We start from the raw sequence: 72089 nt of genomic DNA, 5'->3' as shown, positions 1-72089 counted from the left end.
GTAGTAAGAAATTAAGAGTCTTAATAATTTATTTCCCAAAATGCTTTAAATACGTCGATGAATTAAACCAGAGTCATCATATAGATTAGATTTCTATCCATACATTGGTATGGATATTGTGGACATTGATATAAAGTAGACTCAGATATTAATCTGTGTCAATTTTATACCAGAAGTTTTATTATTATTTTTATTATATATGTATATATTTTTTTTGATAATTTTCAGTAACTATGATATGCATATATAATTATATACTGACTAAAAACAAACTGACATCTGTTTCTGATAACTAAGGTTAAACGTGAAACCAATTTATGATTTATTATTTTTCATAGCAGTTCGCGGCAAGAATTATATAATCTATTTATATACGTAAAACTGCAAGAAAACTATTTCCACTTTATGATTTAATTGATATGTCTATTATTTCCGCAATTTCTGGATCAGAAAGTAGAACTGTTAGGGAACATTTATGGTTGATTTATGGAAAAATGACATTTTTAAATAAACCATTTTTAATTGTCACGTTTCAGAATGTCTAAAATTAGATTGAAAAAGATAAAAAGTGAGCTAATGCCTGTTAAGCGAGAGAAAAAATGATTTTGGCAGTAAACATTGAAAAACTGGCAGAATAAACAATTTACTTTCGAATTAAACTGGTGAATAAGAAGTAGATAGTTCTACTAGGTAGTTGACTATCATAGGAATGAGTTTTCTACGATGTTCTCTATAGGTATCTCGAAAACTACTAGAGCTAGAGAGTCGGTTAAATGGGGAAACAATTGCAGTTTTGAGAGGACAAATAGATGCGCCTTTCGGATTTTTGAAAAACTTTATGGGTTATAGATATTAAAAAAAACAAATTTCGGCTATTTTAAAAATGCTCTCGAATACCCTTGTAATTTATTACCGATATAAAGTTTTCAGATAAAAGTTGTAGATAATCAAATTTTTAATGATATTGTTTTTTTCCGTTTTATTTTCTAAGGCCTGACATTTTTGATACTTGAGACAAACATATGTTTTTTAAATGGAAACCATGGTTGGCCATGACTTCATTAAAAGCGCCATTTTTTAAGTTTTATATAAGCTATAATATATGTTTTTTTTTCGAAAAATTACTGAGTTATAGCCTCGGTTATAGCCAATTCTTATCTTTTTTTAACAATTTTCACTTTTTCAAAAGTAGCTCAAATTTTTTATTTTTTCAAATAAAAAGCGAGATTTGGTACGTTAGTAATATGACTAAATCGGTATTGATTGACGTATTCAGCTAGTTTAGGTCACCTCCTGTTTCATTGGAAATGACTACAACTTTTGATTTTTTAATGATAGATTACACTTGGTATTTTTTTACTTCATTTGATATTAAATGACATTAATAGAATGACATATCGTATGTCAACGTTTGACATTTTCAATTAAAAAAAACTGTATCTTAAATTTCAATCTAGAGTACTTACTACGACAATATACAGGGTCCGGCAATAGTGCGTCGGGCATCTGTAGCTCCTAGAATCAAAAACTTGAGAATTTTGTTTAAGTGCAAACCTAAAGTATGTACCAGGATGTATTTCAGGAAAATATGTTAACTTCTATAGGGTGGCACAAAAAAGTGTGAGTGGACCTGGATAATTTTTTTTAAATGGAACACCCTGTTATTATTGCATTTTTGGCTTCCTTTCAGATCACTTTACATAACCCTAAGATATGAATGAATATATTTCGATAGTTTCAGAGATATTAAATTATAAATCAAAAATATATATTTTTCAGCCCTTCTTAAAAAAATTATTAAAAATACAGAAACTGTTCCGAAATCAAAAGTATATTAGGTATTTACTTTAGCTGGTCTGTTCTTACTTTGCTGTAAATATGGTAATCGTAAATCATACAGAATGTTCAATATTCTACGCCAAACTTTCTAAAATATAAAATATTTTTTCTTTGTTTTTTTTAAATGAAACACATATTACTTTTTTATTAGATGGAGAGTTAAAAAATGAACATTTTTTGTATTTAGAGTATTTCAAAATTTTTAACGGTTTCGCAGATACACGCAGTATTATTTCATATGGCGCTTTCAATGGTAAAATACGAGAGAAAAATCATTGGGTGGCTTTGATAAAAATTTACTGTGGAAAATGCCATATGAAATATAAAACAGCAAATATCTGCGAAACCGTTACAAATTTTGAAATACTCTAAATACAAAAAATGTTCATTTTTTAATTCTCCGCCTATTGAAAAAATAATATACAGGGTGTTCCATTTAAAAAAACGAAGAAAAATTATTTTATATTTTGGAAAGTTTGGCGTAGAATTTTGAACATCCTGTATGATTTACGATTTTCATACTTATAGCAAAGTAAGTACAGACCATCTAAAGTAAATACCTAAAATAGTTTTGATTTCAGAACAGTTCTTGTATTTTTAATAATTTTTTTAAGAAGGGTTGAAAATATATATTTTTATTTATTTTTTAATATCTCTGAAACTATCGAAATTTATTTATTCATATCTTAGGGTTATGTAAAGTGATCTGAAAGAAAGCCAAAAGTGCAATAATATATAGGGTGTTCATTTTTAAAAAATCATCCATGTCCACTCACACTTTTTTGAGCCACCCTATAGAAGTTAAAATATTTTCCTGAAATACATCATGGTACATACTTTAAGTTTGCACTTAAACAAAATTCTCAAGTTTTTTATTCTAGGAGCTACAGATGCCCGACGCACTATTGCCGAACCCTGTATATTATTTGACTCGAAATACAGTATGATCGAAAAAAACGGCATCAAGTTGTCTTGGAAATGAATGTCGATGAGAGTCTTAATGTAATTTTACGTATAAAATGCCAACGATCTTCATTTCATGGCTATCCTTGACGCCGTTTGTTTTTCGAGAATACGGTACCAAGTGGTATCAAAGTTTAAGGTATAATTCCCTAAACTGTGGTGATATCAAATTAGTCAAAAAAATGCTTTTTCTAAATATCCTATTTAGCCAGCCCCGTTCCATTTGAAAAAACTCAGTTAATTAAAAATATGATTTGGGCATCTTTTAACCGGCCAGGGGCGCTATTCTGTACAATCGTCGGTATCGGTAAGTTACCGACAGCTGTCGGTACGTATTTGTACTTAGTAAACATGTGTTGATTGTTGTTGTCATTTGTCATAGTTACCGATCGGCCCTATGACAGATATCGCAAATTTGTACCGACGACTCTCGGTATCTCTACCGTGAGGTTAACAAGGGCATGGTAGAGATACCGATTTTTAATTAAAAAAAATACTATTTTTTAATTAAAAAAGTCAAAAGTTGTCGAGTTGATATGTCATTCTCTTCAGAATGTCATTTTCTATCAAATAAAGCAAAAACATAATGAGGGTACCATTTAAAAATCAAAAGTTATAGTAAGTTCCAGTGAAACAGAATGTGCCCGAAACTAATTGAATAGGTACGTCAATCCGTCCAGATTTATATGTCATTATCATACATACCAAATCTCGTTTTTTATCTGAAAAAATTAAAAATTATAAGGGTGAGCTACCATTAAAAAAAAACAGTATAAATTATATGGATAGTAACTTATTTTGATATCAAAATGAAATTTTGATGGAAATAATCGCTAAAGCATTAATCCTTAGGTCCGGTTGTACAAACATGGCTTAAACTCGAGTTCATGTGAACCCGTATCAACGATGAAATCGAAAATTTTATTTAGGTATATTTTTCTTGTAGTATAAGATTATAAGATATATTAAAATATATTAAAAGCCCAGTTTAATCCTCGAAAATGACTCAATCAATTCAAATTGTATATTTTTAAACTAATTTCAACGATAAGAAGTCACTAAATAACTTATTAAAATTTTGAACTTGGTTTAAGCCTGAACTCACCTTGAATCGAGTATGGACAACATGGAATTTCACATGAAAATCACCCTGTATTCGGACATGATTCTATTTCCATTATTCTGTGCAACGTGTCCGATATTTTGACGTGACCCGTCCCGAGACTTCAACCCTTCCGTCCAATCTCCATCTCGCCCTCGCCTCCCTCCTGCTCCACGGAATCGTCATTGTTCCCATGATCCCGCTCTCGTGCGTCACCTGTTTTCTTCATTACGCCACTTCCGGCGATAAATCAGGGCTGTCTCGATGCTTTGCGATGGGCCTTTTTTAATTATTAATTTATAGGTTGCCCCTCGTTCGGTTGCGCTCTCCCTCTAGCGCGATCATCGTTTTGGACCGTTCTCCTTTTTTGATTGATAATATATTTATTGTTTTATTACGGCAAATTAGAGACGACGAGATGGTTTCGGGGAGATTGATAATGCCCATTTATGAAACGGTACGAGAGGGACGGAAGGAACAGGTTATATCAGCTTTCTTCGGCCTCTGTTTTTATTTAATAGCTGTATAGTTTATTTGAAAACTTCTCTGTTATCGAGCGGATACTAAAATTAAATGCTCTAAACTACCAACTTGTACAAGGTGTCCCACTATGAATAGCTCTCGGCTATTTACCTGGGAAAGTACTGCCGTAGAACCTGGGGAAAAATATTTATAACTAAAGAGGCCATAAGAAATTGCTGGAAATTATTTTCGAGTTTGTAAAACGGCGCGCAACTGATAGGGGTACTATAAATAATAATGACGTCATAAAAGATTAAAACGCAAATTAAGCAAATTTCGTTTTTTTTTGTTTAAACAATGTTGCCCTATTTACCAAACTAAAATGGTCGGGGAAGGTTAGATCTGTTTTTACTTAAATGGTAATAACTTCGGACTCTATTATCGGAATTCAACGTTGGAGCGTTTATTTAAAAAACCTTTCCTTACTCTACCGGGTGCGTCTCAAAAGTGGCTCACCCCTATTACTTTTTATTTTTTTCATTTAAAAGAAAACTATATTTGGTATGTTAGTATATGGCATAAATTAGGACTGATTGACGTATTCAATTATTTTCGAATTACTTCCATTTAAAAATCAAAAGTTATAGTCACTTCCTGTTTCACCGGAAATGACTACAACTTTTGATTTTTAAATGGCACCCTCAGTATTTTTTTACTTTATTCGATATTATACCATATAAACGATAATAATAAGCAATTAACAGTAGACGCTAGGGAGCGCTGTCTTACAATTTAAAAAACATGGCGCTGTTTTTTCAAACAATTTATGTTTATAATAATATACGACTTATTTTTTCGTATTTACTATATTTTTGCTAATATCTGGGGTTTAAAAAAATATATCAAGATGCGGTTTTAACTGGCTTTTTAAGCTTTTATTTCTCTTTAGTATCAGCTAAAATTATTATATACTGACTACTACTGTATTTAATTTTTTTGAAAAAACGCGCAATGTTTGTTAATTTGTAAGACAGCGTCCCCTATTATCTACTGCTAAATGTTTATTATTATTGTTTATATGATATAATATAGAGTAAAGAACCCTCTTTAAACGAGCCCTCGCTGGATTCTGATTACCCAGTCCGAAGTAATTAGCATTAAAATAAAAACAGATCTAACCTGCCCCCACCACTTTATTTTGTTAAATAGGGCAACATTGTTTAAACAAAAAAAAATCGAATTTTTTCTAAGTAAAAAAAAAACGACGAAGTGTGAGGGAGAGCCTCGCACTTCGTCGTCTCTCCCGATTGAGCCTACCCACTGAATAAAATGAACCCTTGTCTAACACCACTCATGCTGGAAACGCTTTCACATTACTTCAGTATGAGGGCTGCCCTCGCTTATTTGCGTTGCTCTTCCTTTTACTTTAACATGTGTCGCGATCCATAATTTTTCACCGCAAACCAGTCCAGCACACATGCTCTCTACTGTGAATATTTGTCCAGTCTGTATCTCAAAATATTTCCTAATCATTGACCCAACCTGGGCAGTCGAACTGAGTATGCTCAACATCGCCCTCCGTTGTACAATTTGAGCATTTGTTGGTTTGTGATCGAGTACGTTTGTAGAGGTACCGTATGATCGAGAAAAAACGGCGTCAGCGATGGCTATGGAATGAAGATCGCTGTCATTTTATATGTAAATTTATATGAGAAATGTCATCGATGTTCATTTCCCAGCCAACTGGACGCCGTTTTTTTTCGATCATACGGTATTTGTTAAAGCATCCATGATCGGAGTGGGCTTGCATCATAAAATAATCAACTTCCCCATATGGCCTGTTATGCTATTATCCACCATTGTTTTAAGGTCCGAATTATCCTGTAAGTCCATCTACCAGTATTGAAGTTCTCCAATTCCACCTACCATGCATTTAGTAAGTTTTCGCGTGCCTCTTGTTTATTAAGACCCATATATGTTTCGTGTCTTTCTCGCAGAAGTAGGTGTATCGGAGGAATACCTGCTATAGCTACGGCTGTATCTCCTCAGAATAGTCCTATACGCGCAACATATCCTGATTGCTGCAACTCGTTGCATTCGGGCACGCTTTATTTTGGGCTTTGGATATTGCTTGTAACCATACTGGAGTAAAGTAGTTGTGAATGAACTACCCCAATGAATTCCCCAAATGAACTACCCCAATGAACTACCCTAAAATGGTATTTTATCGTCTACCGAAAAAGATTAAGGTTCTGAGGAGCTTATTCTGAGTGTCTTTGACCGTTGGAGTATTCCCATTCAGGTTACCAGATTCCTCCTGTCCTCCAGATTCATCAGTTTCGCTTTAAGCTGGTATATCGCTTGAAAAGAAGAACGGTTCTGGTCCAGTTACTTTGACCAACTTCGAATTGATGGTTACTAGTTCATCGCTTTTAGTGCTACTTAACTATCAGATAAGATGGCAATTTCTTGTTTTCGATAGTTTCTATCTAAGATAAATTGTACGCATCTTTCGATAGCGTAGATTTCCGCCTGAAAGATGCTGAGGTAGGTGCTTACTGGTTCGGTGTATTTAGTTTTCGGCCCAAATACTCCTATTCCTGTCCCAGCATCAGTATACTATGTCTTATATTTGCTGAGCAAACGTTTCTCTGTTAGTTACCAATCCTTTTTTTATTCCTCAATACTACAGTGAGGTGGTTCTCAAAGTTGTAAATTCTGAGCGAACAATATTTACATTTGCATTGCATTACGGGTAGTTCCCTGATTTCAAACACTAGCAACAAATCAATAGGGAAAATTTGTCCAAACCAAGGCTAAAAAATACGCACCCGGGCCCCTCCTTACAATACCATCCGGGCCCCTCTGGTCCAGTCCGACCCTGATAACTACTCGTCCAATGTAAAAGTAATTTTATCACATTTCGGGAACCTATATTAACTATGTTAATCTGTAGCAGTATAACTGTAGTAGTATTACTGTAGCAGTATAACTGTAGTAGTATTACTGTAGCAGTAGAAATTTTAGCTTTAAGGGATCGTTCCACAAGACCACCACTCATAACAATAAGGTTGCACTAATTTCCGTGATGGAAATCAAATATTTAAAGAAAATAACGCACCGTTACGTCGCGTAATCGAATATTATCCCGCTGGTAAGTCGAGAAAATCTCTCCACTGACGACAAACAATAATTGGAAAATATAATTCGAGTCCTGGTCTAATTTGTGGCCCCTCCTATTAACTCCGGTATTCCTTCCGTAATTGCTACCCATTCTTCTGCTCCGGTTTTTATTATAAATAAATATTTCAGAGGTGGCGGCGCTGGAGGAACGAAGAGGGGCGGTGTACTTAATAATTAAAAAGCGCTGCCAACAGATGGAAAGCTCCGATTTCGGATAATTTACCTAATTGGGCGTTTTTACTTCAACCATTAGACGGGGTGTTGTGTTGAATTAAAAATAACAGAACATCGAATTGAAGGATGAGGTTCTAGTAAATTTAATTTAATTTTATCTTATACAGGGTTGTTCACCACATACGACACGGAGTATTGTAGCTAAACGAGTAGATTTTTGCAAATTGTAAGTTTCGGGTTCGTTGGAGGACTATTAGTTGTTATTGGACTAAAAAAACAAAAAAAAATAAAAAATATCAAAGTTGTATTTTTTTAAATGGAACACACTGTATATTATTACATTTTTAGTTTCTATTATTAAAATAAAGGTAAATTTTATTAAGATTTGCCGCATTTTAATCTTACTTTTTTTGAAATATTTTTTTGTTATTATAGTTATTATAGTTTTTGTTAAAATACAGTAATAATTTTAATGCTTTATTTCTATAGGGCTATTTAAGTTTTTAAACCAGTTTTTTTAAGTTTATTTAAGTTTTTAAACCAATATTGTACTGAAGTATTTCTATTTACCAAATTTATACTACCTTATACAGAGTGTCTAAAAATTTATTTTAAATAATTACTAGCTTTAAACGGCCATAACTTGTTTAATTTAAATAGAACACCATGTATATTTTATAAGATTCAGATGCACAATTTAATTGTCTATCAAATTGTGTTATACCATTTTTTACCTATCTTTTCAAGTTTTCGTAGAAAATGCATTTTCTTATAATTTAGACCTCATTTATCAATATACCCATGGCATATTGACATTTTAAATTATTTTTAAAAATATGCCAAATTTTTAAGGGGTACAGATACTAATATTGTCCATATAGTTCGTTTATTTCATTAAAAAAATAAAAACTGTTTAAATATTTGTTTAACAAGACCAAGATATAATTCCAGTATTCAAACTACATTAATTGACTGTTTGTGTTGATTAACAATAATTGCTCCAAATACTAAAAAACTCAATTTTGTCTGTGTAGACAATGAGGTAAAAAGTAACACCTTGAAAATTTTATTTCATTTTTTGACGAATGCTTATTTATAACAGAGACGTTCATTTTCATAACTTATTATTATATTGATTTCTGATTCAAATCCACATTTATTTAGAATTTATTAACTAACACAATTAAGTATGTAATTAATTAATTAATTCAGCCCAAATATTAATATTTGGGTCGTAATAAATAATGGTGGTATATTTAATTAATGGTATACTATTTTAAAAGATATCCATAAAGATTTAAATAGTTTTCTTTTTGTATACAAATGGGCTAGAAATGTTATAGTTTTTAGCACTTGTACATTTTGTACATTTGTTGCTTTAAAAACAATCTAAAATGTCAATATTTCATAGGTATATATTGATAAATGAGGTCTAAATTATAAGAAAATGCATTTTTTACGAAAATTTGAAGGAATAGGAAAAATGCTATAATGCAATTCGATAGACAATTAAATTGTGCATCTGATTGTCTGGAAATGTACAGGGTGTTCCATTTAAATTAAACAAGTTATTGCCTTTTAAAGCTAGAAATTATTTAAAATAAATTTTTGGACACTCTCTATGAGGTAGTATTACTTTTATTATTGCAACACAATAACTGATCAATAAATAAACTTCAATAAATATTTAGTGTTAAAAACTATGATACCCTTGGAGAAGTCGAGGCATGGAACTGATTATGGTAAATTCGAATGTTCTTTTAATATTTGGCATTTAAACCGGAAGAAGATGTGACCTGCCTTCAAGCACTCAAATTCGACAATTTAACATCGGACCCACTTGATGCGACTTGGAAAGCCCTTTGCAAATTCGTCTAGACGTTATCAAGTCTAAGGATACAGAGCTAATATAATGAAGAAATGGTCTTTTTATAGAAATCCCTCAAGATATCGACTGGTAAATTAATTTTCTTATTATAATTCTAAAATTAATAATAACATTACTATTCTCTTCGTCGATTCGATTTTTTTAATTTTTAATTTGTATATGCTATATCAAGTTTAATAAATTATTATTAGTTTATTGCACTTGTTTTTTATTGCCCTAATGGAAAAATTTACTGTGCTCGTAAGTAAGTCGGCATTATTGGTAATTTTGTTACCTTTGTAGCTAAGGGCTTGTTCAAGCCCTTACGTTATCAGCAATTTCGGATGAAGATGAATTTCTGGTGGCTAGGGAAGTTGTTTAAAATATCTATTTCAAAGAAAAATACTTAAATTTAATTTATGTAGTCTCACAATAAATCTTTAATAGATGGTTTTTTTAAATATATTTTTTTCTGATTATTTAAAAATAAATGGTTTAAAACAGACAATAATGAATACTTTAAACATGGAAGTACCTACTAAAAATTGAGCCAAACAATTAACCTATGGAGTTTATGAGTTAAAATGAACCTAATAACCGAGAAAAAAATATCCCTGGAAGGCAGGATTTTTAGCTCACTTTTAAAAGGTGTCGGTGAACATTCAATTTTCCATTTAAATAAAACGTAATTTTTTTTTCTATTAAAAGTACTAAACTTTGAAACGGTTTATGATAAAAAATTTTACACCGCGGATTCTTGTAGAGCATAAAATTTACTAAAAAATCTAGCTGAGACTATTTTTTTCAATTCAATAATTTGTATATTTGAAGCTTTGAAAAGAGAAAAAAATCAATTTTAAATCAGTTTTAGTGTTCATTGATTTTTGACAGAAAATTTTCATATTTAGTAGAAAGAAACTAGATTACTCTGAGATAGATTTTTTAGGAAATTTTATGATCTACAAGAATCCACGATGTATTTTTTTTTATCGTAAACCGTTTCAAAGTTATGGTACTTTTAATGGAAAAAGATTTTTTTACGTGTTATTTAAATGAAATACTTTGAATGTTCATCTACACCTTTAAAAATTTAGCTAAAAATCCTGCCTTCCGGATATTTTTTTCTCTGTTATTAGGCTCATTTTAACTCATAAATTCCATAAGTTAGTTTTTTTGGCTCACTCTAATATACAGGATGGTCCGGAATTGTGTATACGGAAGGATATACAGGAATTGTATTCGAAAAAATTCATAGCATATTCTGCATATAAAAATCAGTAAAAAAGTTCGTATAAATCTATGTTTGTATAATATCAATTTTAGTAATGATGATATGTATTGATTATTTCGATTCCAAATATTTCAAAAACTATTAGTCGTATTGTTTGGAAAAAATCGAAATAAAAATGAAATTTGTACACCCTGTATTTCCGAAACTAAGCATTTTAGGACATACATTTATACAAACTTTTTTACTTATTTTTTTATTTTTGCTGATTTATCTGCAGAATATGCTGCCGAAGTTTCCGGAATTCAGTTCGGACCACCCTGTATATTGAAATTTGAAACACAGTAACTTATCCTGTTTAAAAATTGTGAATAAAATCTGATAAATTCAACTTATACAGGGTGAGTCTAAATAAGTGAAAATATTTTAGGGGTAGTATCATAGACTTAAAATAAAATATTTTAAGTCTATGTCTTTACTTAAAATAAAATATTTTAAGTCTATGGGTAGAATAGTTTGACTCCTCAAACACGTCTACGAGGTTCCTTTCGCGAAGAAAAAATTCTGAAAATTTGGAATTTCTTGAAATTTTTTTAGAAATTTTTTTAATTCTTAGTTAAAAAAACATAATATATTCATAATATGGTTACATAGATAATAGATTAAATTTACAAGAAAGAAAACCCAGAAAAGATCCAGTGGTTCTCAAAATTTAAGCGAAAATTCATTTTTTTCTAAATTTCAAATTAAAATATCTCGGTTATTTTGGAAAACGGTAAAGATAAAATATTTTTCTTTTGTTAAAATCTACCAGCACTGAAAAAATTTGTACTTATTTAAGACTCACCCTGTATAATAATCTATTAAAGCGATTTTTCGCTCAGACAGGTATAACTTTGTGCTAAATGTATTATGTTTACTAGATAATATGGAATTGATCGATACTAAATCGATAATTTGTATGGTTAAATATTTTTTTAATATGGCAATTAATGGAGTTCTTCATTAAGATAAAAAAATAAATACACTTTCTAAAATAATATAAAAAAAATCAAAAATTTGGTTAGTTTTGTATTTTCTTTATTATAATTATTGTGTATATTTTTTGCAATTAAACTTATATTTTAATAATATCTAGATACTTAAAACGTCAGTTGGTGCCTTTCATTTTATTTATTTAGCTCTTTTTATCTAATTAAATTTATAATTTTTTAACCAGAAACCTTACGTACCGTACTGTTTGTAATTCTCATTTATTATATTTTTTTTTATTTTATTTCTTAGGATGATATTGAGGTTGTTATGTCTACTAAAACATTGCATTTACGAGTACAACGGAGAACGTTTGCTATGTATTTTTAAAAATTTTCTCTAACTTTTTAAAAACAAAAAGCATGTTAAATTTTAGTTATTATAAAATATGAGCAAATCAAACCAAACCAAACAAATTAATAATATAATAATAAAAGAAACATATTTTCTCTTTATGGTTTTTCAATAAGTCCAAAATAGCGGAGTTATTTTACTTTCAACATTTCCAAAAAAATTATTTTTTGCTCAAATTTTGAGAACCACTGGATCTTTTCTGGATTTTCTTATTTGTAAATTTAATCTACTACCTATGTTCCCATATTATCAAGAAATTATGTTTTTTAACTAAAAAAGAATTCAAAAGTTTTCCGAATTTTCAAAAAGGTTTTTTTGCGAAAAAAACCTCATAGGCGTGTTTCTGGGGTTGAACTATACTACCAGTTTAAATATTTGCACTTATTTCTGGGACACCCTGTATAATTTTATCTTTATCAAAAAAAAATTAGTTAATTTGAATTAATTAAAAATAAAAAAATGCTATTAATATATTTATAAAATTTAGAAATTTGCTTTTAATATACCTATAAAATTTAGAAAAAAGGTAAAAAAATCTAAAGAGATGTGAGCTATTTTCTTTTAGGGAAGGGGGTGTTCCTTGAATAAAACAACAGGAATGAAATACTTCTGTAAACTTCTTTATTTCAATTGCCAAGATTTTAACACCAAATAATCACGATCAAATTTAAATAGTGAGAATAAACTCAAACGGAATAATTTAAATATAATAAAGTGTTAAAATAATGCTCAAAAAAATTATGAGCGAAAAAAAATTTTGTATTAATAAAATATACAGTTACAATCAATTTCAGATCAAATTCAGTCTCAACAAAAATGTAGTCAAATTTCGCACTCGATAGTTTTCCATCATACAGTAAAAACATAAAAAAATATACAATGTCGAATCATTAATACTAAAAACAATTATTTTAACAAAACAATCATTAGTTTTATAACATATTTATTTTAGTATTCGGGGGCATTTTCTGAATAGTGCGACTTTCGTTATTAAAAATATTTTTAGACGAGGATAATTCAGTGCAAGTTACAGAAAATGCTTCCTAAAAACTAATAACGTAACCACTCTTAAAAGTATTATACAAATTGCACTAGAAGTGAGTAGACTATCTTAAATTAAGAAAAAAAAATATATATAATTTATTTCACCGAAAATTTTAATATTTTTCATTAAATCTACATTTTAAAATAGTGATAATAGTTCTGATTGATCTTTTAATTGTGGGTTTTGAATAAATTAAAATTTTCGGTATAAAACAGTTTGGCACATATTGGATATCAAAACAAAGTGGCACATTAGTTTAAAACGAGGTAGTTGAAATTGTCTCTGTAAAATATATAAATTACCTATTGACAACAAAATACTTATATACAAAACGACTCACGCTTACATTAAAACAAATATCAAAATTTGCGTTGTATCATATTAACTTTATTGCAAATAGTTTATTTTTATTACTTGTGAAAAGAAAGCGTCCAAACATCGCAGAAGATATTAGTTTCGGCTGCGTTGTTTGGAGGCCATTACTATATTCGAATGTGTATTCGACTATAGTTTTAATTCTTATAACCATTTGCTTTTAAAACTCGAATCTAGAGATTTGTACATTGACATTTACTCTTAATTTTATATTTTTTTCTTGTTAATATATAAATATCATATCTATTCTTATATCTGAGTATAATGAGGTATTGCTGTTAGTTTTGTTGAGATAAATAAATCAACGTCTTTGAGCAAATTAGACCGTGCAAAAGCATGGTCTTAGATTCTGTAAAAAATTACTGAATTGGAAAAAATAATCCAGCGATTTTGCAGAGAATCATGGAAATGATTAGTCAAATATATAAATAAATCCCTGAAAAATAAAACGAATATATACAACAATAATAAAAAGTATTTCTAATATCTATTAGAATAAAGAGCGAAAGGCTGGAATTGTGAGATGGACGCTCATCTCAGTTCCTCATTGCACTGAGTTTATCCTTTTTACGTGCGTGCGTATCCATATGTTTTACCATGTGATCTTTACGAATAAAACCCTTTCCGCAAATAGAACATGCGTACGGTTTCTTACCCGTGTGGCAGCATTTATGACGACGTAGATCGGTCTTGTGATTGAATTCTTTTGGGCAATCGTCGCATTTATGTGGCTTGTCCCCTACATGTTTCTTGGTATGTTCTTCAAATATCTGTTGAGTGGCATAACGTTTACCACATCGTGCACACTTAAATGGCTTTTCTCCATTGTGACAGGTCTTGTTGTGCTGAGTAAGATAACATGGCCGATTGAATACTTTGTCACAATCGAAGCACTTGGTTTTGCTCTCATCTTGTAGTGCAACGGTTGAACTGACTCTAGGACTGTTGCTGCCCGGCCCAACATTAAAATTCTCTTTACTTTCACCTTGCGCATCAGTAGTCACAGAGAGCTGGCGTAAAACGTGCATGCCTCCAGGTACTCCATTTATATAAAGTACTGACCCACTGACATCATGGTTGTTATTTGTAGCGGTGGGCGAGTATTGTATTTCACAACTAGAGGAATATTGATCTATCTCTTGGGTATGGGACGCTTGTACCAGCTCGCCGTTCGACAGTGTATTCTCTATTTTAATGCTGGCTTTGGGTAATATGGGCTTTATATCTTCGTGCGTCTCAAAATCTTCATTAGTGTAGTAGGTGGAAATAGGAACCGTTACCGATTCCAGGCCCCCCACGTTCGCAAAACCGCCACTAAAGCGGCGCGTTTGCAGTTGCGCAAAGCTGGGCAATGGCTGATTATCGTTCTGCATGATAAAATGCAATTCACCAGTAGTATTGTTGCTGGTGATAGCCATAACTTGCGTAACGTGGGGGGCCGACCCGTTTGGGTACATCTGGAATTGGGAGGCCTCCATGGCCGGCAATACAGGCGCTTGCGGCATCATATTGAAACCGTGCGAGCCGGGTGCCATAGATAGCAGGCCCCTCGATTCCGGGGACGAGAGGCCCGCCTCCCCGTTTGGGGAACCGCCATTGGTAAATCCGGCACCTTGCATCATGGTACCTGGGTTGTTAAGAGAGGCATGATGTTGTCCAAGAGGTGAGTGGCCGGGAGGGCCGTGATGCAAATTTGGACCACCCTGCCTATCATATGAATTATGCAACAATCCAGGCAAATTTCGCCCTTCGAAAGAAGAACTTAATGAGCTGTCTTCACCACGAGAGTCTTCTCGAGGACTATCGGAATGCGACCTTAAATCATCTTTACTAGTAGCAGAGTCTCTTGATGGGTGATGATGCGCACTGATTGGTAAGGAGGCTGGATCTGGTAAGCCACTAGCTTTAACAGCGTTTTTATGCAGGGTGGTGTTGTAGTGGCGTTTTAGGTGCCCCGAGCTAGTAAACCATTTATTGCACGCGCTACAGTTATACGTTTTTGGCCTACGAGCTTCATTCGATTTCCAGTTGGTGCCTTTGGCATTGGGCGGGGTAGGAGCAGCAGAGTTTGGCGCGGGAGTCTGCGCAACTTGACTGCTAGATATGGCCGGAGTACCTGAAGTGGGGAGATGTTCAAATGGTCTATAATTCTGTTGACCCAATTCAGTACTAGATGAAGATACACCGCTATTCATAAAACTTTGATTGCTTAATTGGTGTGGTTGAAATATTTTCTGACCTGGCTGAAACATCTTATTTTCGGCTATGTTTGGAAATATCTTGTGGTCACCAGAATCATTCAAGTACATACCATGATCAGTTTGATACATACCGGGTTGCTGATGTTGATGCTCCGTAGACCAGGTATTCAGAAGGGAGGATACTGAATGTGGCGCCGGCCCGCTATCGGTACGCTTTTCTTCTTCTTTGCCATGAGGCCAAACCGGATGAACAACTTTGTGAGAGTCTAAGTCTAATATTTCACTTTGAGAACATTCCTCTTCCTTGATGGCGGATTGTTGCTCAAACATGAAGTGTTGATTACCTTGATTGTATTGTTGGGAACCTGGATGTGCGTTGGAATGGTTAAGATTCGTATGTTCTATAAGTTGAGCTCCTGATTCACAAACATAACCACATTTATCGCATTGCTTCGGACTAGGGGATGGTGTCGGTTGTGGTGGATATGCAGGACTAGCTGATGGTACACCACACTGAGATTTAGGCCTTTCGAATTGCTGTACATAAGGGTGGTATCTTAAATTGTTATGTACTGTTGGATTGGGTATTGCTATATCTCCATAACTGCTAGATGTATCTTGAAGTGGGTAAAATTGCTGTTGTTGTTCAGCAAAATTCGAGAAAGCATTTTGAAAATGAGGTGGTTGTTGTGGGGTTACAGGAGAGTTACCTTCACTTTTTGCAGGAAAATTTTGGAAATTTGGTGAAAATGCAGAATTCTGGTATTCAGATGAGCCACTGTGATAGCTTTGTGGTGTGGGAGGTTGAGCAAAGGACCCTTCTGGCGTGGTACGATGATATTCAGGACTACGTTTATGTGAGTCTGAGCTATCAGCTGGTGCCGCCACCGAATTAGAATTTGGGAACTCACGTTTAATAGCTGCAGCAAGCTTGGTCATATTGTTGTTTTTCTCGTCACCTTGTGTTATTTTGCTGCCAGTGCCGGCCCACTGCTGCATCAGCGTCTCCTTGTGATGGTACTGGAGATGTACATCTAACGATTCTGCCGAATTTAAGACCAGTCCACAATCCTTGCACTGGAATGGCTGCTGGAACTGTTGAACGGTACCGCTGTTGGCCATCTAACTAACTGCCACACTCGCGCTTAGTCCAACCGAAGCGACGTAAAAAAAAACAATAAAAAAGCAAACAAAAAATACAGCGGTCACACGTCTAGTGTCATAACATGTTCAAAGTCCGAATATTCGCGGGTGCACTTGATCGAGATTCATTGAATAAGCCGACCTTGTAAGTGGACATTATCCAAGCAGGGCACTAGCCCTGATTAGGCCGCGACGCGCTCTCCATTCCGTTTCACTAAAGACGAGTACGAAAATTTTCGGCGGCGCGTCGAGGTATCTCAGGAATTCTACGACTTGTTCACGTTCTAGTGGTCAGCCGGCAACTGAAGCGCTCTGATGCCGGGCCGGCTCTAATTTCGGAGGTCCGCCGTGCGTGTATAGTTCGCAACTTCGCATAGGCCGATCTCGGCCAATGGGCTGGCCGGGATCTTGGCCCATCGGCTGGGGTGGGGGGCCAGGAAGGGATGCTGCATTTTTGAACGCAGACAACGGTGGATTACGACGCATGGTGGTGTTCGCCTTCGTTTCCCTTCTCGGGGGTCCAATTAATAAATCAAACAATTGCTTATTTTTTAGTTTGACGGTCAGTTTCCACTTATCTCTCTCATTAACTTTTAACGCTGCGTAATTTTAGTTCATTAACACATATATAAAAATTTTAATTTTTAAAAAAATATTTATACTTTATATTAAAAATTACAATATATTTAATGCAAACTTACGCGTAAAAATTACCTCTTCTAGATTTGTACACGTTATAATATATAACCTACAGAACTTTTTGTGACAGTTGTTTTATATACCGTATGAGCAACAGGTTTTATGATCAAGCAAGCTATAACTTATAAAATCCTATGCAATTTATGCCCATAATTTTTGCTCGTTACCCCCTGTAATGAACGTTCTATTATAAAACTTTTTGATCATATTGTATTTAAGTGATTGTATTAATATATATATAAACATATAATTAATATAATATACATGGGCGTAGCTACGATGGAGCAGTATCGGGAACTTTGTCATTCGATTTCTTAATTACTAAAACTTTAATTAAAAACTCTACATCTGAAAAATCGTTAAAAATTAGAGTGAATATAACTTTATAAATACTTAGCTATATTTTACAGAATAAATCCCCAAGGAAACTTAGAGTGTATTTTTTATGGCGTCCCTAAAATCGCAATAAATTTATTTAAAATGCTCTATCCCTGTATATTATAAGTATTTCGTTTAGATACAGATTTAAAAAATAAACATTTTTCAAAACAAAAACGGCCTCAGCGATGGCTATGAAATGACAATCGATGACATTTCCCATATAATTTTAAAATGACAGCGATCTTCATTTCATAGCCATCGCTGACGCCGCGCCGTTTTTATTCGATCATACGGTACTATATGCAAAATTTTATGGTGAATCCAAATCTGCATAGAAAAATGGGGGGGGTGCAGTTTAAAAAAAACTTGTAACTGTCTTTTTATTTAAACCAAAAGTTATATTAATTATTAATAAAAAAAAATTAAATAATAAAATAGGAATGTTCAAATTTAGTTAATGTTTTAGAAGTGTATGTATTACGAATATATCTATAAAAAACAAATTCCTTGAGTATTTTTCTTAATGAACCTGGGTAGCCTAATTTTTTTAAAACTTTATTTAATGACAATTATATATTTTTTTGGAAGTTTTAGAAAAAAAAACTGAAACGTATGTTCTAAAACACACTTCTTAAATGGTACAAGAAATATTTACTTATGTATAATATAAGTAAATATTTCTGTAATTGAAAAATGTATTAATATTTGAATATTTACTTTTATTCTGCAAGAATCGATAAATTGCTACACTAATACTAGTTTTATATATTTATTATACTTTTGTTCGTTAATACTCATTCATTATATTCGAATTCTTAAATTGGAGATAATATCGAATGCTTAATGGTTATTGACACTATTGTCATAAATTCCAGGAAGAGAAAAATTACCAATTTACTTATAGGAGACTCTCATAAAATAATTTGAATTAATGTCCTGGAACATTTAGTAATTAGTAGAAGGCTAAAAATTTAGTAGAGTTTATACCGTATGATCGAATAAAAACGGCGTCCAGTTAGCTTGGAAGCCACATATAAAATGACAGCGATCTTCATTTCATAGCCATCGCTGACGCCGTTTTTATTCGATCATACGGTAGTTATAATATTGTCGATGATGGTAATTTTGCTGAAATATACAATGTCATAGAAAAAGTTCTCCCTATGGGATGTGGATGAAAGTAAAAATTGACTTTTGCGATAGTTTCGCCGAGTAGCGACAGAAACCATCGGCTCTTCTGATGTGGTGCGACCAAATTTTCTTTCTCTCTCTTTTGACGTGTTTGACAGATAAACTACGTATTTAACTGCTTAACTTATGAAGTGGTCCTATAAACATGGTATACACTGCCCATAATTTGAAGTGGAATTAATTATAAAGTTTTATACATATTTTTTTTGTTTTGTTTTATCCTTATTTCTAAATTTGAATGTATAAAATATCTTACAGCTAATAAATAATTAAAAAAATGATTCGTTGCTTGAGGCATACTTGAAGTAAAGTATATAGAGATATTTGATAAATGGCAACAGTGGCAACTTCCCTTCTTCATATTACAGATAACCTACTTATTTCGCGCAGCCGCAAAGAAAATTGAAAACGAGACTGTCGCTACTCGTCGGTTTACTTTATATTAAGCATATCTGTCAAAATTACTAGCGGATAAAGCCTGCCGTTCTGCTCAGATATCGGATTAAATTTAGTTATTCCGGTATGTAAACTTTCAGTATGTAATCGAACCTTATCAAGTATATCAATCTGGGTGGTTTTGTAGCTTAAGTATTTCTTCAGAAGGCCTTGATAAGAAATTTTGCCAATTTGTGCGAGTTTGGGAGTTACAATTTTTTTTTGATCGAATAAAAATGTAGCGTTTTTCACTTTCAACACCCTGTATCTTAGAAACAATGCATTTCTGGATCTATGTTTATGGGAACTTTTCTCCATAAAATGACCTGAGGAATCACTCCCTCGAGTATTGACATGTTATTGAGGGACACCCTGAATAAACTTATGTATTTAATTATATAATTCAATCTTAATCTTGTCAATAAAAAATAAAGTTTGAAGCAATTTCTTTATTTTCTCACGTTTTAAAACGCGGAAGAATGCAACAAAAAAATAAAAATATTATTGGCCAGGTTTTGAGGTAAAATACCCCATAAGTGCGGCGGCGTGAATGAGCAGTGTACGTGTGTCAATAGATTTTACACTTTTGCCTTTTTTTGGACAACAGCACGATATAGAGTTTCGAACCGGTCACCCGTCCATCCACTAGTATGGCCTTACGTCGCTTAACTTCGGTGTTCTAATGGGAACCGGTGTTTCGACGTAGCTGGGCCGTTGCCCCAAATCGAAATAAAAATGAAATTTGTTCTCACTGTATCTCTAAAACTAAGCATTTTAGGACATTACTAATATATAAAATCCTTAAGTGACTGACATACTGATTAATCACGATCCTGCTCAAACCACTCAACGTAAAGAGCTCAATTTTGACATACAGGTTGATTCTAGGGTGTAGAGGTTCGACAAGAAGGGATTTTTCGAAATTCCAGTTCTAAGAGGTTGAAACCACCCTTCAAATATTACAATATTTTTTATTTAAAAAACGGTCAAATTTCCGAAATAACGCTTAAACACATATATTTTATTTTGTTTTTTTACATATTTTAAGATTTTTTAAAAATGTATACAGGGTGTTTCGAAAAATCTGGTCATTGATTAATCACGATCCTGCTTAAAGTAAAAGCTGATTTTTGGAAAACAGATTGACTTTAGGATGTAGAGGTTCGATAAGAAGGGATTTTTCGAAACTTGAATTCTAAGGGGGTGAAACTATCCCTCAAATATTAAAATATTTTTTTATTTATAAACCGGTAAGTTTTTCGGAAAAACTCTTAAACACGTATATTTTATTTTGTTGTTTTACATATTTTAAGATTTTTTATAAATTTATACAGGGTGTTTCATAAAATATGACCATTGAGTAATCACGATTCTGCTTAAACTGCTTGACTTTTAAAGCTGATTTTTAGCAAACGGATTGACTCTGGGGTGTAGTGTTTCGATAAGGAGGGGTTTCTCGAATCTCAAATTCCAAGAGGGTGAAAACGCCTCTCAAATATTACAATATTTGTTATTTAAAAAACGGTTAGTCTTTCGGGAAAACGCTTGGACAAGCATAATTTATTTGTTTTTTTACATATTTTGATTTTTTTTAAAAAATCATACAAGGTGTTCCAAAAAGTTAGGTAGTTTCTTAACCACGATTCTGCTTAAACTGCTTGACGTAAAAAGCTTATTTTTGGCAAACGGATTTTTCGAAGGTCAAATTCCAACGATATGAAACTACCCCTCAAATATTATCAAGTTATATAATAAAATCGCCATATTGTTTTTTCTCCTGCTGACATAAATGTGAGAAAATTTTATCCAGTTTGTATGTTAATGGAAATTCTTGCTTTGCTTTATCATCACCATTACAAATGATCAATTCCATGCGAACGAAGTCGCTGGTACACGCTAGTATATTTATACGAATTTTTTACTTATTTTTATATGCAGAATGTGCCGCCGAAATTTCCGGAATACAGTTCGGATCACCCTGTATAAGTGGTTTGGAATAATCTTTCCGAACCTGCATAACATTTAAATTTTGAAGCGAAATTTAGAGTTTTTTGCGGTTTAGAAGGAAATTCTAAATCTAACCCATTTTAGTTGCATCTCTCTGTATTCCGATATAATAATTTTGTAAAATTGAAAATAGTAGTTACTCACACTAACATAAAATAATAACGTGGGATAGTTCACAACAACATCGCCAAATAAAAAAGCAATTAAAAAAGATGTAGACGGACCCACTGTATCTCGGCATCTAGCAGTTGATTAACGTTGAGATGCAAAAACTGGTCTCAGTTGCGCTGCACAATGCATTTTCGGTTGCCACAAGGACAAAAGTCCGTTCATCCGATAGACGTCCTATAATTAATAATGAACATTCTCTCAAAACCAGTGATTTGGAGAAGTTCAAGGTCTACGCTGTCATATCAAACTTTTATTGTCGCGTGTAATTCGAAATGAAATGATACGGTTCGCGATTTTAGTACTATTTTCTCTTTTTAAATTGTGCTCCGAGGATCGCGCCAAAAAAGAATTGCATTTATAATTTTTATTTGGTACAAGAGACCGTAGACAGCTCGTGATGTTATGCAGATAAAAACAGGTATTTTGAAAATTCGTTTAATATAGATTAGAGGTTATCGAGACTACAATGTTTATAAAATTTGGGAATATAATGTCAGATATGTTCTTTGAAAAATCGGTAAAATTTCTGATTTGACGTCCTAAGGAAGAAAATTACTTTTTAAATATTTATTTTTTACTATTATAGTAAAAAAATTGAACGTTACTTTTGATTTTAATAAAAATAATGTGGCATTCAAAATTTAGTTTGGATAATATCCAAGCAAATATTTATTTAAATATTTCCAAAAATTATTTATAGGTACAGGGTGGCGCCTCTCATACGACACTGAGGCTCCTAGGAGAACCGTAGTTTATATGGAAATGAATTTTTGGGAGCATATGTAGGTTAATTGAAAGCATTTTATAAAAATATATAGGTATACAGTGTGTCCCCAAAAAGTTACACATCAAAGTTGTGTTTTTTGTAATGGAACACCCTATATATATTAATTGATTTTCGGATTCTAGGAAAAAATAAAGGTGAGTTTTGAAGCATATGCCTAAACTGTAAGGATTTTGACATATTTCACATTATGTGAAAACGAAGAGTAAATTTTAAATTTCAATAACATCTACCTTAATCTTAATTTACCCCGTATATAGCCTGATATTTAATTACAATAACCATTGTATGTTAAACCAACTTAAAATTTGACCCGAAAAGTTATACAGGGTGAGATAAAATTAATATGGAACATTGGTCACTTTTAAAAGCAAGTTACTGCTATATTTTAAATGGAATACCCAGTATATTATTCCGGTGTTCAATGGGGAATTCATATATCTTCAAAATATTATTAAGGTTGCCTACCCCTCAGACTTCTAGAACAGATTCTTCTAGATATTTTAATTTTTACGATTTTGCGTCAGTAGATTATTATTTGAAAAAGTCTAGGTGACTGTGATATAGCTTTAGTTAATTTAATAAAAATTAAAGGATGTAGAGTAATACGAGTATACTCAACAGTAATTAAAAGTTACACCTTTAAAACATATTTTAATTATTACAGAATTAAAACTAGGTATAAACCTATAATTATGTGACAAAAATTAGCTCGGTCAAATCAAATGCTCAAAATGCTTCTTTCCTGTATTCTTTTCAAAAGATCTTTTCATTTTAAAAGGCATATGTGGAGTGCTACAATTATTTTTCTCATGTTGTCGACAATAGTTGGTAAAGTTTTGTAAACATTGTCTTTAACAACCGTATAAAAAAACCAGACTAGATAAAATCAGGAGCAGTTAAATATTCTAGTAATTAGTAAATGGACACTGCATTCGCCAACTAATAGAATCATATGAATTCATTCTGATGTAGGATAATTTTGCATTTTCGGCAAATTTCTGAGATTTTTTTTGTTTTAACTGACACAAAATGATAACTAGTTGTTAAAGTTGGACCAATTAGACAGCTATGTTGAGAGTAACGTCAGACAAATCACAGCCACTTAGATATTATCAAATAATCTCTAATAAATCTAATAAAGATCTACTGACACTAAATTATAAAAATTAAAATATCTAGGAAAATATTATTTGTTTGAGGGATAGGCAACCTTAATAGCATTTTGAAGAGACATGAATTCTCTATTGAATCTCGGAATAATATACTCGGTGTTCCATTTAAAATAAAAAAGTAGCTTGCTTTTAAAGCTGACCAATGTTCATTATTAATATTATCTCACCCTGTATAACTTTTCGGGTCAAGTTTTAATTTGCTTTAAGAAACAATAGCTATTTGAACTAAATATTAGGCATTAAAAGTCTTTATTTATTTTTGCTTACACAACGTTTCTGTCAGAAGTATCACTGACCGTTATCAAGTGTGAACTAAACTAAATCCTAAAACTACTGAGCTTATATACTAGAGCCGAGCATTCACCCGTGAATTTGTTGCGTGCAGTCAAGCATGAGTTTTTCCACTACGACTCACCGCACTCGCAAAGTACCTGGTACCTGGTTCTTTGTGGACAACCCGGGCTACCGACCATTTTATATTGCGGTGCTTGGACCACACATGATCTGCAATGCCCGACTTCATTGTTTTACCCCTTTGCGTATGTTTTTTATGTTCGTCAAGTCGTACATCTAGAGGACGTTTCGTCTCTCCAATATACGACTCACCGCACTCGCAAGGTACCTGGTAGCACTCTTTCTCTTGGTTTGATGGTTCAGGTTTTGTTTTTGTTAGGACACTTCTTAGAGTAGTCCCAGACTTAAAAACAGTTTTAATTTTATATTGCTTAGCTGTTCGCCTGATCTTCTCCGATGTTCCTTTTACATATGGAATCGTCAAGAGAGAGAGAGCATCCTCCTCAGGCTGGCACACCAATGAGTCGGACCTGCAATTGGATATAATATTGTCTAGGGATTTTGCAGAGTAACCATTCTGAAGCAAATCGGTTTTAATATTATTTAGTTCAGAATTCAGAGATTCTTGGTCACTACATGTGCTGATTGCTCTATGACATAGTGTTTTAATTATACCTCTTTTGGTTGCTTTAGAATGGTTCGACTGAGAATTTAAATATTGTCCTGTATGTGATGGTTTTCTATATACAGAAGTGCTAATGGATCCATCGCTTCTACTTACAAAAACACCCAGAAACGGCAGACAGAAGTTTTTCTCTTTCTCAATCGTGAATCTGATTGAGTTATTTCGTGAATTAAGATGGTTAAGAAAGGAATCCAACTGTCTATCGGTTCCGTTCCAGATTATAAAGGTATCATCAACATATCGAAGCCAGATTTTTGGGTTTGACGATCGCGGTACTAATGGCATTGGTCTCAAACCATTCCATATATATATTCGCTATCACTGGAGAAAGCGGGGAACCCATAGGTAAACCATCATTTTGAACATAAAACTTTTCTTTAACTTGAAAATAAGAATTATGCCAACAGCACCTCAAGTGTTCCATCACTCATCCAAGAGGCAGCGAAGTCCTTTCGGAAAACGTTACGTCATCCCTCAACCTCGACTATGTCTACCGATTCCTCTAAAGGGACCTTGGTGTATAAATTCTCTACGTCAAAACTGACAAATTTGTCTGAAAGACCTAATTCTACTTTCTTAAGTATATCTACAAAATGTGATAGCGAATATATATATATGGAATTGTTTGAGACCAATGCCATTAGTACCTCGGTCGTCAAACCCAAAATCTGGCTTCGATATGTTGATGATACCTTTATAATCTGGAACGGAACCGATAGACAGTTGGCTTTCTTAACCATCTTAATTCACGAAATAACTTAATCAGATTCGCGACTGAGAAAGAGAAAAACTTCTGTCTGCCGTTTCTGGATGTTCTTGTAAGTAGAAGCGATGGATATACATTAGCACTTATGTATATAGAAAACCAACACATACAGGACAATATTTAAATTCTCAGTCGAACCATTCTGAAGCAACCAAAAGAGGTATAATTAAAACACTAGGTCATAGAGCAATCAGTATATGCAGTGACCAAGAATCTCTGAATTCTGAACTAAATAATATTAAAACCGATTTGCTTCAGAATGGTTACTCTGCAAAATCCCTAGACAATATTATATCCAATTGCAGGTCCGACTCATTGGTGTGCCAGCCTGAGGAGGATGCTCTCTCTCTCTCTTGACGATTCCATATGTGAAAGGAACATCGCAGAAGATCAGGCGAACAGCTAAGCAATATAAAATTAAAACTGTTTTTAAGTCTGGGACTACTCTAAGAAGTGTCCTAACAAAAACAAAACCTGAATCATCAAACCAAGAGAAAGAGTGCATCTACCAGGTACCTTGCGAGTGCGGTGAGTCGTATATTGGAGAGACGAAACGTCCTCTAGATGTACGACTTGACAAACATAAAAAACATACGCAAAGGGGTAAAACAATGAAGTCGGGCATTGCAGATCATGTGTGGTCCAAGCACAGCAATATAAAACGGTCGGAAGCCCGGGTTGTCCACAAAAAACCCCATTGGAAAAAGCGCAAATTTAAAGAGGCCGTATTCATTTCTAACAATAATAAAATCTTTAGCAATCCTAGTATGGAAATTTCAACAATATCGCAACCACTCATAAAACGCCCCAATGCAGGTATTCTTAGGAAAAAAGAAAATTATGCATTTCCGTAGATAAATTTTTATGATTTTTTGTTTGGAAGGCTATAGGTATACTGAATATTTTGCTTTTTTTATAAGTGATTTCAGCCAAAAAAAATCACGTATCCCAATAACCACCAGAAGCGTGTGAAACAATTCCGTAGCTGAAAGATTCGATAGCTGAATTCGAAAGTTTTTTGAACTCGAAACAATGGATTATGATTTGTCGAGTACTATAAAAGCAGCACGACGTTACAGCGTCATAACAACTGTCGAATCGATGACGACAACTAGTAAGGTCAACATTATGTGTTTGTCCTCTGCAAGTCAAACGCCGGCCGGCAAAAAAAAACTGAAACTGATCGAAGCGGCAAGTCAAGGTGAAGGTGAGAGTGTTCTCGTTTCGGCGGGCACCGGCCCCCCAGTTCTCCCCAGTACCCCCCTTCCGCCGTATTTCGGCGCCTTTTGTTGTTCTCCGTTCGGTGTGTATGTGCTCGTGGGTTGTTTGGTAGGGCTCTGTAGGTGTATAAACAGTAAATCTTTATGCGCTTATATATTCTACTTATCAAAACAGCTAATTAAGATTTGGAGTGTTTTTTGTATACAGGGTATTTTAAATTCGACCGCCATATTTTACTGATGAAAATAAATAAAAAAGTTCATAAAAACGTATGTCCTAAAATGCTTAGTTTCGGAGATACAGGGTGTAGAAGTTTCATTTTTATTTCGATTGTTACAAATAATTTCTGAAGTAACGTAAATATGTGGATGAAAATTCTGGGAGTTTTTTGACATGAGAAATTTGATTTTGATGTCAAATGTCAATATGACTCCTAGGGGGCGCCACCTACATGTGTGTTAACTGTTTTGAAGTGTAACAACTTTTTGTCCGTGCCTGTATAAAATTACCGAGTGAAAAAATATACATTTCCGTGATATTCTACGTAAAAAATGTCTCTTGGTAAAAATTGCTACGAGCAACCGTTCTCAAGATATTTACAATGGAAATAGTCAATACATGTCATTACTGACTAAAAATAAACATGTTGAGTAGATAGTTATTTGAATGAAATGAGAAATTTGGGAACTTTTTATTGTTTTAAACTAATCATAAATTTTTCTTCGAAAAAATGATGAAAAAACAGTTGCTGTTGAACTTTTGGCACAAAAACATATCAAATTTATGATTTTAGTCTAATAACTAATTAGTCAACATGTTTAATTTATGTCAATGATGACAGATTTTGGTAATTTCGATTCCAAATATCTCGAGAACCATTACTCGTAGCGATTTTTACCAAGAGACCTTTTTTACGTAAAAAACGTCGTAAATGTATATTTTTAACTAGCTAGTTTTATACAGGTACGGACGAAAAGTTATTACTCTTCAAACCAGTTAAAAAATGCGTAGGTGGCGCCCTCTACAAGTAGGAGCCATATTGACATCGAAATCAAATTTCTCATGTTAGAAACCTCCCAGAAACCAATTTTTATCCAAATATTGACGTTACATCAGAAATTATTTGGAAAAAATAGAAATAAAAATGAAACTTCTACACCCTGTATCTCCGAAACTAAGCATTTTAGGACATACATTTATATGAACTTTTTTACTTATTTTTATCTGCAGAATATGTTGCCGAAGTTTCCGGAATACAGTTCAGACCACCCTGTATATTATAACTTCACTTTATAAAATGGAACACCTTGTATGTTTTATTTATTTTTTTAATAAATTATGTTTGTTCAAACATACCTATATAGTTTGTCTATATTTGCATTAACCGTTTTTGAATTATTTTGGTTTAATCAATGCAACCGCTATCGCTACCACAAATAATAATGCATAATGTTGCCATCAGTAACGTAGCTATCATAAGGCAGCTCGGTGCAAAGTACCGGTACCGCAGGAACTTGGGGTTCCTTAAAATATCCATTAAAGAGATAAAGTTATAAATTTTTCCAACTTTTTGATCGTCTTTCTATATAACTTAGTTTCTATATAACTTATATAGGAACTCTCGTCAATATATACAAAGAAGCCAAAGCAGGAGTAATGGTATATAAAACCACCCGAGAGTTCCCAACTGGCAAAGGAGTACGACAGGGAGACGCGATATTCACAAAGCTGTTAACAGCAATTTTAGAAGACATTGTCCGTCAACTGGCCTGAACCAACAAAGGACTAAAAACAGATGGAGAATATCTTAACCATCTAAGATTCGCTGATGACATAGTCCTAATTTCCAATAGTCCTGAAGAACTACATGCCCAAATTAATGAACTAAATACAGCCAGCCATAAAGTGGGTCTCAAAATAAGTTTAACAAAAACTAATGTTATGTACAACAAACTAGTGGAAAGAAAAGACATTCTAATAAATAACACAACACTGGAAATAGTAAAACATATATATTTGGGACAACTAATACACAGCACATGGTAGAAACTCCATCATATTCAAATCTAAAATGCCACTCTATCTAAAGAAGAAAACATTCGACCAATATGGACTACCAGTCATGGCCGATGCATGCGAAACCTGATCACTTAAAATGGACATAATAAGGAAACTACAGGTCGCACAACGCTCAATGGAAAGAAATATACTTGGAATAACCAAGAGAGACCGTAAAAGAATAGAGCGTAACCTAACCTAACCTAATCCACAGAGCGGGTACAGAGTGAAATTCCTCAAATAGCAATGGGCAGGACACCTGGCAAGAAGAACGGACAACAGATGGACAACAAAAATTATAGCATAGTACTCACGAGGAGCGTGAGGTGGGCGTTCTTGTACAGACAACATATTTGTGTTACAGCAAATAATTGAAAAAAGGAGAGCTCGAAATTTGGACACGCATCTGGTATTTATAGATTTAGAGAAAGCCCATGACACGGTGCCTTTGAAGAAATTGTTTGAAATCTTGGTTGAGACAAATGTGTATAAAACATATATCAATGTAATCTGGAATATGTACAAAAATTCAAAAAGTATGATCAGACAGGGGAAGTTCCTATCGGAATCCATCCTGACATCAAAAGGACTCAGACAGGGGTGCAGTTTATCACCTACCTTATTTAAAATATATATCAGGAGGAATTGAAAAACTGGAGAAGGAAGAGTAGAGCTACGGGAATAGAGATTGACAACCACTGTCTATCGACTTGAACAACCACTGTCTATCGACTGAATCAAAGAAATAAACTTTACTGAAAAATGTTATTGCTGCCTTAAATTTATACAGGGGTACTAAAAATTAGTTATTTATTTTAAGGATTTATTTTACATAAAAACTTTGTTATTTCAAATGCAACACCCTGTATTTTTTTAAATAAATCGAAGCAGATTAAAATGCTCTTTCAAACTATATTAGGGTTTTCTATACCTATCTATCTCAGATTTTAGATAAAAAGCGATTTTTAAATAAAATGGCAATCAAGATGCCTGGTATCGCCATCGCAATTTTCTAGTGACAGTTGGTAACTATTTTGAAAATCGACATTAGATTATAGACTTTATTTAAATCTATACCAGTTTACTTTTATTTAATTGACCTACAATAGTTTAATAAACAATATTTATTAATATAAGTATTATATAAGTTATCATTGCAGATTGTGAGGAGGATGCCGACTATATGTTCAGGAAACTTGAGGAAGAATATGATAGATGTGGACTCAATATCAACCTCACAAAAACCGAATACCTGAAAGTACGAGAAGAACAAACTGAAGATCCTGAACTACACATACATGAAATTAAAAGGTGTAGCAAATATAAATATTTAGGAAGTATTATATCTGATGAAGGGGGGGATTCTAAGAAAGATATACATAGTAGAGGTCAACAAGGTAAGAAAGTAATCGGTCTTTTAAACCCTCTCCTGTGGTCAAATAAAACATCCATTCAAACAAAGCTAAGGATTTACAAAGCAATGGTAGAGCTCATTTTAACATACGGTGACGAATGCTGGCATTTTACATCAAAAGAAAGAAGGTTGGTCGAGTCAGTGGAGATGGACTTTCTCAGAAGAGCGTGTCGAATATCAAAGATGGAGCACATTAAAAATGAGGAGATCAGGCAAAGAACAAGACGAATATATACCAGCACCGACAATATCGAGTCGAGACAGCTAATATGGTTTGGGCACGCAAAAAGAATGGGAGGGGAAAGATGGCCAAAAAGGGCAATGGAGTATCGTCACCAAAGCAGAAGGAAAAGAGGAAGACCTACAACTACGTGGTTAGATGGAGTAGACCAGTACATGAGAGATAGAGCTATTAACCAGGAAGAATGGCAAAATCGAACAATATGGAGGTCGAAATGCGGGATGCGGCAGAAGCTGTACGACCTCTGCTTTATATATACAGGGTGGCGCACCTCATTCGCCTCGGTTGATTATACGAAAACGGAAAGATGTAGAAACAAAATATTTTATGGGTACATGTGGGGAGTCAAGGTGCACAATTTAAAATTATTTTGAAATATACAGGGTGTCTCAGAACTAAGATCTATACCAAAGTTATATTTTTTCTTATGGAACACTCCCGTATTTTATTTTATTTTTGGATTCTTGGGCCCAAAAAGACATTTATTAAAAAAGTTACATAATGTTTAAAATCATTGGTTTTTGAGATATTTAAAGATATTTAAATATGCATGCTACAAGAGAATTGATTATCAATACCCTGTACATTACTTTTCAGAATTAATCTTTGTGCTGAGTTTAAAGGCAAAGAAATAAACTTTACTGAAAAATGTTATTGCTGCCTTAAATTTATACAGGGGTACTAAAAATTAGTTATTTATTTTAAGGATTTATTTTACATAAAAACTTTGTTATTTCAAATGCAACACCCTGTATTTTTTTAAATAAATCGAAGCAGATTAAAATGCTCTTTCAAACTATATTAGGGTTTTCTATACCTATCTATCTCAGATTTTGAATAAAAAGCGATTTTTAAATAAAATGGCAATCAAGATGCCTGGTATCGCCATGGCAATTTTCTAGTGACAGTTGGTAACTATTTTGAAAATCGACATTAGATTATAGACTTTATTTAAATTTATACCAGTTTACTTTTATTTAATTGACCTACAATAGTTTAATAAATAATATTTATTAATATGTATTTATTATTCTATATAAAAAACGAAGTAGTTCTTTGTATTATTTTACGATAACTTGGAGATACGTGAATTTTTTATAAAAGATCCAATTAGACAAATTCAATTTCTTCACTTCCAATGACAGGTTTCTGCCTAATAGGTTTTTTTAACTACACTACCAATTCTGCGAAATAGGAAATAGGACAAGTAATTTTTCAAAGGAACGCTTATCAGGAATATTCCTATATTCCACAAAACAAAATCACTAGTAACATATCCATTCGTTCCACCAGCAGATATGGCTTTATTTTTCTTCATAAAATAAAGAATACTTACTTATTAAACTATTGTGGGTAAATTTTAGTAAACTGTTTAAATAATAATGTCCATACACCAATGTCGATTTTGAAAATAGTTAGTATCACTAGAAAATTGCCATGGCGATAACAGCCATCTTGATTGCCATTTTATTTAAAAATCGCTTTTTATTCAAAATCTGAGATAGATAGGTATGGGAAACCCTAATATAGTTTGAAAGAGCATTTGAATCTGCTTTGATTTATTTAAAAAATAGAGGGCGTTGCATTTGAAATAACAAAGTTTTTATGTAAAATAAATCCGTAAAAAAGATCACTACTTTTTGGAACCCCTGTATAAATTTAAGGAAACATAACATTTTTCAGTAAAGTTTATTTCTTTACCTTTAAACTCAGCACAAGAATTAATTCTGAAAAGTAATGTACAGGGTGTTAATAATCAATTCTCTTGTAGCATGCATATTTAAATATCTTTAAATATCTCAAATCCAATGATTTTAAACATATTTAACCCTTATAATAAATACTTTTTTTTTGAGCCGAAGAATCCAAAAATGAAATAAAATACCGGGTGTTCCATAAGAAAAAATATAACTTTGGTATGAATCTTAGTTCTGAGACACCCTGTATATTTCAAAATAATTTTAAATTGTGCACTTTGCCTCCCCACATATACCCATAAAATATTTTGTTTCTACATCTTTCCATTTACGTATAATCAACTGAGGCGAATGAGGTGCGCCACCCTGTATATACTCACGAGAAATTATGAATTAAGAGACCTAGAAGAAGACCGATCCTGAGATAGGTCCATGATATTAGGAAATTAGCAGGGGTAATTTGGGCCCGCATAGCCAACAATAGACAATAATGGACCCAACTACAAAGAGAGTATGTGAGGAAGGCTACACCATAATTCGAAATGGTTGAATAAACTGAAAATGATGAAGATGATATGAAGTTATAGATATTGATAAATACAATAATAAATACATGAAGTTTCTTGAAGTCTTGAAGTTTAAAAAAGTAAGAAATGGTTCTTTTTTATAGATTCTTTGTATAATATGGTGTTTTGGTTAATACCCACACTCCATGGTACAAAGAATACAAGGTATGATATTGCGCAGGTTGGTCGCTACGTCACAGGTGATAACAGGCGCTATTGGTCAGCACGCTCCGCGCGCCAGTTCAAATCGTCAAGATATTGTTATAAACCTGTTTTTTTTGTTTATATACCGCCATTGAATTATCGCTAAGCAAGTTACTGTGGAGCAGTATTGGGAGCAGTGCATAAGGAGTCGGGCTAGGAAGCGAGAGACCGGAGTTCGAATCTCGGCCGGAACATCACTTTTTATTTATTTTTTTAAATACTGTTGTATTCTATAGTTTATTTTTGTAGTATAAAAAAAGAACTATTTATTCTGTTATTTTTTAATCTCCGTTATTAATATAAATTGATTGTTAGTACAATACCTCATTTAATATAAAATAATATTCTACTTTTTGAAATGTATCGGGCCCTAATTGTACCTAAAAGTAATATATTTTTAGTGATATACCATATTGTAAACTATTTAATATTTTAGTCACTTAAAAAGTTAATTTGCATTGAATAATTGCCTACCATTAAAGGAAATTTGAGCTATATAATCCTTGATGGGCATATTCTGGGTATGCAAATACTTCCTTTAAATTTTGGGTGTCGTTCAACCGATTTATTCTCAAAACCAGAAACTTCTACATATAAAAAGAAGCAGAGGTCACTAATTATAATAAACTTCACCCTTGGTATTACTTCCACTAATTATAATAAACTTCACCCTTAGAATTACTTCTATCACAATTACAATACGTTCATCTGCATTGGCATTTTCTACTTTTCGATGGGAAACAATAAACTTCCCAATATTTTTTAAATGATGTAACAATTCCTCTTGTGGTTACTTTTCCATAGATATCCTCAACTCTGTCCTCATGTGAATTCAGAGGCAATGAAAATGAAAATTATTTACCATAAACATCGCAAACTAAAAACCTAATAAACAATTTTATACCGAATATAGAAATAAATTTAGTATTCTTACCTATCGTCCAAATCCATGTTAATAGATAATTATTATTTTTAAATATATTTTTGGAACTGCTGGTTTTAGTAATTATTAAATTAAACGAACTAAAAAGTCTTAAAAATAAACAATTCTTAACCATAACCCCAAAAATGCAGATCTCCTGTCAACTTTCATTATTTTTTATTTATTCATTATTTTCCTAGTGACGTCACAGGTGGTATGCGCGAACTGAACGAAATTGGAGCCGCTATCGATCATACCTTGTATTCTTTGTACCATGCCCACACTCTAAAATACATAGATTTTTTAAATAAAATATCTCGATTAGATATTGTTGTTTTTCTCATCATATTTTGAAGGCACTTTGTACTAACTTATTTCTTACAAATTGTACCAACTTATATCTTTGAAAAATAAACTAAACTACTTTGAAATTAAAATGACAGACACATCTATCTAGACACACTATAGGTGACCTAGTGAGACACCCACATATTCGGATCAAGATTTACACACTCTACGATACGAGCATCAAATCCGGCTTGCGAACAAGCCGAGGCGAGGGAAGAAAGACTAGCGCGCGTGATCATTTATTAAAATGTGTTTATTATTTCTTTTGTTTATGGCTTTTTTGAGCAAAGGCTCATGACACGATCCGACGAAACCTTACTGCCAAGTTCAAGGTTGCAGAACTCGTTATACCGGCCCGCGCTTAAATTAAAATTCTTTGTTACTTTTCTTATTACGGCATCAATTGGTCGGTTTATGGGGCACAGATTCGACAATATCGTATTTTTGAATGGTTTGCTATCGATATCTGTGTTTCATTAGTTTACAATAACATTAAAAATACTACCGTATGGTCGAAAAAAAAAACGGCGTCAGCGATGGCTATGAAATGAAGATCGCTGTCATTTTATATGTAAATTTATATGGGAAATGTCATCTATCGTCATTTCTCAGCCAACTGGACGCCTTTTTTTTCGATCATACGGTTTTAACATAAAGTGATGAAGATTAAAAACTTAAAAACGAAAACATATACTTAATTCTAAATCAGCTTTTACGCCAATTAATAACAGATGTAAATGACTGAAATAAATTATTTGTTTGGTACCTATATCATTATACACGGTGGTTTGAATTGTATTCGAGAACTTCGGCAGCTTACTCTGCAGGTAAAAATAAGTAAAAAAAAAATTATGTCCTAAAATGCTTCCTCTTGGAGATACAGGGTAGGGTTCAGAACCGGGAAATCCTGGTACCGAAATTACCGGAAATTCCCGGTTCTTTTGAGACATCAAAGAACCGGGACTCGAAATTATTAATTCCCGGTTCTTTCGGTACTTTCGGGACTCGGTAATAATAATTAAAAACGTATTTTTTGTTACGTGCGAAAGACTTTTGATACTTTCTAGCGGTCGAAATCAAACTGTTCAAAATAAGTAGTAATTCTATCTCTTATTGTTCTTACGTCTGAAGTTATTTTGAACTTTCTATATTGTTTATTAATTATTGAAGTTTAAATATGTTATTTTATTATTTAGTATAATATTGCTGAATGTATTATAGTTATATTTTTTGTGTTATGTTTCTATAGGCATTTGGCATTTGCATCTTTAATTGAAAATGTTAGTTTTTTTTCAAATTTAGTTAAGTTGGTTTCGAGGTTGGTTGATGTTGTTTGATGTAATTGTTTAGTGGTCATTCAGTGTTTTTATTGTTTTCTGTTTTCCTATTTTTATGTGTAAAGTTACCTTTAGTTATTGTACGTGTGGGACGACCTTAAGATTGAGAGTCGTCTGTCAAAAGTGAAAAAAGAAGATGGCGGAACAATAAAGTAGTCAGTAATACGTCCGCTGTTTTAATACAAGTTTTTAATTGCAATAGTAATACCTCTGAGTAATACTATCAACGAAGAAATAGTTCAATCTACAACATATTTGGTCCTTCGAGCCGGATAGCTGGGTGAAATCTTCAATTATTTCAAAGATTCAAAGAAAATCCATACTTTTCCGATCAATTTCTATCGTTCAAGGTCGAAGCCGGACGAGTCCATTTGCGCAAGACGATCCAGAATAGGGGAGTTGCGTAGTAAAAGCGGTGCGAAGAGTGGACTGGTCCAACTGCATCGGAAAAGGGGAGGACACATCGACGAAAGCAGAAAAAAAATACGTTTTGAGAGCCGTGCCCGGGATTGGTAAAACGACGACGCAAATTGCCGGTGAGTCCGTTCCTATTTACCTTTATTATCCTTTTCTTTCAACGGGAAGATAGGTTTGCTCCAAGTTCTTATTAATAGGTTTTAATATCAAAATGCAAAACGAGGAGACAAGGGTTCTTTTAGGGAAACGTAGAGTTTTCAAACAACGACATACATTATTTGAAAAATATTTTAAAACCCTAAAGGAATCCTTTCAAGATACTTCGCCTACCGATCGTGAAAGGTTTAAGATTGCTGAATTAAAGTTACGTTTAGAAAAATATGAGAAATTAATACAAGAATACGAGATAGTTCAAACAGAGATAGAGATAAGTTCAGATGATTTAGATACACAAACGTTGGAAAGAGAAACTTTTGAGAAAAATTATTTTAGTTTATTAGTTGAGTGCAAGGAATTCTTAAGCATCTTTGACAAGGTAATTCCAAATTCTCATAGCGAATCGAGTAATTCAAGTAACTTTGATGTAGGCTCAAGTAACAATAATAAAAATGATTTCAATGTAAAATTACCAGAAATAAAATTACCGAAATTTACAGGTTGTTACGATAATTGGTTAGAATTTCGAGATACATTCGATTCACTTATCAATGAAAATTCAAGTATAACAAACATTCAAAAATTTCACTACCTGAGGGCAGCATTGGACGGCGGTGCCATGCAAGTTATTCGTTCTATAGAATTTTCGGCTGACAATTACCAGATAGCGTGGAATTCTTTACTTCAAAGGTATAATAACAATAGCGTTCTGGTAAACAATCATGTCAAAGCCATATTCGAAATGCCCACATTATCTAAAGAGTCAGCAAGTGACTTAAGAAAAATGTTAGATAGCCTCTCTAAGCATTTGTGCTCATTAAAAAACTTAAATCAACCGGTTGAGCACTGGGACACACTTCTTGTTTTTGTATTAAGTCATAAGTTAGACAAATCAACACTTCGAGCATGGGAGCAAGTTAAAGCAGCGACAACTCAGGGCAATTCGGATACGGTGACATTAAAAACATTCAAAGATTTTTTACGTTCAAGAGCCGATTTCTTAGAAACAGTTTTAATGACCAAAGAGGTCAAGATACAATCTCATTCATATCAAATTTCAACAAAGTTCAAAACTGAATGCATTTTTTGCAAGGGTTCAAATCATTATATACAAAATTGCAATGATTTTTTAAAGCTTTCAACTCAAGATCGTCTTAATCAGCTTAAGAATCGAAAATTATGCTTAAATTGTTTACGCGGTTTTCATACGATCAACAATTGCCTAGCAGGACATTGCAAAAAATGTACTCAAAAGCATAATACAATTCTTCATAACGACTTTCAAGTAAATTCAAGACCAGAGCGTCCAACAACTTCATCAAATAACGCATTTTCTGCAACTTCAAGCATTGCTTCGGATAATATTCTATTATCTACAGCACTAGTTCAAATTAAAAATTCAAAGGGATATTTTCAAACATGCAGAGTTTTATTAGATTCTGGGTCCCAATCCAATTTTATTACAGAAGATACATGTAAGAGATTAGGTCTAAAGACATTTCCAGTAAGTATTTCTGTTTCGGGTATCGTTCAAACTCCTTTTCAAATCAAACAGCGATGCAATATTACTGTAGTGTCCATGCATAACTCATTCAAAGCTGATATTTCATGTTTACTTCTACCTACAATTAATAAAGGTTTACCATTCCAGTCATTCGACCTTTCAAATTTAAATATTCCTTCCAATTTGAGGTTAGCTGATCCTGGTTTATCGGTTTCTTCAAAGATTGATATTCTAATTGGTGCTGAATGGTTCTACAATTTATTATGCATTGGTCAGTTCCGCTTAGGACCTAATTTACCTACGTTACAAAAAACTGTTCTAGGATGGGTAGTCTCTGGAAAATTATACAATGATCCTATTGCTGCGCAATCCATGTGCAATTTTAGTACAAGTTCAAACGACGAAATCTATTCTTTATTGAAAAGGTTCTGGGAAGTCGAAGAAACTGTTCCACCTGGTTCAAATGTGAAATTCTCCTCAGATGAACAGCTTTGCGAGGACATATTTTCTAAAACAACCGAGCGAAAAGACGACGGTAGATTTATTGTTCATATTCCCTTAAAATGCGATCCTATTATTCTAGGTGATTCTCGTGAAATTGCTACCAAAAGATTCTATTCTTTGGAGAAGAAATTGAATCGTGAACCAAAGTTAAAGGAAGAATATGCAGCATTTATGAACGAATATATTCAACTTGGTCATATGCGAGAAATATCTAAAATTGACGAACATTCTAATTCTGGTTTTCTGCCACATCATGCAGTTGTTAACGAAAATAATCAAACTACTAAGCTTAGGGTTGTGTTCGATGGCTCGGCACAAACTGATAATGGAATTTCTTTTAATAGTTTGCAGCTAGTTGGTCCTACCATTCAGGATAATCTTTTTTCCATTTTATTAAGATTCCGACAGGGGCCTATTGTCATCTGTGCGGATATTGTTAAAATGTATCGGCAGATAGAGATTCATAGATCACAAAAACATCTCCAAAATATTCTATGGCGTTTCGATTCTTCAGAGGAATTAAAAACTTTCGAATTACAAACAGTAACTTACGGTACTGCATCAGCTCCTTGGTTAGCTACAAGATGTTTAAAGCAATTGACCATAGATTATTCCAAAATATTCCCACAATCATCTCATTTCGTGGCATCCAATTTCTATATGGATGATTTGTTGATAAGTTGCAATTCAGAAAGTGAGGCGTTAACAATATGTGACGAAATTTCAAAAATACTTTCTTCAGGCTGTTTTCAACTTCAAAAATGGGCAACTAATAGTACCAAAATTCTTCAGCACATTCAAAATCCTTCTACTATTCTTAAAATTGGCAAGGATCAACGAACCAAGATTCTAGGTTTGTATTGGTCTTATGAAGACGATCAGCTAATGTACACTATTGCTGATTTTATCAGTTTAAATAAGTTTACCAAGCGTACTATAATGTCTGATATAGCTCAGATTTTTGATCCCTTGGGACTCTTGGGCCCATGTATCATTTTAGGAAAAATTCTTCTTCAATCACTTTGGTCCTTAAAGCTTGACTGGGATGAGTCTCTTCCAGCTACTATAGACAATCAATGGCGGCAATTACGGCAAGAACTACCAGTACTTAACATTTTAAAAATACCCAGATTTGTTTCAAATACGTCAATCGTTAAGTTGGAGTTACACGGGTTTGCCGATGCCTCTTTACAAGCATATGGCGCATGTCTATACATTCGTAGTATATCTTCCAGCGGAGAGATTCAGGTAAAGCTTTTGACAGCTAAAAGTAGGGTTAGTCCTCTAAAATCGTTAACAATTCCAAGATTAGAACTGTGCGGTGCTCTCTTGTTAGCACAGCTAGTTGATCGAGTGAAAAATTCAATGACTTTTACTTTTGATGATATATTTCTTTGGTGCGATTCCACTGTCTCTCTTGCCTGGATTCGTACTTCTCCAAGTACTTTGCAAGTTTTTGTTCAAACCAGAGTCGCTCAAATACAAAGGTTAACACAACCTAACCAATGGCATCATGTTCGAACCGCCGACAATCCTGCAGACTTTCTTTCCCGAGGTATTTTGCCTAGGGCTCTTTTGGATTGTACTATGTGGTGGAATGGCCCACAATGGCTTAGCCAACCTAAAGATCAATGGCCCTATTCTGCAGCTACTTTTGAAGGAGAACTCCCAGAAGTTAAGAAACAAAAAATAATTCTCGCAGCTTTTCAAACTTCAAATTGGATTAATATTAATAAATTTTCAAACTTAATGAAACTTCAACGGGTGGTCGCTTATTGTCTTAGATTCATATACAATTGTCGAAATCCCACTGACAAGCAATTTAAACCTTTCAAGGCAAAGGATTTATCTGATACTCTTAGATACCTTATTACGATATCTCAAAAGGATGATTTTGCAGAAGAAATTCAAACGTTGCAAAGGAGTCATGCGTTGCCAAGGCAATCTAAGCTTCTTTCTTTAAATCCTTTTCTAGACGATGAGGGTATTTTACGTGTTGGTGGACGTCTTAGTCAATCAAATTTTAGTTTTGATGTCAAACATCCAATACTTCTTTCGTCCAAGCACCATCTTACAAAATTGCTTTTTAGACACGAGCATCTAAGATTATTCCATGCTGGACAACAACAACTGCTTTATTCAATTCGTCAACGTTATTGGCCACTGGCTGGTCGCAATTTGGCTAAACAAATTGTTCATTCCTGCATAAAATGCTACCGCTGCAAACCACTGCAACCTTCTCCAATCATGGGTAATCTTCCAAAAGCGCGTGTTACTCCTGCTCCACCCTTTTATAATACTGGCATAGACTACGCAGGTCCAGTATATTTGAGTTCAAAAAAGGGAAGAGGAGCCAAGGTTTCTAAAGCGTATATTGCGCTATTTGTGTGCTTTGTGACCAAGGCCACTCATTTAGAATTGGTGAGTGACTTATCAAAGGATGCCTTCATTGCTGCCTTCCGGAGGTTTGTAGCACGCCGTGGTAAGCCAAGTAATGTTTATTCCGACAACGGAACAAATTTTGTAGGAGCCAATTCAGAGTTACGAGAATTATCTCAATTTTTAAAATCGCAAGAACATTCTTTACAAGATAGTATATCTAATATTGGCGTAAATTGGCACTTCATACCCGCATTCTCACCTCACTTCGGAGGAATTTGGGAAGCCGGTGTTAAGTCGGCTAAAAGACACTTGACTCGAATAATCGGTAGCGTAAAACTTACTTTTGAAGAGTATTGCACTATATTGGCAGAGGTTGAAGCAATCCTAAACTCTCGTCCAATCACTCCCATGTCCTCAGACCCCAATGACCTATCCGCTTTAACCCCTTCTCATTTCCTTATCGGACAACCGGCAACATCACTTCCCGATCCAGACCTTAGAGACATTTCAACGTCACGCCTTTCAAGATACCAGCTGATGCAGCAGTGCCAACAACATTTTTGGTCCCGCTGGACTCGTGAGTTTCTTAGCGAGCTTCAGTTACGCACCAAATGGAAAACTCAGCAAGCAGCACTTCAAGTTGGGTCTCTTGTTGTTCTCAGAGATGACCACTCTCATCCACTTCAATGGAAACTCGGTAGAATCGTCTTACTTCATCCAGGATCAGACGGCATCGCTCGAGTAGCTACTATCAAGACATCAAGTGGAACTGTGAAACGGAGTTTTGCTAAGTTTTGTGTATTGCCGATTGAGGTTGAAAGCTGACTCTTTCAAGGCCGGGGGCATGTTTAGTGGTCATTCAGTGTTTTTATTGTTTTCTGTTTTCCTATTTTTATGTGTAAAGTTACCTTTAGTTATTGTACGTGTGGGACGACCTTAAGATTGAGAGTCGTCTGTCAAAAGTGAAAAAAGAAGATGGCGGAACAATAAAGTAGTCAGTAATACGTCCGCTGTTTTAATACAAGTTTTTAATTGCAATAGTAATACCTCTGAGTAATACTATCAACGAAGAAATAGTTCAATCTACAACAGTAATTTTTAAGTTACCTATGTGTTTTCTTTTTTTTGCTTGTGTTCATTATTTGTGTTCATGTTTACTTTCTCATGACTTAATAATTTGATATTATTTTCATTTGAAACTCAATTTTTTATCGGTTTTACTTTTGAGAACCATCTCTTGCTTGCTAATTGACGAACTCGACAGTCGTTGAACGAAAATATTTTAGTACGGTTCTAGAAAAATTCTAATTAAAACTACCATTTAGGGTTCAGATCTTTTGGCCATTACTTAATTAAATATTTTTTTGTTACGTGAGAAAGTCCTTTGATACTTTTTAGCGGTCGAAATCAAACTCTTCTAAATAAGTAATGATGCTACCGTATGATCGAATAAAAACGGCGTCAGCGATGGCTATGAAATGAAGATCGCTGTCATTTTATATGTAAATTTATATGGGAAATGTCATCGATCGTCATTTCCAAGCCAACTGGACGCCGTTTTTATTCGATCATACGGTATTTCTTATTGTTCTTGTTTCTTTTCTCTTTTGAAGTTCCTATAATATTTATTATATTATGTTTTAATAGATATTTGCATTTTTAATTCAATATTATCTGTTTCGGGCTTTTGTCTCAAATTCAGTTAAGTTGGTTTATGTTGTTTGGTGTGAAATTTAAGTTAACTATACTTTTTTCTTTAATTGTGTTCATCATGCTAATTTTTTCATGACTGATTACTTAATGATTTGATATTATTTTCATTAAAAATCTCAATTTTTTATCCATTTTACTTTGAAAAACCATCCCTTGCTTTCTGATGGATGAACTGCATCACCATTGAACAAAAATTAGTCAGTAACGAAAGTACCGAAAAAACTCGATCTCATTAGGCGTTGTACCGAAATTCCCCGTTCCTACAGGGTATAGCAGTTTCATTTTTATTTCAATTTTTTCCAAGTAATTTCTGAACTAACATCGATAGATGAAAATTAGTGAGTTTATTTTTTGACACGAGAAATTGATGTCGTGTGAATATGACTCACCTATATGTAGGGGACGGCATCTACATATTTTTTAATTGGTTTGAAGAGTAATAAGTTTTCGTCCGTATGTCTGTATAAAATTACTGAGTGAAAAAATATACATGTCTGCAGTTTTTTACGTAAAAAAGAGATCTGCCTCCATTCGGGATTTTTGAGTGTCCATCATTTAAAGGCATTGTTGCAGGAATATCCAGAACGGGTTACAGATCTACCCCAAAGGCAAAATAAAACAGTAATTCACAACAATACACCAAAACACTTTTACTTTTGCACTGGACGCGCGTTTCGCTTACCATGACATGAGCAGAATTGTTTTTGTAAACCGTTGGTGTATTTTGGTGATTTAGTGTTTTATTTTGCGGTTGTGACACCAAAGATTCCACCTCCAACTCTAATCTACCCCAGTAGACAAAAGTATTCATAATAATTCAAAAAGTCTAAACAGAAACAATCTATATTTTAACATATTTATTGAGTCGTAAATAAAAGATAGCTGGGCACGTAACAAAAATTACTTTTTGAAAAGTTATAGTGAAAAAGATATGACTGGTGTACCTTTTATTACTCCACTTGGTGCTATGAAGGTTAAGAAACACCCTGTATTTAGGTGTTTCAAAAAACATATGCCATCTTTCTTGATGACATGATGACATTCCTCACATAAAAATAAGATTTATTTTTTATATCAACATAGGTCCGATGTTGCTTTGTTTCGTATATACCGGGTGCGTCTCAAAAATGGCTCACCCCTATAACTTTTTTATTTTTTCAGTTAAAAAAACGAGATTTGGCATGTTAGTATATGACATAAATTAGGATTGATTGACGTATTCAATTGTTTTCGGTCCTGTTTCACCGGAATTATCTACAACTTTTGATTTTTAAATGGCACTCTCGGTATTTTTTTACTTTATTCGAAAGAAAATAACACTCTGAATAGAATGACATATCATATGACAACTTTTGACATTTTGGCATATGGTGTATTTGAAATAATAACTTGCGGTTCGTCACGAAAATTTGACTCGAAATACCAAGTGTGTGGTATCAAATTATTCGTAAAAAAATGCTTTTCTCAAATATGCTAATGAGGCACCCTCGTTCCATTTGAAAAAATTGAGATACGATTAAAAATACGATTTGAGCATTTTCTAACTGGCCAGGACAAGGCACTAAAACATTAGACGATCAAATCTATTTTTCCAAGGCTCCTTGATTAAGAATTAGTGTTTTTAACATAGCCATGGCACTCTAGATTGAAATTTAAAATTCAATTTCGTTTTAAGCGAATATGTCAAAAGTTGACATATGATATGTCATTATATTCAGAATGTCTTTTTCTATCGAATAAAGTACAAAAATACCGAGGGTGCCATTTAAAATTCAAAAGTTGGAGTCATATCCGGTGAAACAGGAAGTGACCGAAAACAATTGAATACGTCAATCAATCCTAATTTATGTCATATACTAACCAACCAAGTCTCGTTTTTTTTATCTGAAGATATAAAAAAAGTTATAGGGGTGAGCCACTTTTGAGACGCACCCGGTATAGGGGGCTGTCTTCATTTTTTTTTTCGATTTATTACAATTTTATTCCAAATGCTTTTAGTAATTCGAATGATAAAAGTTACTAGATGATACATGTTTTTTGAAATACCCTGTATACAGGATCCGGCAATAGTGCGTCGGGCAACTGTAGCTCTTAACATAAAAACTTTGGAATTTTTTTTAAGTTCAAACTAAAAATATGTAGTTTTTTCACCCTTTTTAAAAAAAATAATAAATATACAGTAACTGTCTTGAAATCAAAACTATATTTACTTTATTATAGTATTTACTTATGTATTTACTTACGTTATTATATGTATTTACTTTAGATGGTCTGGAGGTACTTACTTTGCTATAAATATCGTAATCTTAAAGCATACAGGGTGTTTTATCAAATATAAAACCGCGAATATCCACGACACCGTTAAAAATTTTGAATTACTCTAAATGCAAAAAGCGTTCATTTTTTTAATTCTCCGTCTTTTAAAATAGTAATATACAGGGTGTACATTTAAAGAAAAAACAAAAAAAAAATATTTTATACTCTATAAAGTTTGGCGTAGAATTTTGAACACCCTGTATGATTTAAGATTACAATATTTATAGCAAAGCAAGTACAGACTATCTAAAGTAAATGCCTAATATAGTTTTGATTTTAGGACAGTTCGTGTATGTTTAATATTTTTTTTAGATTGGCTGAAAAATATATATTTTTTATTTATTTATTACTACCTCTGAAATTATCGAAATATTTATATTTACTCATATCTTACTCGTATCTTAGGACTATGTAGAGTTATTTGAAAGGAAGCCAAAAATGCAATAATATATAGGGTGTTCCATTTAAAAAAATCATCTCGATCCATTCACACTTTTTTGGGCCACCCTGTAGAAGTTAAAATATTTTCCTGAAGCTCGGGATTAGGTTTAAATATTTTTACGTAAATGAAATTTGAAAGAGCAGAACTGGTATTCGTGGACGTCGCATCCGGTCCACGCCGATCAGCATCCGAAATAATGCGCCAAGAGTCGGCCTTGAAACGATGCATCGGCACCGAATTCGGCGGTGCACGCCCCCCGAGGGGCGTCCGTCGACTTCGGCGGCGGCGGAGGCGGCTGTGGAATTAACGTTTTCGCCACGCTGTTTGACCAACTATAATGAAGTGTGTCTGTTTACAAGTAGTTTGGGTTGGTTGTAATATAGGCGAACCAGTCTGATAAAAACGATCGGTTTCATCTCTTTGTTGATAGATGTTAGGTTAAATTAGTGGCGCTCATATTTACTGTAAGACTGATGCAATATTGTCCACTTCAACGGTATACTGTTTGAGGACATCTATATGGTTTCTTCAAATCTAGTGATGAGCGCGACTTGTCTTGGTCTTGCGTCAGTATTGGTCGTGGTCTTACTTTTTGTGCAAGACCAACATCAAAAAGTAAAGTAAAGTTGCGGTCTACCAAGGCTGACGCAAAACCAAAATCAACGTGCAAGACTCTTGCGGTCTTGCACTTTTTTACACAACTATTTTACTTTGCGAAAGAATAAATGCGATTTATTTTGCTAGTGCAGCTGAAAATAATCTTTATAAAACGGAAAATTAGCATAGTGAAACCAATTTTGGATAAAAAGAATTTATTTTTCGAAAATTGAAGTTGGATAAGAACTAGGTTCATTTATATCATAGCGTCTTCCATTTCAAATAAAGGATAAAAATTGGCGCCGGGAGACACGTATAGCCGCCCATGCTAAAATATGTTAGTAAATGTTGGTAGGTAGTTCTTTTAGTTTTAAAGTAAAGGAATTTTTCCAATTTTGGTCTGCGGTTATTTCCCCTATCCGCCACCTGGGGTGCGTTCGATGGGAGTTTGGAGTTCTCCACACGGATTTTCTCAAAAACGGACTACGAAAACACGGAATATCTCAAAAACTGCGACTTTGACTGATTTTGATGTTATTACAAATTTTGTTGCAAATATTATTCCTAATCTTAAATTGAAAACCGCGTTTCGCTAGCTACTGTAATTTTAGAGTAGAGTACTATTGTAGATTTTTTTAAAATTTTAACCCCCTCCCATACCCCCTTACCAACCCTCCACCCCCACCAAAAACTAATGGCCAGATTCTCGGGTTGCCACAGTATTTTTGTGCCAAATTTGGTTAAAATCGGTTTAGCGCTTTTTGTGTTATCGTGTTACAGACGGACAGACGGACAGACAGCGTGAAAATATTTTGTATTTAGGTCATTTATGACCCAAATAACTCATTTTGAGTGAAATTAAAAAACTTTTTTTTGCCGATCTTAATACCCTACCATACCTGTTGGTATGGTCGGCTAAACACACTACATCTAGCTTTGACTCACTCTCAATGACAAATGCAATTAATATAAAAATATTATTTTACACTTACACATAGTTTACTGTCTAATTTGGTGTGCTTACTAGAGTAATTATTGCTAGTCAAACTGCTTTAATTTCGACAGTGACTTACTCACCGTCATCCAAATTTTAAAGTAGATACTTCTAGAAGTGTTACAAACTCCAAATTTTGAATTTTATATAGCACTAACTCTAGCGTGTACCGGCGACTTTATTCGCGTCGAATTAATCATTTGTAATGGTGATGATAAAGCAAAGCAAGAATTGCCATTAACATACAAACTGGATAAAATTTTCTCACATTTATGTCAGCATGAGAAAAAACAATATGGCGATATTATTATATAACTTGGTAATATTTGAGGAGTAGTTTCATTTCGTTGGGAATTTGACGTTTGAAAAATCCGTTTGCCAAAATATAAGCTTTTTACGTCAAGCAGTTTAAGCAGAATCGTGGTTAATCAATTACCCAACTTTTTGAAACACCCTGTATGATTAAAAAAAAAAATTAAAATATGTAAAAAAACAAAATAAATTATGCGTGTCCAAGCGTTTTCCCGACTAACCGTTTTTTAAATAACAAATATTGTAATATTTGAGGAGCGTTTTCACCCTCTTGGAATTTGAGATTCGAGAAACCCCTCCTTATCGAACCTCTACATCCCACAGTCAATCCGCTTGCCAAAAATCTGCTTTAAACGTCAAGCAGTTTAAGCAGAATCGTGATTACTCAATGGTCATATTTTATAAAACACCCTGTATAAATTTTTAAAAAATCTTTAAATATCTAAAACAACAAAATAAAATATACGTGTTTAAGAGTTTTTTCCGAAAAATTCACCGGTTTTTATATAAAAAATATTCTAATATTTGAGGGGTGGTTTCACCCCCTCAGAATTCGAGTTTCGAAAAATTCCTTCTTATCGAACCTTTACACCCTAAAGTCAATCCATATTCCAAAAATCAGCTTTTTACGTCAAGCGCTTTAAGCAGGATCTTGATTAATCAATGACCAGATTTTTCTAAACACCCTGTATACATTTTTAAAAAATTTTAAAATATGTAAATAAAATAAAATATACGTGTTTTAGTGTTTTTTCGGAAACTTGACCGTTTTTTAAATAAAAAATATTGTAATATTTGAGGAGTGGTTTCACCCCCTTGGAACTGGAATTTCGAAAAATCACTTCTTATCGAACCTCTACACCCTAGAATCAACTTGTATGAGCTTCTTACATTGAGTGGTTTGAGCAGGATCGTGATTAATCAGTGAGATCATAGATAGATTAAGCTTATAACCAAAGGGAAAAATCTCGAAATATCCTTATGGATAAGTTACTAATATAGATATGTATGTTACGGCATCAGGTCGGTTGTTACGGTTAAGGCCCGATGTCCGGTTGATGTCGACATTACCCGGTTAATCTCGAGAATAACACACAACAAAACAACCAAAAACATAACCTAATCCAAACATTAACGTGTTAATGTCGACATTAACCGAACATCGGACTTTAACCGTAACATATACATAGCTTCCTAGCCGCTACCGGTAACTAGAATTAATCGATTTGGTATTGTCTGATTTAATTTCAATATCAATGTAACAACAATAATTCAGAGTGTATGAATTATCGCTAGTCAAACTTCGTTAATATTATTTTGAGTTATACATTACTCGATAAAAATAGCAGGATGGCCTACAAAAGGAAATGAGATCCCATCAAAAATATAGAATGTAATAGGCCTACAAAAGGAAATGAGATCCCATCAAAAATATAGAATGTAATAGAATGCCAAGTCTCGCAACGCAATTCTTCCACTACAAAAAGTTGTGAGGTTTCAGGTAAAACCAAGACAGTTAATTGAAAAACCTATTCAACAATTTAGTTATAAATTGTTATTGTTAGTATCAATATTAGACATCTTAATTTCTATAATACTTATAATTACTTGACAATTGCACGGCACCATCGGGTTTTACCATAGGTTTTACATGATATCTTACAACTTTTTGTAGTGGAAGAATTGGCATTTTTTACATTCTATTATTTTGAAGGGATATACTTTTCTATTTGTTTTAATAAATAACTTGGTTATAATTAATTTAAATAGTTTCTTCTAATTTCCGTGTTCCTGTTGGTTTATGAGTTTTTATTGTAAAATGATTAACTGACAGCAAAACCGCTTAAACTAAGCCTAAACGTTTTTGGATTATTTACATTTCAATAGTATACAGTTTATAAGACAGTGTTTCTAGTTTTTAAATGTCTAGCATAATCTGTTTTACGACTTCTTGAGCACGTGCAAAATAAAGCCTTTTTATGGCACACCATTGACAACGGTTTTAAGGAACTAAGCAATTTGACAAATTTTGGGAAAAACTACCTGTTTAGTGTTTAGGGTCTATAGGGTAATTTACACTTAAGTTATAATATTTATTATTTATTTATTTATATCACTTTACGACAGCTTATAAACATTCATATACCTCTTTATTGAAATTTAATAGAAAAAATGGCGTCAAGCTAGTTACAAATGTTTACAACGAGGAAGTCCAATATCGTAGTTATTGGTTTCATACAAATGTTGCATGGTTTATAAAGGTGCATATATTAAAAAAAAGTCGTATACAGGGTGTCTGGAAAAAAATAATGACACTGTAAGTTTGCGACCCCCATTTTTCTGTACAGAATTGGGTTCAGCCGACACCCTCGAAATAACAAGGCCGGAGAGCTTATTCGTGACGTCATCCACTGGAGGCATAAACTTTGTTTGCGTTTGATACCCTTTATAAAGCGTAATATATATATATATATATATATATATATATATATATATATATATATATATATATATATATATATATATATATATATATATATATATATATATATATATATATATATATATATATATATATATATATATATATATATATATATATATATATATATATATATATATATATAGGTAGATGATAATGTGAGATGGGATATCAGTCTGATGTTTTTTTAATTTTATGTTTAATTATTTCTTAAAAATTCCGTGCAATTAAAGTTTAAAGCCATTATACAGGGTGCTACAAATTCGAGGTACGAGCATTGATATCTCAGTAACCATAATAGATACAAAGATGGTTAAATTGGGGCAAAGTTTCACTTTGAGCTGTCCACCAAGATGTCATCAAAAAAGTTTTAAAAAATTTCAAGGATTGCTGAATTTTTGGAAAAAACGGATTTTTTTGAAAATCATTTTTATTTTTTCCTGTCGTTATATATCTTTTTTGCCAAAAATAATCATTAAAATAATAAAAAATAATATAAAATAAATAATATAAATATAATATAATAGAAACAATCAAATCATTTCCCCGGAAGATGAATTGGAAATGGTAGAGCAGTATTATAATGGCCAGCGAGGTTTCTTGACCTGTCGCCAAGGGGCAGGGGGCATTACTGGACGTTATTATTTGTAGTAATGAAATCAATAATACATCTCAACATTGCAATAAAGAGTACAAAATGCATTCGGTATAAGTATAAGAAGATCTGTTCAAAGAGCTATAAATAAAATTGAACGAAAAATAAATTTGTACAATAGGGAGGGTGGTAACCTAATATAGGGAGGGGGTACTATAGGGAAGGTGGTAACCTCCTTTTGAACATGTAGAGCATTAGAAACTAGTTTGTAGAAGTTGACTTATTTATAATAACTACGATTAATATCTATGATTAATATGATGCATATTATTAGATCGTACACTGAGAATTTCAAATTGACAACAAAAAAAAAATAAAAATAATATCTTTAAATTGCTGACGTGGATATTATTTATTTGAATCTTTCAATTGGCTCGATTTTCCTTATTCAATGTTAATTAGCGCTGATCAATAATGTTGCGATGAATATACCTAGTCAGATTAAATAATTTTAAATTACAGAGTTGGACTTGAAATTATTTTAAATAATAATTAAATAGTTTTGTTGTTGTTAAGGTACCCGAAACAAAGAAAAGTATAAATTGTCGCATATCATTGTACTCGGGAGACCGAGTTCTTTCAAAACCTGAAGTAAAAAATGCAGGTCCGTATTTAAAAAAAAAATAAGTTGGCCTCTGTATCTTTCAAATTATTTATCAGCTAATATGAAAATCTAAAAATTCTGTCAGATAGCCGTAATAAAATGGTTATGAGAATGAGCAATTAGTTTTTTGATTTTATAAAAAGTAACTACAGGAAAAAATAAAATTAATTTTCAAAAAATCCGTTTTTTTTTCAAAAAACTCAGCAATCTTGGTGAACATCCCAAGATGCACGGTTTCGGAGATACCAATGCTGGTACCTCGAATTTGTAGCACCCTGTATAATGGCTTTAAACTTTAATTGCACCGAATTTTTAAGAAATAATTAAATATAAAATTAAAAAAAAACATCAGACTGATATCCCATCTCACATTATCCATCGTTATTGTATTTATTTATGCTGTGAGAGTTTCTTTTATTTCCTTTTCCAAGTCTATAATTTTTTTACCATAGTGGTTTTTCAGACGTGTATTTTTAATAGAATTATTTATAACAATTTTCATATAACTTCAGCATTATGAAGTACATTGCGGAACGTGCAGTAATGTGTTATTACTTTTAATGTAATCCAAAGTTATTTTAGACAAAAATATTTTTTTATTGTGAATTCTGAAAAACTCCTCATGACTTTGCAAAACTTTGTTAAAAATTATATACTCAAATGATATATACTCATTTGTTATACTCATAAAAATTATATACTCAAAAATTATATACTCAAATATATATATATATATTAGTTATTTCATCTTTTGGAAACCTAAGACTGCCTCTAGTAAAGTTTTTTATAAGCGAATTTTGTTCAGTATCAATGTTGTCTGAAAATGTTAATTTATTCTTACATGTATCGCATTTAATTTTCTTTAAGACAATATATCGGCAACATCCTCCTAAATGAGCAATAACAGGCATTTTTTTCTTCACACTTTCGATATTTTGTTCAGAAATAGTAATGTCGATGTTAAACCAATCTGATTCGATGGTACTTGTATCACGTGGTATTTCATTAGACAAGGTATTGTCATCATAAAATCAAAAAAAGAATCGCTTTTTATAGAACCAAGACAAGTAGATTTTAATGACATTAATCTTAAGTTTCTTTTTGCCTTCATATATTTATCGAATAGAAATATTGTACTGACTCCCAGCTAACTGTCTATATTTTTTAATATTTCTTATTTCGAAAAAATCCGTTTTTTTAATAACTCAGCAATCCTTGAAATTTTTAAAACTTTTTTGAAGGTATCTTGGTAAAGATTCCAAGGCGGGAGGCAAATTTTCCCCAATTTAACCATGTTCGTATCTATTACGGTTACCGAAATAACAATGCTCGTACCTCGAATTTGTAGCACCCTGTATATGGTATTTATCAAAAATTTCGTCTAGCATTGATCTAGCAAAAATGTGTACCTATCATTATAAATAATTAAAATTAAAAAGAAAACTCTGCTCTATATAGAAACTGCTAACCATCAAATTCGTTTGAAAATAAAAAGAAAAAGAAAACTACTCAAAGAGAATACTAAAAACGGCAGAGTGACCCCCCGGACCAGCTAGAAAACAGAAATAACAAACTTAGAATTTATATTGTCTCTTTTTCTGTATTCTACGAATTGAATTCGCCTCGGCCCGAGCCCCTTCACTCCATAAAACTTTCAATAGAAAATTCTCTTAATCCGGAAAAAAAGAAAAAACAATCGAGAAAAAGTTCGACAGACTGATTAGGGGACAAAAGACGTCCAAACACACGCACGCACGCACCACGTCGCTGCTCCAGAGACGTCCGTTCTATTAGATTGCTATCAATAAAAAAGGACGATTTATATTACAGCTCTGTTTTCAATTTTGTCCCTGATTACTGAACAACAAAATTATATAGTACTTATTCCGAACGCAATTCACAATGATTCAAAGTTATACTATGTACATACAATAAAAGTAAGCTTGTATTTGACATGTAAAATTGATTTATGTATAAAATATATTAATCTAATAGTCATATTTTTATCATTTTGTATATAGACACTCAGAAAAAAACGCAACAGACATTTTTTTCATCAAATTTAAAGTGTAATTTTCATATTTTTAGTCCTATTTTCATAATTTTTTTGACACACTGTATACATGGCCAAAATTATTGCATATAACGATATTTTTATTTTATTTTGGACCTAATATGATTCTTTTTATTTTTTTGGATATATTGGCTTACTACACGACTAACTAATATAAAATTAAAAATCTAAGTGCAACTAGGCTGTTATAATTTTATTTTATAATGAGTGAAAATCAACAAAATCAAATTTTATTTTAAACAGAAAATATTGGAAATATTTTCCTCAATGCAAGCTGTGAGACGACGTGGCATGCTCTCAATTAAGTTGTCCAGAAGATGTTGAGGAATGGCTGCCCATGTTTCGCGCGCAACAATATTCAATTCATTTAAGGTACGGAGGGGGGGGGGGGATCATTCCTTTTGGCAATATGGCGTTTTAGCATGTCCCAAACATGCTCGATCACATTCATATCTGAAGACATCGGTGGCCATCGCAAACCACAGTTTTCTTATACTCTCTTCCTCACAAAATTCGCGACCTGACACTAGGCCTATTCTTGTTTCGTCACTGAACATGATGAAATTCCAATTATCTCCTCAGCCCATTGTAGTCGCGTAATTTTGTGCTGTAAATTAAGCTTCGGAACACGTAGAGGCCTCCTTAAATGTAATCCTCTGTCATGGAGTTTTCTTGCTATGGTCTTTCTTGAGACATTTACTCCTTCAAGGAGAGCTAACTCAATTTTAATAGCAGTACTAGAAAGCAGGGGATTGCGTCGTGCAATTAGGGATATTTGACGGTCTTGCACAGCAGTAGTAACTCTCTTTCTACCTCTTCCAGGCCGGTCTGTAACCTCGTTTGTCTCCCTGAATTTTTTTACGATGTACTTAAACAGCCGTTAAACGGTAGCCTACTAAAATGCCGTTAATAGATATTGTGACGTCGTTCATGTCGGCGGAAAGTAATGCCTAGCCTTAAGCATTTTGCAAGAGCACCTGTGGGTCAGTGGCTGAGGCTATCGCTTCATAAGCGAATGGTCCGTGGTTCAGGGATGATATATTTCGACCCCAGGAACACGTCTATGAGTTTTTTTCGCAAAAAAAAGATGTTGAAAATCGTGCATTTTCTTTTAAATTTCCCTGTATATTTTTCGAAAACTTTTTAGAACTGCCTGTTTACCGCAAATTTTTCTACGGTATAACTTCTTAATCTCTGATATTACCAGAGTTACAGCTTTTCTCTATGGTTACCGCACTAAAGGGGATGCAAATACAGAAAGAATTCGGTGGCTCTCAAAATTTTTCCAAAAAAATCATTTTTTTTTTAATTTTCAAACTTAAATAACTCGGTTATTTTGGACTTATTTGAAAAACGATAAAGAGAAAATATGTTTCTTTTGTCGAGATCTACGCAGCCCTGAAAATATTTACACTTACTTAAGACTCATCCTGTAGAGGTGAGCTACTTTTGAGACGCACCCGGTATAGAGGGAAGGTAGGAATCTCATTATTAATTTATTTTACTTTATTTGTCTCTTTTATTTTTACGGACTTGTTAATATTTAGTTTAATGTTTCGTAATTCTTATTATCGGCGTGGCGTTATTATAAGATAAAAATACATTATATAATAATAAGGTAATTTTATCTTATTTTGCAAATTTTCGGCAATCCCCCTGTCACCTCAATGCGCCCACCTATGAGGTCGCGACCCACACTTTGGGAAACACTACTCTAATATAAATAGAAGTAAACGACTGAACTATTTCGGTTAAATTATGCTGTCACTGATTTTGTTCTTCGAGAAAGAGGATAGAAGGAGCTTAAAATGGTACGTGGGAGGGCTGGTGGTCGTCACACGCACTCACACACGAACAACCTTGCCGAAAGAGAAACTAAAAGGACGGTGACTGGAATATTCGATCAAATCAACTCGGCTCTAGTGGGTCGCTCTCGGCACATCAAAGTGATCGAAAAATTTCTCCTATGTGACCTTCGTACAGATGCGTTTCGGGGGTCCAGCCTTAACATCCAGATGTGTACTTTCATTCTCAAACTGTCAACGAGAGATAGGAATGTTTGTTCTAGAGTTTTAGTTGCGGAAAAAAAGTCTAAAGAAATTTTATTCTTGTGATCCAAGATATACAGAGTTATTTACAAAAGTCATTCATAAAAACGTATATAATCTGAGAAGAAATTTATAATTTATAATTTTTTTATTTTTTCAGATTAAAAATGAAATTTGGTATATGAGTAATAAGACAAAAACTGGGACTGACTGATGTAGGTATTCAATTGTTTTCAGTCGCTTCCTGTTTCACCGGAATCGATATGCGAGGGAGGCTACACCATCATTGGAAATGGTTGAATAAGCTGAGAATGATGATGATGATTTATTATTTAAAGTGTTCAATCTATTTTATTTATTATTAGCATTTAATTTTACAACGTAAAACAATCCACTACTGGTAAAATAGAATTCAAATCAGCAATATTGAAAACAAAAACAATATTGATATACATTTTCCTTAGCCTGTTTATTCGATGTACGCAAATATTATTTAAATATGATGATAAGATATTTTTCAACGCATTTCCTTTAAAAGTATCGGAAAGCTCTCGAAGCTCGGTAAATATTTTATCGCCGAATACATACACGAAATAGACGACACGTCCATAAATAATTCGTTTGAATTCTTTTCAAATTTGGATCGGCCCATCTGACAGTTTAAAGCGACACCGCAAGACGTGTCCATTACTGTCCATCTCCGCAGCTATACCGCCGCCGCCAAAGATGATACAACGTATCCATTATCAACCCCTTTCGCACCACCCTCTAGGGAAGTGAGCGGGGTGGATGAAGGACGAAGTGTGAGGGAAGAAAAGAGGTAGTAGTGGGGAAGAGAGGGGAAGAAAGTAGGGAGGGAGACGGGGGGAATCGCAAATGTCCGCTCTGGGCATCTCTCACGTTTCACATACTAAACAGGGCCCCCTGCGTTCGTTGTAAGAAGCGACCCGTTTGGTTAAAGGCAGGCCGGAGTACAATTGATTTCAAGCTTGGTATTACGATTCAGAACCGGGAAATCCCGGTTCTTTTGAGACATCAAAGAACCGGGACTCGAAATTATTAATTTAATTATGAATACTTTCTAGCGGTCGACTACTCTTACTGTTCTTACTTCTGAAGTTTTCTTGAAGTTTTTATAATGTTTATTAGCAATTATTGAAGTTTAAATGTGTTATTTTTATTATTTAGTATAATATTGTTAAATGTATTAGTTATATTTTATTGTGTTATGTTTTTATAGGCATTTGCATCTTTAATTGAAAATGTTAAGTTTTTTTTTGAAATTTGGTTAAGTTGGTTTCGGGGTTGGTTGATGTTTGACGTAATTTTTAAGTTTTTTTGAGTTCATTATTTGTATTCATGTTTACTTTCTCATGACTTAATAATTTGATATTATTTTCATTTGAAACTCAATTTTTTATCGGTTTTACTTTTCAGAACAATTCCTTGCTTGTTAATTGACGAATTCGACAATCATTGAATGAAGATATTTTAGCACGGTTCCGGAAACTCTAATTAATACTCCCAATTAGAGTTCAGATCTTTTTGGCCATCACAGAACCGGGCCTCGGTAACAATAATTAAAAAAATATTTTTTTGTTACGTGAGAAAGTCCTTTGATACTTTCTAGCGGTCGAAATAAAACTTTTCTAAATAAATAATGATGCTATTTCTTATTGTTCTTCTTCTTTTCTCTTTTGAAGTTCCTATAATATTTATGATGTTATGTTTTAATAGATATTTGCACGTTTAATTGAATATTTTAGGGCTTTTGTCTCAAATTCAGTTAAGTTGGTTTATGTTGTTTGATGTGAAATTTAAGTTACTTATACTTTTTTCTTTACTTGTGTTCATGTTAATTTTCTCACTGATTACTTGATAAAATAATTTGATATTATTTCCATTAAAAATCTCAATTTTTTATTCATTTTATTTTGAAAAACCATCCTTTGCTTTCTGATTCATAAATTGCACCACCATTGAACAAAAATTAGTAAGTACCGAAAGTACCGAAAAAACCGGGAAATCCCGGTTCCGAAGAGGCGCGGTACCGAAATTCCCGGTTCCGAAAAACGGCTTTGGTTCCGGAAACCCTACTTGGTATATTAGGATTGGTGTCCGGAAAACAGTGTACTTTCTTCATTGATTATGTGTTTTAACACTGCTTCATTAACATGACGCTACTATGTTGTGTGATCAATCTAACGCCCAAATTATTCCTTCTTCTTATAGTACCTTACTTTTACTTTTTCCTATCCGAACCATATAGGTACATAATATACCATAATAATTTAAATTCTTTAGCCCAGTACCGGGCGACGCCGACATCTAGATCATTTTCATCGGAGTTCCATAAATTTTCGAGGGTACATGTATGAGGGCATCTTATGCATGACAGCAGATGCTTCATATTTTGTATTTCGCCACATTCACATTTTGTGTCCTCGTCCGTGATAAGTCCCCATTTCGCTTTTTTGGTTTTAACAGGCGCTACTCTTGTTCTGATGCGCTTTAGGGACTTCCACGTGACCCAATCAAGATGTTGGCCTGCAGAATCTTCTTCTTTAAGAGGATAATCAAGCGGTGGATCTTCTTGAACAGTTTTTAAAAAGTTCTTCGGTCCGGTGGTGTAAGGATTGACCGTCTAAAAAAAGACGTTTCCAGGGGACGCCAGCAATACTATTTTTTGTTTACTAATTTTGATACACTATTGCAATCGTGGAGGATCCTTCCGTGTCCCCTCTTATAGTACCATAACCATACCGCAAGTTTGGCAACAATCGCGGCAAAACATTATCTGTCCTGTGTTTAAAACAGTTCGTGTGAGTTCAGTCCAGTCCAATCTCGTATGTTTTTTAACCAAGAGTATCTAACCTTATGTATGCTGGCTGCTTTCAATACATATTTTTTAAGAACTGGATATCGTTCTTGAATTGGACAGTGTGTTCTACTTTATCAAAGGCCGATTATTTCGTAGTCGATGAAACAAATGTATACGTCTGTTTGTTGGTCTCTACATTTTTGTAAGAGAACAGATAGGCAAAACATTGCTTCCCTGGTCCCCATTCCTTTATGCGAAAAAATGTTGTTATAACCGCGGACGGCAAATTGGAGCACCGCCTACATCCAAGTCCAGACGTAAAATTCGACCTGGATTTACGTCTGGGGCGAAGAGAATTTAGTCAGGTTGATCCTCAAAAAACGAAGTTAAACAGGTAACCAAAAAGCGGAGGAACTTATCGGCCAACGTGAATAAAAACACACCTAATGCAAAATCTTACTAAACATGTTTTTTTTTGTAAGTATTGTTACGAAGCAATAAATTAAAGCAGAAGACTTACATTTCATTTTTACATAGTAGATATTGCCACCCAAATGTCACTAACTATGTTTTTTTATATATATTAATATGAAATAATAAATGAAAGAAGCACTTCTGCTTAAGGCGTCACGTCACACAAATTGCATTTTTATATATTAGATATCGCCCCTCATAATGGGAAAATAATTTGTGACAATATCTACTGCACTTAAGCGATTACACGATCAATAATATTGTCATTGTTTTTTATTGTCAATATTTTATCAATATTTGAAAGTTGGCCTGACACGGTCAATACATATATCAATATTAAGTTTTGTGCAGATATTAAGTGTGAATTATACCCTCGATTATACCCTATGCCAAAAAATTAAAGATAAAAAAAGCGTGTCATTTTGGCAGTGAGTGTTAGTCAGTGAGAAAAAATAGAGGAAAAAATTTAAGAAAAGACGTTATATAAAATATGGATATCCAAAAAGAGAAAGGGGCTCGGCCAACTAAATCTTCTAGAGCACGTTAAGAAACGGGGGCTTGTGATGATTGCGATCACTGGTGAAAACAACGACGGCGATGTTCCGTCTTCCGCCATGGTTACGAATAAACTAGTCAAATTTTGTCAATCATGCGACCTAACGATCAATATATTGTCAATACGACTAGCTCCGCCTTTAATATTGTCGAGTATTTTCAGGATCCCGAAAATCCATCAATATATTGAAAGTACATCAATATGTACGCTCAAACGCTCAATAATATTGTCAATAATCAAAAATATTGACAATATTATTGATCGTGTGAGGGCCGCTTTAGCCGCTTTAAGATACAGCGCGTGGCGTCCTAATGCAGGAGAGAATGTCGAGCCTGTTATTAGCAAATCGTGGTACATTGTCTTCCGAGATTCGGCATACATTTTTCTAAGGCTGCTTCGTACCATAGGAGACAATGCCAATACGCCCCCAGGTACCCCCTATTCGGGTACCTCTAGCAACGTGCCGCGTTTGGTTCCAATCGTCGCATAATTAAGAAAAATCCTGATGATTTTGTCCAATTAGAGGCATCGGTTCGAAACGTTGAGGGCGTCATCCTCTAGCCCGTCCCCAATTATGCCGAAATCAACCCACATTTTTCTTCAATATCAAATCCTTAATCTCACCCTGATGAAAGTGTAAACGAAACTTCGTATCCAATTTTGCAGGGTGGGACCGTGTTCACCGTCGCGCGTCCGCTCAAATAGCTTACCCACCAAATTTGGTCACAATCGGACATCAACTTTTGACGTTTCTTACGTCAAAACTAACTGTCACAGTGACACATTTCGTACACTGTTAAGTTAGCCTTGATCCAGTCTATCGACATACCGAATTTCATTTAAAGCGGACGATTTTTTTATTTGATCATTGATAATGGACGATTTTTTTATTTGATCATTGATAATGAGGTTTCGTAGTGCACGAAACGTCGTCAAAATATCATAAAAAGATGGGGCTCAACGAGTTCTCGAAATATTCCGAGTTTCAGCCCCATAACTCACATAGGCACAAATTAGGTAATTTGTGACATAGGGCCCGAGTTACGACGCTCCAAAAACCCATCTCATTGACTTAGCACTTGTAGCTCGTCTGTCAAGGTCGTGTCGTGTCAAGACCATGCCGTGTCACGGCCTCGAATTTTTACCCCCATCGCGGGTAAAGAAGTTCCACTTTAATATTGTAAACTATGGAACTTAAGAACGAATAACAATATCAGGCAATCATTACATACATGAAGTGTCAATAAATTTACTTAATCCAAAGGAAATAAAAGTAAATTATGTCAGTCAATATATTTAATATCTAATAGTTATGGATAATATATTTTACTACTGGATAAATCACTTATTACTATGCAAAAACTAAATAGTGAAACTTCATTCTAAATTTTATTGATTTACTACAGATACCCGAAACTGTGATGTACTTCTTTTGGCAATAACTTAACGTAGGCCTTAAATAATACCTATCAGCGTCATTTTCCTCGGCATCTTGTCCAGCGGGAAACTCATTTTATTCATGTATCCATCTATAGCTAGGTCCAGTGTTGGTGTATGGTAATTCAATGCTCCCAGCGTTGATCTTGGATATTTTCCTTGCAAAATTCAAAACTTGATTAAAATATAATATCAGATAGTTGTAAATTTCAACTACACCAACAAGGATTTAATAAAATAAGCATAATTGTTTGTTTTAAATAAAAAAAATGTTAAGTGTAAGTAAAAATATACAGGGTGCCTCAATATTCCGTGGACATAGAACTATTTTATTATATAGTACGTATTTTTGAAAATAAGTTCATTAGACATTATTTTTTATTATTTGTATATTTTTTGTGCTTTTGTTTGTTTTTTGAATGCTTTGTCGGTGAAGCTATTTTGGCTTTTTGTACAATAAAGCGTTATTCATTATTATTATATTATTTTCATTTATCTCAGTAATTTTTACTGGTTTTGACCTCTCTCTGGATTTACGGGCGCGATGCAAAAGCACAAATATTTACTAAATGCCACCAAGGAATTTTCGGACAATTCTACAGGTACTCATTATTACTGCCTTCTGTAAGCTCATATAGGCAGTGGATTGAATATTTAATATAGTAAGTTACTCTTGTAGCGTGTGTGGTATTACTCCGGCAGCAGATAATACAAGAGGAACCACGATGACAGTCTCAAAATGCCATTGTTGTTTTATTTCCAATAAAAGTTCTGAATATTTACGAATTTTCTCGTTCTGTACAGCTTGCAAGTTATTAGAATCTGGTACTCCAACGTCTATTAAAAAAACCTTCTTTTGCCCTCTGCCAATAACTGTAATGTCTGGCCTATTATGTGAGATGGTCCTGTCAGTTATCAGAGTTCTATCCCAATAAATCTTTGCCTTTTCATTTTCCAAAACTTTTTGCGGTGAGTATTTATAATAAGGTGTTCGTTCTGTTAATAATTGATAGTTGAAGGCTAATATCTCGTGTAAGATTTTTGCTACATCATCATGCCTTGACTTATATTCGGTGTTCGCAATAGTTTGACATCCCGAGACTATGTGCTGGATATTCTCGGTTTCAGTGTTACAGCGCCGACATTTATCATTTATTGTACCGTCTTTTATTAGTATATATTTTTTATAATTTTTAGTGCAGATTACCTGGTCTTGTATGGCGCACATAAATCCTTCTGTCTCGGGAAACAATTTTCCACACGTTAACCACGCGTTCGATGCATTTTATTGGCGTGTGAACCGTTTAGGACATGAACATGTCTCCCGTGTAAGGTAAAGTGTGATTATTATTATTATTATTATAATTTTTACCTCTATACAAAAGTGCTTCGTTTGTCCGTTAGAGGGCTTCAAACTTATGAAAAAAATAAACACATGTTTTAAGATGTTTTAAGAAACGCTATTCCGATTTGAATAAGATTTGGGGTGCCTATGTTTTACCAAGCGATTTAGCATTTGACTTTTACAAAAATCAAGAAAAAGTACGGGAAAGGTAAAAGCTACATAAATTTTAGTAGAAATATTTTGCAACTCGACTCAACCGACGATTGATTTTTCTTTTCATAAAATGGTCCTTCTAGTAGTAAACTAGTGAGTGTCAATAATTGTCTAAATTCGTGTTCTATCCTTTTCGTTGAAAATATTTGAGTTATACTCTATAAACCTAAGTATTCAGTTAATCTAGTTAACTGAATACTTCTTCAGTGAATATCTTTTTAGCTTATTTGATTCTGGATAGAGATGAGCAAGAAATCGCAAACTGTGATTCAATCGCAACGACTTTGAAATCGCAATCTGTGATTGACTCACATAGGAAACTGCAATTGCGATTTCTTCTATTTGCGAGTTTCAATTTAGGCAACCAGTATTACTATAGCTACGATTTGCGATTTTCCTGCGATTGTGATATTGTAAACTGGGACCATATTTCTATCTGCGAGTTTGAATTTTTAGGAGTTGCGATTTGCGATATTGTTGCGAATGTAATTTTGTGGTCTATTGAAGCATTTTATAATAAACTGCGATTGAATTTTCTAATGTATTCTATCTATGTAGCACTAGCTATTATGAATTCATAATAACACGCAAATTTTAAAATAAGAAACAAGCAAAAAAAGGTACCTAAATACATTTATTTATTGTAAACATTAATTATAATATCAGTACAATTGGTTAAATTAATTCCAGACGATGACAGGTGAGTTGAATTTTTAGAAATTAAATTTATTTCATGCATGCTTGAACTTGTTGAAGACCCATCATTGTCAGAAATGTTACCCAACATATTACATGACACTTTTTTCTTATTTTCTTTGGAATTTTCTATATAGCTCTCTGCCAATGTGTTAGAGCGCCAACCACCATGTTGTGACCATGTATTTTAACAGTAAATAAATCCACTCCTGAATCTGCAAGCAACGACGCAGACGATCTACGGAAACAATGTCCAGTGTATTGTTGTCGATTTGGAAGACTTAGGAACAATGCTATTTTAAACGGCATTTTCCCTAAAGTATTAATGCCAACGGGTTGCTTAATACATTTTCCATTTCTGTACCCCACAAAAAATCGAGTATATGCTATGTTTTGCTTCGCCGCATAGCTATATATCTTCGAACCATGTCCACCATATTTATTCCTTCAACATTCCCTTTCGTAAAAAAAAATCTCGTGATATCTTTGTTTTCGTAAATGGAACAATGACATGAATACATTGTCCTTCATCTTTAACATTTTGCAGCTGCAGATTAATGGCATCCCACTATCAATGAAACTTTTGTCAGGAAATAAGTTTTATCATCAGCTTCCAACAAAAAACGAGTTATGTCTTCTTTTCTTAAAATTATCGATTTTTTGACCGAAATCCTTCCGATTTTATTTTTAGAAATGCAATTAAATGGACGTACGAGGGTGGTTTGAAAAGTTTCTGACCTAATAAAGATACAAGACATTTTTTCTGAATATTTTTTTTTATTTTTCAACATAGTCCCCTTGTAACTCTACACACTTTTCCCAGCGATGCTCCCATCTCTGTAACCCGTCCAAATAGTACTCGGCGTTTTTCTCTGCAAAATAGTGGTTCACGAAAGTGATTGCCTCTTTTAACGAAAATCTCTGTCCTCCGAGCGCAATTTTTAAATGAGGGAATAAAAAGAAATCGCTAGGGCCAGGGGCTAGATCTGGTGAGTAAGGCGGATGGTCAAGCAGTTCAAACCGTAATTCGTGGACTTTCGCCATGGCAACCGCTGAGGTGTGAGACGGAGCGTTATCTTGGTGAAACAGGATTTTCTTTTTCTGTAAATGTGGCCGTTTTCCGTAAGTTCTGCTTTTAGCTTGTCAAGAAATGATGCGTAGTATGCTCCTGTGATGGTTTTTCCTTTTTGAAGATAATCATTTAAAGTAACTCCATGACTATCCCAAAAAAACAGTCGCCATCACTTTCCCAGCTGAAATAACAGTTTTTGCTGATAATGCCCCTAACAGAACTCGAAAATATATTTTTCCAGCAAGACAAGGCACCGCCTCAGGATGCTGAAGGTATCAGGAAATTTTTGCAGCCAATTTCGAGAATAATTGAACCGCTAACCAAGATCCCAGCCGTTGGTCATTGAGGTCGCCGAGGCCGCTGGACTTAGTGCCTATGGATTTTTATGTTTGCGGAAGAATAAAGGTTCTTATTTTTAAATTGTCGTATAATCTAAATAGGAATTAGAAGTACTTACCGTTTATGCGAGATTATATTTCACTCCCACTGAGTTAATGAATTCCGCTAGAAATGCTCAAAAATGAAAAATGTCTGATCATAACAGTAGACGGTCGACATGTCGAACATCAGTTGCAAAATCTCATGTCTTGGTTTGCTATTAATTTTTATTATTATTGATATAGTTTAAATGTGTTGATGCTGTTAAATATAGTTTAAATTGTTATATAATTCTGCATCTCTCATTGGCAAATATTATTTTCGTTTTATTCTATATCTCGAAGAGCAATTAAGCAAAATATCAAGTATGCTATATTTTTGGAAAAGTCATTTTAAATTCTTTTCAAATAATTATAAATATACAGGGTGTCCCATATAGAAAATCAAATTTTCTGTTGATAATTCTTAAATTATAATTTTACAAAAATTATACTTAAACCATTAAATTCTACGTAAAAAGGTTCTTTGGAAATATTTTCATAAAAATATAAAACTTTCCATAGAAAAAAAGTTACAGCGATTTGTTAAAATGCACATTCTTGAAAAACACCCCATAACTCATAAACGGTAACAGATATCGATGTGCGGTTTTCACCATCATATTTTTGATAAAAATTGAGCTCCAGACACCGATATTAGTCTTCATCTATAGAAAACGGTGTTTCCCTTTAAAAGTGTCGAATTTGACCCACCCTGTACATACATACTTAAATATTGAGATTTATATATAAATTGGTTTTTCCAAAAATTGTAAATCAAAGAGTTGTCTCATAATCGCCGTAGTTATTTCATGAATAATACTCTAACTCTAAATATAAAAAAAATATATAGGGAGATTCACGGCGATGGGACGTTAGATGTTTATGGAGAACCGGTGATAGTTTTTTTTTGAAAATTTGGATTATTACATAAAGACACCTGTTCCATCTTTCTAAAATAGTTTAAGCATTTTTTTTAAATTTTCAGCATTACAGTTGCCGCATCATTTGAAAAGTGGTAGCATCTTTCTTATTTTAAATGGAACACCCAGTATATTATTACATTTTTGTAAACTCCTTTTATATCTCATAATTTTTCTATTATACTAACATATACCCAGAGGCGTATACATGAATTTATTTTAGGGGGGGGGCAAATCAAAAATAATATATAATTTGCCTTTTAGGGCACCATTTTTAACACAAAAGCTTGATATTTAGCCCAATTTGCAGTTTTTAGTGGGGGCCGCCGGAGCCCCATGAGCCCCCTCTGTATCCGCCGCTGCATATTATCTCTAATTGTTTTTAAGATAAAAAATAAAACATATCTAAAATTGACAAAGCATGATCGTGAATAAGCATTGGCAAAATCATGAATTAAATATTTTTAAAGTTGAAATTTGGGTTATAAGTTAACGAAGTCGATATAATATTCGATCTGTCTAAATAAAACAATTGGATATTACACAGAGAGAGCAAAAATATTATTTATTTCCGTTTGTTATAAAATTACTCAAATCTTTGTTATTTTAAATTAAACCATATGAAGATTATTAAAAAAAATCAAAAGACTAATAAAATTGCTTTTCAACGATATATGATGTTCCTATACCTACACTTTCCGGTTTCTTAAGTAGAGCTATTTAAAAATTCATAATTCTATTATTATAGTTTCATTTCAAGAATTTCGTTATCATGACAATTTTAGAAATTTAGCACGTAAACTCTAATTAATACTTAAAGTTTAAATATTGCCCAAGTAGCATTTGGACGTTATCTAACGTCGGGTATACCTCGCGTTCAATAAACCCGACGTCGGGTACCAACGTCGGTTTGACCGCCTGACGACCCTTATTTGCACCTAAATGGGGAATACAGATTCGGGTCGCCTCGACGTCGGTATCTGACCCAATAGGGGAATGTAATTTACCAATTACCAACGTCATATATACGTTGGATTTTAGTCACTTAAAATTCGTCGCTAAGCACTTTCCTTACGTTTGGTTTCATATTCGCTACCAAGATATCACATAAAACCCTAACCAAACTACCTATTACAAATGGATTCATAATCACTCCTCTGAATATAACCTATAAGTGCTCTATTCCCAATTTCATATTATAATAACTCTGAATCATTAATCCAGACATTAGTTTGTCAACGGAAGTCACTTTCTTGATATATCTGATTAAAATACTCCTGGAAACAACGAGCGCCTCAAAATTAGGTAGATTTATGAAATTAAAATGTCTATAGAAAAAGTAACTTGCAAAATATTTTTTTTTAATTTTCTAGCTGGTTTAATCATAAACTAAAACTGTACTGTGGTTCCCCCAAACTCAACCTTATCAATATTATTCTACTGAGAAATCGAAATGTGAATATAAATTTTAAAAACAAAAACGATTTTAAAATGGCTGACAATCGGATACGTATGTTAAAGAATGGCGGATTTCTGTGTCCGACTTAATACATGAACTACCAATATACCCAATTCCGAGCGGGTCTCCAACATTAGTCATTGTCTCACGACCGAAGCCATCAAACCGGGACGACCGGCAATCGTATTATGACGTATATAATTCCAACGTACGCTACGTAACCTCACTTTGCGTTTTGCGTATCAATGATTTGTGGATTTGTGCAACTATATTTTAGTTTTTGTTTTCTCGTTAAAAAAATGGGCAGCACTTTTTTAAGCCTAACCTCACATGTCGGAGGAGGATGGGGTCTGCTGCATATACGTATTACTTTTTACAAATATACTCAGCCTAATCTCCAAAAAGTGAAGCTCAAACAGTGAAAGAACAATATGGAATTCTGCATAAGTCTATTTCACCCGGATATTCATTTAACTGAGCATGCCTCACCTGAAGAAGTTTTCATTGGTCGACGTTTTTTAAAGGGAAGTGGTTGACTGACATTTCCCCTAACCTTCAATTTTATTTATATTTTATTATTTATAACACATTATCAAGTTGAGTTGGAAAATATCAAAAAAATAGTTGGAAGCAATAAACTAAACAAAATCACTTTTTACGCACAAATAAAAAGTAATCCAAACAGAACTAAAACAACAATCAATCGGAGTTTGGCGCAACCAAACCGGACGACCGGCAATCGTTTTATGACGTATATAATTCCAACGTACGCTACGTAACCTCACTTTGCGTTTTGCGTATCAATGATTTATGCAGTTTAATGCAACTAGTTTTAGTTAGTTTGTTTTCTCGTTAAAAAATGGGCAGCACTTTTTTAAGCCCTAACCTCACATGTCGGAGGAGGATGGGGTCTGCTGGTATCCTAAGCTAAAAAATGAAATTAAGATGCACCAGTGTAATGCAGCATCTCTTCCGGATAAAAGCATTTACGGGTGGAGGCAAGACATCACTACTACTATTATTATTTTGCAAAAGCCTCGACCTCTTTCTGTAAAATGTAGATGAGTGTCTAAATGCCTTTTAGTGTTTTTAAGGCATAATAAAATATTTAAATTTGTTTACAAAAACTTTTTTATTAGGTTATGTTCATGATGTTCATTAGGTCGCAAATGCTACTTAATGGGTTGTATTTACGGACATAAATAGAGATACGTAAATTAGGTTATAAATATGAACATAAAATACAACAAAATATAATTGGGCGTTAGTTTAGGGATTATCAGTGAGACGTATCCTATTCGGACAACGGGTAGACGTCGGGCTAGTTCAAGTATATGTACGTCGTGCAACCCAACGTGGGAACGACGTTGGGAAATTAATAAAAATGGTACGTTGTTATTTTGTACGTCGACAGATCGTTGGATTTACCGACTCGGATCCAACGACGTCGCTTTTAATAGGAAAGCGACGTCACAGGTCGTATCACGAGCACCCGACCTAAATTTGCACAAAGTCTGACGTCGCTTCAGGTCAGATTTAGTTCGAAGTCAGATAAATGCTACTTGGGTGGTCATGGCAACGATTTTCTTTAAACGGAACAATTTTAATAGAATTATTATCTTTTAAAGGGTTTTACTGAAGAAACCAGAAAGTTTAGGTATAGGAACATGATATATCGTTGAAAAGCAATTTTATTTGGGTTTTGATTTTTTAGATTGATTGAAAGATTTAGTTTTTCATAGGGTTGAATTTAAAATAACAAAGATTTGAGTAATTTTATAACAAACGGGCATAATTATTTTTTCTGACCTCCCTGTTTGATATCCAATCAGTTGATTTAGATAGATTGGATATGCCGAATTTCCTTAACCTGTAAGCCAAATTTCAGCTTCCAATATGCCGAATTTATGATTTAACAAAATGTTTAGTCTAGATTGTGTCTTTGTCAATTTTACTCATGTTTTATTTTTTATCTCGAAAACTATCAGAGATATTTATAGATTAGTATAATATAAAAATTATGAGATATCAAAGTAGTTTTCAAAAATGTAATAATATACCAGGTGTTCTATTTAAAATAAAAAAAGATGCTTAGACGGATGAAGCAGGTGCCCTTTATGCAAAAATCCTAATTTTCACAAAAATTCTATCACCGACCGCTTCTCCATAAACGTCTAACGTGCCATGGCCGTGGCCATGAATTAGCTTATTTTATATGTCAACAAATAAGTTGAACTTTAAAATTCAGAAAATTTTTAATATACGTTAATTTGAATGTGCCGCTATTCCACTATAGTTCCGAGTCCATCCATTGGCGGCGCTACATGCAACAATTATTCAAATTGATTATGGTTAGATGTCACTCTATTTGGTGTTACTTTATGATACATACTCAGTGCGTAAAGCCTCCACCTGCCACCCCCAACCCCCACTGACGGGGCGGTAAGCGGGGGGTACGCGGGGGGCGAGTGCGTGTCAGCACACACATTCCGGCCGGTGCCTCCTTCCTCCACCCCTCGCTAGGCCTCCAGATCAATACCTTGGGGCAGCCTCGCCGGACCTGGGTCCACCAGCCTACTTTACATTTCCTTCCCTTTGCGTCTCCCATCCTCCCGCGCCTACTTGCGTTGGTCTTACGTTCTTAGTCCGTGGTCGTAAGTAACCCATATTGAACAAGAAAAAAAAAACTTTTTGTTTAGGTATTTATCGGACTTAAGGGGTTTTAATTCATACAAATAATAAAAACCAATGAAGGAGTATATTAAGAAAAATGGCTGTACCATAAAACGCTTTGAATATCTCAAGTAGCATTTTTGGACACAATTTAGGTAATGTTTCTAATAATTGTGACTGTTTCTTGTCTCAAAATGGAAACGGTATGCCACAAATAGGAAACATTTTCGAAACCTATATATTTTATATGGCTTTATTACATGTGTTTCCAATGTGGGCAGTGGTGGCATTAGCCACTCCTGAAATGTTGCGATGCAGAATCTAAACTTTTAGAAAAAATGTTTCGAAATATTTTCTGCAGCGACTGTTTCTAAATGTGAAGAAACAATATACCAAACTAAAATAGTCTATATCTGTGTGTGGATTTCAAAATGAAAACAAAGATCAACAATGTCGTTCTCTGCCATAATTTTTTCGTCTTAAAATCTTTGTTTTTAGGTTTTCTTGCACAAAAAAAGTCTGGCAAAAGCAAATTCATTATTTAATTTAGCAATGTACTTTTATATTTTTAATGCCGCTCCTATATATTATTATTTGTTGCTATAAAATATTTTTATTTTGATAAATGATACAGAATATCATGGTTCTGAAAATAAAAATATATACATCAAAGTAAATAGAACGCGTTCTTATGAGTCGAGAGTTCTTACACCCGATAAAAAGATATATTTTTAGTTAAAAACGCTATCGCTAGCCAACATGGCGGAATTTTAATTCGTGATTTTATAAAATTGGCATGGACTCGGACACAATTCATCTACAGTACGTCTGCTGGATCTGTATCTATGAAAGGAATGCGGACAAAAATCATTTAAATAAACAACAATATAAACACACCGGAAAGATCTAGGGATACCATTTTATTAAAGTTAAAAATAAATGTTTTGAATAAACAACCACATATTTGTAGGCCGATTCTTTCTACTTCGATTGAAACGAAGTAGTCACACTAGTTATTTCTAAATTTGGGATATTTGCAGAAGTGTTTGTGCATTTTTTGTCAAATGTATAAAAAGCACCTAGCATCAATTGTTCGAATTTAACCTGTACTGGCTATGTTTTTATGATAACTGGCCAGAATTCATTCAAATAACTCTGTTTAGTATTAAACGACATTATGGAGCGTAAACATCTTAACAGAGACGAAATGCTAAGGGCCATGGGTATGCTCGAAGCTGGAATGCGCCAAATCGATGTAGCTAGAGTATTAAATGCAACGCAAAGTGTAATATCGCTATTAAGTGCACGCTACCGTGAAAGTGGTGATGTTGCTGAAAGGCACACAGGGCGACATCGCATTACTACCTCTCAGCAAGATTATTTTTACAATTAAATGCTCGACGCCGACCGACTCTTACAGCACCAGAGCTTAGTTTAATTCTCCAGGAAACACATAATGTAACCGTTAGTCCTGACACTGTTCGCAATAGATTAAGAGAGGTCAACTTAAGAAGCAGACGCCTCTGGAGAGCTCAACCCTTAACGAGAGGAAATCGAGAGGTACGATATTTGTGGGCTCAAGATCATGTTCAGTGGTCGAATGAACAATGGGCCAATGTTCTCTTCACGGATGAGTCACGCTTTGGAATTTATCCGGATTCGAGAAGGCTTAGGGTATGGAGAGAACCGGTAAATCTTATTCGGTTGGATCATGTTCATTCTTATCAAGGTGGAACAGTTATGGTCTGGGGAGGATTCCAGTTAGGCCGAAAAACCGATCTCATTTTTCTTGAAAGGTTTCTAACAGGAATCACATATCGTCATTCAATTCTTGAGCCTATCGTGTTACCATATGCCAATGATTTTGGGAGAAACTTCATTCTCATGCACGACAATGCACGGCCTCATACAGCCAGAGTGGTAAGTGAGTTTATCAATGCTCATCAATTAAACATCTTACCCTGGCCGGCACAATCTCCTGACCTCAACCCCATCGAGCACGTATGGGACGTGGTCCAAAGAAGAATTTTGAGAATGGGTATGCCTCGTGAAACTCGTAGGGATCTGGTTCGGGCCGTGAATGCAGCGTGGCAGGCTATACCTCAAGAAGAAATCGACAACCTGATCAGGAGCATGGAGAGACGATGTAGGGCTGTAATGAACAGTAGAGGAGGCTATACCCTTTATTAAGTAAAATTGGTTTTATCTTTTTTTTTAATTCACAGTTTAGAATTTAAAAAAAAAAATGTGTGTATTTTTTTGAGTTCAATAAAAATCAAGGTAAATTTGAAAAATTCGGTAAATTTCGCATTTTTATTTCCAATACGTCCTGTAAACTATTTGTTTATTTTAATTTTATTATATCAGAAATGCAAATAATAAAATTACTGACGATGGCTGGATAAAATAGTAATATCCCTAGACTTTTCCGGTGTGTGTATTTTATACGTCGACTTGACGAGTACGTCACCGCAAATCGCTCCGCCCACTCATTTTATTGGGTACTTGCAAATTTGTCGAATTTTTATTGATGAGACGCGTCGTCTAATTTTTTACGAAAAACATAGAGAGAATATCGTTTCCCCTCTCACGGATACCCCGTAGCTATAGAACGGATAGACGTACTGTACATTATATCATATTTCTGTCTAAAAAGAGAGAAACTCGTGTTTCGAAAATCAATCAACAATAAATGGAAACCTTGTTTCCAAAATGTTTCGATTTAGCGCTATCTGTGTAGAAATTTCGAACTAGTTACAGGTCAACAACACCAATCAAAACTTTGGGTCAAAGTAATTAAAACATTTTACATTTATATTGTTATTACATTTATTCCTAAAACAAATCATCTCTATAATGCGTATAATAAATAATTATAAAATTGCATAAGAAAAATATCTGTATTTGTACTCACCATATGTCCTTCCTTCTGAATTTTTTAATTATAGTACTATAAACACTTGAAGAATGCTTAAATGCAAAAACTGCAGAACAAATTTCAAACAATAAAGTAAGGTTATGTTCTCATATTTGACAGAGTGTCAAATAAATTATCGAAACTTTTTAGGCACAAAACGGGTACGAAATCTGTAAATGAGCCACATCTGTTTCTTAAAAGTTTCGAAAAATTTGTGACACTAAGATCTTTATTCTTATAGCAAAACTATATATTGGTAAAATGTTTCGAAACAAAAAGCGATTTATGTTAGGTACGAAACATATGTATCAACAATGTGACGA

At 33.6% G+C, this 72089-nt stretch overlaps 3 protein-coding genes across 3 annotated transcripts; 2 read left to right on the top strand and 1 right to left on the bottom strand.

The window, feature by feature from the left end:
• Positions 1-12803: 12803 nt before the first annotated feature.
• Positions 12804-17308, bottom strand: LOC115878654. The gene has a single exon (XM_030895198.1). The coding sequence runs from the start codon at positions 16945-16947 to the stop codon at positions 14161-14163; it is 2787 nt and encodes a 928-aa protein (XP_030751058.1). The 5' UTR covers positions 16948-17308; the 3' UTR covers positions 12804-14160.
• A 9280-nt stretch (positions 17309-26588) lies between these two features.
• Positions 26589-31692, top strand: LOC115878637. Its single transcript, XM_030895180.1, has 3 exons — positions 26589-26763; positions 29996-30725; positions 31686-31692. Exons 1-3 carry the CDS (start codon positions 26589-26591, stop codon positions 31690-31692), a joined length of 912 nt encoding a protein of 303 aa, XP_030751040.1.
• A 3884-nt stretch (positions 31693-35576) lies between these two features.
• LOC115878653 lies at positions 35577-41618 on the top strand. Its single transcript, XM_030895197.1, has one exon. It carries the CDS (start codon positions 36193-36195, stop codon positions 41350-41352), a length of 5160 nt encoding a protein of 1719 aa, XP_030751057.1. The 5' UTR covers positions 35577-36192; the 3' UTR covers positions 41353-41618.
• The last annotated feature ends 30471 nt before the right edge of the window (positions 41619-72089 follow it).

This window comes from Sitophilus oryzae, unplaced genomic scaffold (assembly GCF_002938485.1).
Source record: "Sitophilus oryzae breed Bouriz unplaced genomic scaffold, Soryzae_2.0 scaffold_1521_pilon_pilon, whole genome shotgun sequence".
In the NCBI taxonomy this organism is placed as follows: domain Eukaryota; kingdom Metazoa; phylum Arthropoda; class Insecta; order Coleoptera; family Curculionidae; genus Sitophilus; species Sitophilus oryzae.
The sequence above is the reverse complement of the archived record's forward strand: the minus strand, read 5'-3'. Positions and strand labels throughout refer to the sequence as shown.

Coding starts and splice junctions, on each gene's coding strand:
- LOC115878654 (XM_030895198.1), bottom strand. CDS start 16,947: ATGGCCAACAGCGGTACCGTTCAACAGTTCCAGCAGCCATTCCAGTGC.
- LOC115878637 (XM_030895180.1), top strand. CDS start 26,589: ATGGATTATGATTTGTCGAGTACTATAAAAGCAGCACGACGTTACAGC. Junction 26,764..29,995: donor AGCGGCAAGTCAAGGTGAAG/GTGAGAGTGTTC, acceptor TTATCATTGCAG/ATTGTGAGGAGGATGCCGAC.
- LOC115878653 (XM_030895197.1), top strand. CDS start 36,193: ATGCAAAACGAGGAGACAAGGGTTCTTTTAGGGAAACGTAGAGTTTTC.